The sequence below is a fragment of the Lissotriton vulgaris genome, chromosome 1_1 (assembly GCF_964263255.1).
Source record: "Lissotriton vulgaris chromosome 1_1, aLisVul1.2, whole genome shotgun sequence".
Taxonomy (NCBI): Eukaryota; Metazoa; Chordata; class Amphibia; order Caudata; family Salamandridae; genus Lissotriton; species Lissotriton vulgaris.
This window is the reverse complement of record NC_141685.1, coordinates 1,700,420,343-1,700,492,431: the sequence shown is the minus strand read 5'-3', so window position 1 is coordinate 1,700,492,431 and position 72,089 is coordinate 1,700,420,343. Positions and strand designations below refer to the sequence as shown.

The following is a 72,089-nucleotide window of genomic DNA, read 5'->3' as shown; positions in this document are numbered from 1 at the left end:
GGCATTGTCATTTATAATGCCAATAGCTTAATCTCTCGCAAATGTGAGACCTATTGCATTTGCACCCACACACACAGAGCCACACACACACTGTGCCACACACACACACACACACACACACACAGCCACACACACACACAGAGCCACACACACACACACACACAGAGCCACACACATACACACAGAGCCACACACACACAGAGCCACACACACACAGAGCCACACACACACATGCACACAGAACCACTCACACACACAGAGCCAAACACACACACACACACACACACACAAAGAGCCACACATACAGAGCCACACACAGGCACACACACACAGAGCCACACACACACACAGAGAGCCAAACACACACACAGAGCCACACACACAGAGCCACACACACACAGAGCCACACACACACTCAGAGCCACACACACACACACAGAGCCACACACACACACACAGAGCCACACACAGAGCCACACACAGGCACCCACACACACACACAAAGAGCCACACAAACAGAGCCACACACACACACACACAAAGAGCCACACACACAGAGCCACACACACACACACAGAGCCACACACACAGAGCCCCACACACACACACACAGAGCCACACACACACGCACACAGAGCCACACACACACACACACAGAGCCACACACACACAGAGCCACATACGCACACACACAAAGAGCCACACACACACAGAGCCACACACACACACACAGCCACACACACAGAGCCACACACACACACACACACCCAGAGGCACACACACACACAGAGCCTCACACACACACACACACACAGCCACACACACAGAGCCGCCCACACACACAGAGCCACACACACAGAGCCACACACACACATAGAGCCACACACACACACACACAGAGCCACACACACACACAGAGCCACACACACACACACACACACACAGAGCCCCCACACACACAGAGCCACACACACACACAGAGCCACACACACACACACACACAGAGCCCACACACACACAGAGCCACACCCACAAATCACACATTCATACACACAGAAGCACATGCACAGACACAAGGACTTGCACACGCACTCAGAAGCTGACGAAACATTCAAGTCAGGTGCCTTGAAGGCTGCTACTCTAGAATATCGACTCGAGGGACGGAGATCAACCGAACAAACACAAACAGCTTTTGTGATTTATCTGTTGTGCCTAACACAACGGATAATTGAACTGCATCTCGGTGTGTGTGATTTTATTTAACTGTTAAGGAGTTTCAGGTGCAAGGTGTTCATTTAGTTATCCGCGAGTGAGACTTGTTTTGCGCTCAAAGCAAAGCCCAATTAGAAAGCTGAGCAAAACTACCTACAATGCACCCCAAACTCCCCTATAATGCTCCTGTCCGAGGCTAGCTACCTTAGCACAAATCTTCCTGTGTGAGTCAGTCCACACCCGGCGGGCTCTGCCGATGCACATTAGTCAAACGTGGAGCACTGAGCTCACGGCTCTGCTGAGGTCCCGCAAGCTTCACCTGAAGTAACTTCCACTGACTGGAGGTTGAGATTTACTAACGGGTCTGCTCACACCTGCAGTCAGCGCCTTTGGCTTTAAAATGGGGTCGATGCATCTCTCTGCCAATAAACCATCATCCACTCAAACGACCACTTTACTTGTAAGGGGTGCCTAATTTGTAAAAGGAAATACGTGAATTAAAAACAAAAACGTGATAAACTTAAGGTGCCCAGTTTCTCCAAGGACCCAGCTCCAGCGCGTACCAATGTCAGAGAGTGGGATCAAAAGGCTGTCTGGTTTTGGTTCCACCTCAGGCCCCCCTTTTCCCTCCACCCTCCGTTCCCCCGTTACTCTTGCACGTTCCTTTTCACCCCTTTGGTCACTGCTTCATTCTCTTTCTATTCCTCGGTTTACTGACTTTTCTCTCTTGTTCTAGGGGTGAAGGCCGATGATGAGAAATCCTTCATGGACCATTAAAGAGTGGCAGCGCTAAGCGCCCACCACCTGCAATCACTGGTACATATTAGGTGCTATAGATGGATAGTTCATCCGATTCTAGTTTGAGGTGAGCTTTCTCGTAACTACTTTTCATTGGGTAGTCTCAGGACCCGTAAGCTGCTAAATGACGAAATGTCACGTGAGGCGCCTTCCCATTTAGTAAACCACCCCAGGGACTCCAGTACTTGTACTCACAGCTCCATCAATGCATCTCCGTCCTGTCCAGCAGACCCCCTTCCATTGCAGCCCCAGGGCCCGTGAAGAGCCCGGCAATACTTTCTCGTTCTCTTTCGACGCTTGAAGCAGCCCGTCTACCAGGGCTGCTTCAAGCGGAAACACCGGAATATGGATGATTGCATGTAAGTAAACAATTAAATTAATTAAACGAATTTCGTAGCGCGCCCTGCATCGCATTTTGCAATGCAGGGCGCGCTACGATATTCGAAGGAGAGGGTATATCTCTGCTTTACAAGCGATTTACAGAGCTCACCGTAGGTGTAACTCCTAGCTTGATTTAACTTTAGCAAGCAGGAGAATCAGTGAAAAAGGAGAATAATAGCCATACTTTAGCCGCTGTTAGGAACGAAAAATTTGTAGTAATTGAAAACATCTACAAATAGAAAAGGTTTACTAAATATGTGTGCAAGGAGAAGTATTAAATAAAGGAGATTAATGAAAATCAATTAAATATAAAAAAAAACGGCACCACTTTGCCCAAATATTTAAAAAAAAATATATATATATATATATATATCAAAATCAAACAAGGGACTCATAATAAGGAGTATGAAATAAAAAGGAGTCAGTAATGAATTAAAGACGCAAACAGCATCACGAGAATGATATAGGTAATCTTCTCCACATTTAAATATATTAAGAAAAAATCAGTTTCAATCATTCCTGGGAGTATTGATTAACCCCACTGTGAAAGAAGGGTGGACTTATACCAATTACCCTACTCGCAAAGTGTTGGCTTGCCACCTACTGAGGAGAGGACCTAGTAATAGATGACCAGTGAGTCATTTGAAGCCTTCAAGGTAGAAATGAACTACATTAAAGAAACGGAGGGTAAATAAAATGCATTTTAAACAAATATAGCCTTTCCTTTTAATAGGCAATTCACCCTAAAAGACGAGCCTAATAAAAAGGAACAATGTTTTTCGAAAGTAACAAACGAATAGAAGAGTCAAATGTATTCAAATCTCCCCTCGAACATTAAGGTGAGTGTAGGTTTATTCCCAACATGGACTAAACAATTATTAGGAAGGTCTTATAACAGAATCTATTTACCTTCCAGATATAAGGAGAGGTATCGATATATTAGGAGTTTGCCTTCCTAGTTCGAACACATGATGATTAAATATTACAATCAAAGGTATGCATATTTACTTTGCATTGAATCTGAGTAAAGTGACTGAGTGATGTGGTTATTATAAAAGGAAGTGAGAGATATAAACCCATTGCAGGGAGGGGATGTGGTACTTATTAGAGTTATTAACTGTAGGTATGTATGCGCACTTTCAGTGGTTGAATAATTCTCTATTCGCCACATATAGAAATGAATGAATGCGAAGAGGCAGAATGAATGGAGGTTTTTCTTCTTTTTTCTTCTTCTTTTTTCTTCTTTCCTTTCCCTTTTTATTCTTTTTTTCTCCTTTTCCTTTCTTCTTTCTTCTATTTCTCTTTTCTCTTCTCTTCTTTCCTCCTCGTCTGTCTCTTTGATAAAGTTTCTTCAAATGAAGAAGGTATTACTACAAATAGCAAAAAAAATGGTTGAATCGTGACAATGTATGCAATGTTGCTGTGAAAAAAATGATGTTATGACTTATTGGATATTTTGTGTTTTGTTTTAATTTTATTTATAGATTGCTATGTTTTTAATACTGTCCTGACGAAGGTGGTGCATAAAAGCAAGATACACCGAAACGCGTTGACACATTTCTGGGTTTTGTATTGATTGTTTTTAAATAAAATATTCTTTTTCCTGCTTTGTAAATATCACAATTGCGATTATGAGATCAGGTGATTAAAACAATTGAAAGACTTTAGAGGATTGTGATTTAGGTAATCTATGTATTTGAAGTTGAAATATTCTATTATATATTGCAAATTGTGAATCTATTGTTTTTAACACTATAATGTAGATTGATATATGGTTTTAATAAATCAGAGTAAAATTGTGAAGAAAATTGTCAAGGCCAATTATTGATGAATTATTGTTTATTTTTGTAATGATCATAATATAGTGCTTTTTGTGGTTCTACTTTCTGAACTTTGGGGTATACTAAGAAAGTGACTGTGGTTTTCACCTATGAAATTTGGATACAGAGGTTTGGTGTGAAGTATTGGAAATGCACGTGCAATATTATAAGGCATAAACCATTTAACAAAGGGAATAACTTTCTTTTGCTATTGTCATTCGCCCAGTTCCCTTTGGTGTAAGGGCTACTCTCTACTTATTTAGTCTCGATCAATTATAGACCCCTGTAAGTGTCGGGGAGAAAACAGATAAGCAGAACAAAACCAGTAACAGGGCAGAGTTCCCACGAGAGTGTGTCCTCCATGGCTCTTAATCAACACACTGGTCTTGTCAGCCTTTGTAAGCTTTCTGGACACTTGGGGCCCAATTCCAAGTATGGCGTTCCTCGTGGTGGCGTGGCGGTGGTGGTCCAGCCACCGCCACACCATCGGTTTGACCACGTCATTATGACTTGAATGGCCAGACTGCCATGGGACGCTGATGCCACCAGGTAACTACCCTGGAGGTGGTGTGGCGGTCCTCAGTCCGCAGATTGTGGGCCTGCCAAGCATATTACGAGTTTCCGGCACAGTTTTTATGGTGATTCCACTGCCATGAAAACCATGGTGGAGAGGAAACAATGGGGACCCTACAGGCCCCCCTGGAGCCTCACACCATGTGGATGCACACAGGGGGCACTACATGTTCCCCCCGTGTGTGCAAGCACGCCAGTTTCTGCACGGCATGGACTTAACAGTCCATGCCATGCAGGAACCTTGTGTGGCGTTCCCATTTTGGTGTCTATTTAAAAGGCAATGCTGCCTTTGAAAGAGGCACCACCTTGGGACTGCCACGCTGCTCACTCACCAGACCACTTTTAAATTGTAATCTGGTGGGTGGCAGTAACTTGTGGCGGTGGCATGCTACCTGCCCGCACCTCTAAAAGTCGGAATTATGCCCTTAGTATCTTATGGCTGAGACTGCTGCAGAGGTACGGCAGGGTGGAGGCGGGGACACAGAGTTGGAGGGGCAGTACAACAGAAAAGGACGGATATTTAGTGATACCTAGACCTAGATAGATATAGACGGACAAATAGAGAGACAGCAGTAAACAGAACATGTATAGTTGTAGTAATATAAAGAGAGCTAGACAAAGGGAAATAGAGATAGGGATAGACAGATAGTTGTACATAAACACGGATAGATTTATTTTATCACTGTTTCTACATTCCTTTCTCTCACTATCCCTATCTTTTTGTGACAATCTTTCCTTGCCTCTCTCTATTCCTGTCTGTCTCTCCCTCACTTTCTTACTCTTTCTCTCTTTCTCCACATATCTCTGTCTGTATTGCTCCTTGTGTTGCCTAGTCTTTGTCTAGCTTTCTCTAGCTCTCTCTTGCTCCGTGTCTCCTTCTCTGTCCCTATCTAGCCCATCTACACATGTCTCATTGCCTTTCTCTATTGCACTTGTTAATTCTTTGCCTTCCCCTGTGTCTGTCTTTCTCCGTCTCTTCCTTACTTTACCTATGTCTCTCTGTTTGTAGGTCTCGCCTACCAGAGAGTGCAAGTTGTCTGATTGAGAAAGAACTGTTGTGAATTTACCTACCATTGATTGGCTTTTTATTACACTTTTTATTAGCATCTTATTCAATAGTTTGCTTTCCTCTTCTTTTGCTTGTCCTTACCCTGAAGCGTACCCTCTTTACCGTCATTTTGATTGGCTGACTTGTATCTTTCCACTGCTCACTTTTAGGGATCTACTTCTTTCTGGTTAAGCACTCCACGTGAGTATGTTATTTTAGAACAGTGGCGCCTCGCAGTGGGAGTGCTGTGGGGTGGTGGGGCAGGGTGGAGAGGTAGTGAAGTCGGACTTAAGACGTCCACGAGTAAAGCAAGTAAATAAATAAATACAACTTTTTACCTTGCGCTCGCTGCATCGCCAACTCGGCGATGCAGCGAGCGCAAGTTAAATAGTTTATTTATTTACTTGCTTAACTCTTGGTCGTCATATGTCCGACACCACTATTTATGATCATAGTTGGCCTGATGTATTTATTGTGAAAATCATATTTGAAAGTCAACAGCTTTTTAAGGTTAGATTGTTATTAGTCTGTGTTAAAGCCCGGAGACAGGTATTTTGTTAAATTGATTCTCACAGATACATATATTGGTCAAGGGTTTTGTTTTTTTGTGACCATGTGCATGATGTTTGTCAGCTTATGTGCTACACAAGAGGCTTTACTTGCTTTGGTGACAATCCAGTCACTACGGTTATAAACTTGACTGGTCCATAGTGAAAGTTTTTCAGATGGGAAAAGAGCTGATCTGCTTGTTATAAAAGCTGCAGCAAAGGCAGCTGGCCTGATTCCCTTATTTGGAAGTGTATTTATTAAAGCCAATATATGTTGAAGGGCGGGTTGCTGTTACACTGTTTTGAAGGCTGTAGGCTGGTATTTTGTTACAATGAATATCGTAGAGTAATTTACTTAACACATTTTTGTATTTGTATCCCTCTGAGATCCTTGCACAACAAGATCTGAAGTGATAATCCCTGTTAAACCTTAAGAGGAGTATAATTTTTTTTACCAACTGTAACTTTATATGCATATTACATTTCGCTAAATATTTACCATTTGGGTGCCTTGTGAGAAAGCTTATGCTTCAAACAGTATGCCTGAGTCGGTAATGGTGACAAGCCACCAATAAAGTTTACAGGTCTGATTAGTACATTTAGAAAAGTTGTATTAGAGTTGCAATAGGACTAATCGGTTAATTATGAAAATTTATAAGAAAGAAGGTAGGCGTGGTTTATTTGTGAAAAGCATATGTTAGAGTCAAAAGGCCTCTAAGAGGGGATTGGCGTTACACTAAGTTAAAGACTGTATCATAGTAGGGCAGGCGTTTGGTTTTTAGTGACCCCTTTGACAAACCCTGGCAGTATATTTGCATTTTCATAATACTTGTTATATTGTTTTAGAAGATGTTGTGAATTGTATTGTCAATTTAGGACTGTATAATAATGGTTGTTTTGTGAGAAAGATTGTGTTAGTTATCGTAGGCCTATATATGTTTTATATAACAATCCAGTGATAAAGGCTATTCACCTGATTGGTTAACTGGAAAAACTTGTTAGATGTTGTGATTCTGATCTATTTATTATGGAAAGTGATGAGAAAATAGTAGCCCTGGTCTATTTTTTGTGACAAGCATATGTTAAAACAAACAGGTCCCTGATGGTTAATTGTTAATTGTTATCACACCATGTTAAAGTATGCAGACTGATATTGCATTATGTGTATTCTCAAGGATTTCTATTATAGGCACAGATGAATGAATGAAAGCAACTTTATAGAGAGCGCGGCTACTCAGAGTAGTGTCCTGGCGCTAGTACAGTATAGATGGAGGTTAATTACTAGGGTTAGTTCAGAGAAAAGAGACACTTTTTAGGTCGAGGTAATATCCGGTCTGCCAAAGGCAGACCGGAAGTCCAAGATTTTATGTTTCTAAGTGTTGGACTATTGTCCCGCCTCTGTTTTTTCCTCTCTCCCATTGGCTGGCTTCTTAAATGGAGGCCAGCCATTGGAGGAGAGAGCTGGCCCTCCGAATAGGCTCCGTCTTTTTCGGATTTGGGGGCGTAAGTTTTGCTGTTCTTTAGACAGTGACATCATCCGTCACTCAGGACAGCAAAACCACGCCCGAATCCGAAATTTTTCAGAAGCTTTTGGCCGCCATTGTTGCCTGTCCACCGCCGAGTCTTCAAGTGAAGAGAACCTCCTCTTCGAGTCACCCGCGAGCCTGAAGGCAGCACCGCAGTGAAGGTGAGCCGTTTTCCTGCCTACCCCGGCCGTTGCAAACAGCGCTTGAGCCCGCGATGCGCAGAGCACTCCTCGTGCCCCCTCCATACCCCCCCGCTGTTCAGGTCCGCGCCATGCGAAGCTACGCGAGCTCCGAGGCCCGCACGGCACAGCGTCTGGGGAGGCCGCTGCGACTCACGGGGATCAGCCAGGCAGGCACTCTGCGGCTCAATCATTCACCTCGGGCCGCCGCATGGTATTCTAGCAGTCCCTGGCACCGCTCGCACAGCCACAGGAACTCTGCTGTCTCCGAGCGAGACCCCCGCCCAGGGTGAAGCCACCAGAGTCGTTGTGGAGAGAGCCCCGAGCTTGATCTCAGCAAAAGCTCCACTGGGCTGCCACTAGACAGGGAAGAGGGTTTCGGTGTGGCCCGGGCTGGCACGACTTGACCCAGATGTCCCTGTTTCCTTGCTGCTCCTCGCTGTTTCTTAGCATTAGCATCCAGCCTGATCCCAAGTGTCTGTCTCTCTTCCCCACCCCCCTTCCCTCTGCCCGCAGCTCTCCTTCGTCTCTCGTCGCACCCCCCGCCCCCCTTCGTCTCTCCTCGCCCCCGTTTCCACTGCTCACCTCCCCCCATGAAGCTCCCCATGAAGCTCCCATCTCTCTCGTCTACTTAGCTCTGAAGGACACTCCAGCAGTCTCAACGCCGTGGAGAACACACCTCAGCCCCAGGACGCAGAGAAGCCCCCCGAGCCAGGGTAGGGTTTGACTTGGTCTGCCCCGGATCAGGGTCCGAGCCCGGAGGCGCAGATGAACGCGAGTTTGAAGTCCCATCCCCTGGGTAAGTTCAGAGTGTGCTGTTGTGATTGCATCTTGGGGCGTCACTCCGAGTTTTGTTGACACTTTGCTGGTGCGTGCAACCTCGATCTTGGCGCAGTGAAAGGCGGACTAAAAGTTACATGCAGCGTTTTAAACTCTTTTGCTGGCTGCTGTATTCTGTGTACTGTATGCATAGCTCGTATTTGTGTGGGGGATTCTTTGCCCCCAGGCTTTCTAATCAGAAACCCTGTATCCGCCCCGGGCATATTGCCATTTTGCCGACTTTTGACCCAGATGTCCCTGTTCCCTTGCTGCTCCCGACTTTTGACCCAGATGTCCCTGTTCCCTTGCTGCTCCCGACTTTTGACCCAGATGTCCCTGTTTCCTTGCTGCTCCTCGCTGTTTCTTAGCATTAGCATCCAGCCTGATCCCAAGTTTGTGTCTCTCTTCCCCACCCACCCTTCCCTCTGCCCGCAGCTCTCCTTCGTCTCACGCCGCACCCCCCCCACCCCCATTCATCTCTCCTTGCCCCCCCCTTTCCCCTTCCCTCTGCCCGCAGCTCTCCTTGGTCTCAAAAGTTACATGCAACGTTTTAAACTCTTTTGCTGGCTGCTGTATTCTGTGAACTGTACACCATGACGCCCAGTGCTTAATTTTAGCCGGTGGCTAGAGACGCTCATTTTTGTAGACCAGGGCATTTTTTATCGTCAGACTTTGGTTGGTCTAAGCTGGAAAGGCAGAAAAGTTGGAAGACAAGGATGAAGAGAAAGATAAGCAAAAGGTGACAAATGGAGAAACATTGGCGAAAATACTGCAAGATTAAGATAAAGAGACAGGGAGTGTAGGGTGGTGTAAAAAAGGCTTGCTTGAGGTGGAATCAACTTAATCGGCAACCCCGGCATTTGGAAACAACACACCTCTAAGAAAACTTTGAGCCTCTGCACTTTTGTTTAGACGAATTCCATGCTAATTTGTTCCTGCATTATTATTTACGTTTGAACTTTGAGCTTATGTATAGCATTGCAAATAATGTGTGTTTTTTGCAGATTAAACAGACTCATGGCAGTTATCCAGCCAATAAATATTCATTAACTATCAGAGCTTTGTAGCTGTGCCAGGTTGAGGTAATATGTGCTTACATAATAACAAAATAAGGTAAGACATGGTAAAAGTGAATACAATTACTTAGATTGGCAGGTCTCCCACCCCAGCACTCTAACACTAATCCTAGGACTGTATGTGTAAAGTTAACGCTGCACCTGAGATCACCTATTATGCTGCACAGTTGATTCCCACAACACTAAAATGAGTTTCAAGAGGTGAAATGTTAGACATTGCTCAAAACGATGAACATTCCTTCAGACTATCTAAATTTTGTGATAATATATGGATGAATTGTAGCAGAAGTAATGACCTGTAAATGCGTTTTTTGTGCCGGGTAAACCGCTGTGCTGTTTATCATTTTAATATAATTGTAGTTATCACAGAGTTCACTGGGACTATGTCTTCTACAGTGGAAATATGAAAAACTGGCTTAACCTGGTTGGGGGCCTAAAAAGTGGCACCTGTGCCACAGCAGCGCGCACGAAAACCACTGTGCTATCTATCGACACACTTTGTGAGTTGGATGTGTTCGGGAGCGTGTGCCAGAAACACTTTTCCTTACTCTGGATATTTTAGAGTCAGTTTAAGATTTTATGGAGCCCGTTAAAAATGCTTTGAAGTCGGCCCTCCAGAAGATGTCACTGAAACCTGATCTCATAGACTCTTGCATCTGATTGCTTTGAAGATGAAGGAAATAGCATTTTTTGGAGAGTGAGTTTCTCTGGAGGATCTTACCACTGAGAGAACTTTAACATCTTTAACCAAAGCTATGCATGATATGCAAGTTCACAAAAGACAAACCCCAATCTAATCTCTGGATGCTTGTGGTTGTTGAGAGTTTGTGTTTGCAGTTCATACTTGATGTGGTTACACCGCCTCACAGTTTTAACATTGCTCCAGCTGCAATAACCAGTAGCGGACTTTTTTTTCTTTTGCCTTTCACAGGGACTGTTAAATTTTCACATGTGACTGGAATTATTTAATACACTGGTGCTTGTCTTGCCTTCTGCCCCCTGATTGTGCCGCTTTTCTTGCCTTGTGTGTGTGGCTCCGTGTGTGGCTCTGTCTGTGTGTGTGCGGCTCTGTCTGTGTGTGTGGCTCTGTGTGTGTGGCGTGGCTCTGTCTGTGTGTGTGGCTCTGTCTGTGTGTGTGGCTCTGTCTGTGTGTGGGGCTCTGTCTGTGTGTGGGGCTCTGTGTGTGGGGCTCTGTCTGTGTGGGTCATCAAGGAAAGACTCTGTAGAACAGGGTTCCCTCTATCAGGGTGGCCCCTAAAAGGCAGGGGCACTGGGCCAGAGCCCACTTGGCCCATGCCTTAAAACGTCTGTGTGCATATCTCACCTTGTGGACCATTCTTACAGACCTGACAGAGTGAGTGGCTCAATAAGATAGCAGGGCTTTCCCCGGGCCGGACAGGGCGACACACTGCTGGTAGGGTGCCTTAGAAGCATGCGCACTTGTAATCACGCCATTATTATTTTTGTATTGAGCTGCCTCCTAGGACATTTGAAGGGTTTTGTTTGCAACAAAATGGGGAAAACGTACATTACCTGCAGGGAGGCGTTAATTCAGAGTGCGTAGGCGTTAATTCAGAGTGTGAGTGCAGAGTAGAGAGTGCAGAGTAGAGAGTGCAGAGTAGAGAGTGCAGAGTAGAGAGTGCAGAGTAGTGAGTGCAGAGTAGTGAGTGCAGAGTAGTGAGTGCAGAGTAGTGAGTGCAGAGTAGTGAGTGCAGGTGCACAGTAGTGAGTGTGTGCAGAGTAGTGAGTGCATGTACAGAGTAGTGAGTGTGTACAGAGTAGTGAGTGCAGGTGCAGAGTGGTGTGTGCTGTTGAGTGCAGAGTGCTGTGTGTTGGCAATGTAAATGACAGTGCCATTTATTTATGATTTAAAGAAAAAAAAAGAAATGTCATGAGCAATGCCAATAGCTCTATCTTTAATGATGCCGAGACCATTGCATTGTAAATGCTTGTTTAGCTTCTTTCTAAACTGTTGTTCAGAATCAATTTGATGAAGATGCAGGGGGAGTTTTTTCCATGCCAAAGGGCCCAGACAGGAAAAAGATCGACAGTCAGTTTTCAAGCGACAGATCCTAGGAACTTGAGCCAATATTCTGTTGGTGATTCCTATTTGGGCAATATGAGTGTATCGTAGCTCCTAGATATTTAGGGCCAGATGAATGCAGCGCGTTATAAGTTAAAACAAGAGTTTTGAACAGAATTCTTTTATTCACATGGAGCCAGTGCAAGGGACAAAGGTGTGATGAAGTGTGGGCATTCAACGGGAGATTAAGCATTAGGCAAGCAACAGCTTTTTGTATTACCTGTAGCTTTTATTTACTAGGTACTGAGAAAGACTGGAGTAAAGTGCATTAGCATAACCCAGCCTAGCCATGAGGGCTAAAATCACAGTCTTCCTGGTTGGAAGGGAGAGAAAATGCAAACACTGATTTGTAGTATGTAGAAGGCCAAAACATGTTCCTACCACCATGTTTGTTTGATTTTGAAATGGCAACTGATTGTTAAACGTCACTCCCAAATTCTTGACCACATCAGATTGTGGGAATAGTGAGGGAGCTCCATCTGACCAGAACATTTGCCAGTCTGAAAAAATGTTTTGGCCACAGCAGAGCCAAAGCAGAGGACCTTGGTCTTATCCGCATTGCACTTTAGTTTATTCAAGGTCATCCATGGAACAACTGCTGCAGGACAAGGTCTAATGGAGCTTGGCGTAATAGCTTTGCCTTTATTTAAGTTGAATAAGAGCTGCATATCATCTGCATTAGAAATTATTAAGCACCAAAGTACTCTACCAAGGAAGCAAACTGGGTAATATGAATAATAAACAGCGCTAAGGTCGAGCCCTGAGGAACGAAACACTCGTTTTTGATTGCCAAGAAAAATGGAGACGTCCAAATTTCCTGACCCCTGCCTTCCAGGAAGGACTTCAGGGAAAATCCATAAATTCACATGTTCTGGAGGCGAGAGAGGAGCCTCTAATGGGGCACTGTATCGAAGGCTGGTGGGAAATCAAGTGAGATCAGAACAGCCTTCCCTCCTGTATCCAGAGTATTCCTGATAAGTTCAGTAACTTCCAGCAAGGTGCTCTCCATGCTGAAGTTAGGCTTATCGCCTGACTGGCTGAGATGTAGCAGCTTAATAGTTTCTAAATAGGTGGAGAGTTGCCAATTGACACCTCTTCCCAGCAATCTAGACAATACTGGCAGCAAAGAAATAGGCCTATAACTCCCTGGCACATTAGGGTCTGCAGTAGATTTCTTTAATAGAGGTAGAAGTTTTGTCTGTTTCCAGACTGAGGGAATCTCCACCGTGGACAAAGAGTCATTCAAAACTATATTGACCATCGTGTTAATAACTTCCGCCCCCATGGTTAAAAGAAAAGGGGGACAAGGATCTGAAGGTGCTCTCGATTTAAGACTTCGAATGGCTGACATAGTATAGTCCGCCGAAATAGCGTCAAAGGAAAGTAATGAACTAGATACTTTTTTATGCGTCCTAGTAGTAATATCTAAGCTAGAATCCAGGAACCCTGTCATATTCAGACTGAGCTGTATTTCCTGAATTTTATTATGAAAAGCAGCAGCCTGTTGTTCGCAGAATTCAATCAAAGGATCCTAACTTCTTACACAGGCTCTTTCACAGTTTTAAAAATGGCTCCAGATTTATTGCTGGCTGCCTTCATAACATTCCCTTTTGGCTAATTTGAACAAAGCCTGATATTTCTTGAGGGCCCCCTTATATTAGACTTTGTTCTCCTTTTTATATTGTTTCTCATTTCCTTTCCACGTTTCTACAGAGTTTTTTTCCTCCAGTTTCAAACTTTCAGTGAACCAAGGTCCAAAGTGTCCAGTTATGCAAGAATTTTGCCCTGAGAGTGTTCCAATGTTTCAACGGTGTCACAGATCCAAGTGTCCACCACAATGGCATCTGTTTCAACTGATCCCATAAGTAAAGGGTATAAGCCTTTCAAGGAGCTTAGAAATTTGTTCTGAGTAATCTTAGTTACGGTCTAACTCGACGTAAAGTCTGATGTTGGTTGCCTTTTTTACAAACTCATGGAAATAGAAGATTTGCACTGAGTGTATCCTTGTTAGGTCATCTTTGGAGGGTTAGATACTGGTTTGCCAACTCTAATTTTTAGGTCGAAGCCTACAAGAAAGCCCAGCTGTCTATTTGAGAAAAGACTACTTGTGGGCATTATGAAAGCTTTCCTGGGAATGCATTACACCCATTGCTTACCATTTGTTTTGTGGTTTGTACTCATATTGTGAGAAAATCACCCTTTTTTGCCTGATCACCCCCCTTTTTTGACTGGTATTGGTGGTAACTGACTCCGACTGTGCCCTGGGCTCTGTTAATCAGGCCCAGGGCTCTGATTAAAAAGATATATGGTAAGTAGGTGTAATTACAATTGGCACTGACACCCTACCCGTAAGTCCCTAATATATTGTAGGGCATGTCGGTTTAGAGGCCCAGCAGATTTTATGCACTTTTGTGTGCACTTCTGTGATTTCTGCTTTCATTTTTAAAGTCAGCACTGCTTTGCAAGCTGCTTTTACATTTAAATTGGATGCCAATATGATTTTGGATTTAAAGTTACTTCCAAAGTACTAAGCTACATTATTTTTACATATAGGTCACCCCTAAGGTCTATCCTACATGCCCCCAGTGTAAGATGCCATGTAAAAATAAGCAGGGACATTTTAAAAGCTGTTTTATATCCCCTTAAGAGGGACATTTAGCTTTCCCCATTGTAACCTTTTTAGCTCCATAGACTAACATAGGAATACTGTAATACAGTGCAACTATTGAGAAGAGTGAGCTAAAATAATATTTCAAGGACTTAAAAGATTGGTAATGATAAATCCAATTTGTTAGTGTGTAATTTGTCATAGCTAATACAGAAAAGAAGTTATATAACTTTCTTTTTCAGGACCCAAAATCCAGCCTTCCAGCAGCCTCTCCTGATTGTCCAGCAGTTAATAGGCTCAGCCAAATTGATTTGGTGAGGGGATAAGTGGCCTGGATAGAGACAGAGATTATCTGGTGGGGGGAAATCTGCAGCTGCATAGGACAGGCCAGGAAGGGGGCTGGGTAATCAAACTGATCTTCAAAGAGAGCAGTACAGTAAGAAGCAAGGGCTTACTCCCTTGTCCTGTACACCCTAGCCAGATGGGACCCCCAGGAATGGAATTTGCAGAAGGTCAAGAAGGGGGAGTGTTAAGGGAAATAAGCCATACCAGTAGGTTGGCTTAGCCAGATCTTCAGTCCACCGAGAAAGATTTTCCATGTTGAATTTTAAAGTGCAGTGCTTTGTGGGACCAGAATATGCTACACTTTGGGGATGCTGTCATGCTTTTTGCTGGCACCATTCACAGGGGTGTTCCCCTACTTGTCACCCGAGCACATTGGATGAATATATGAGAACTGCATAGCAACTCAGATCTGCTGCCTGAAAATACAAGAAGAAGGACTGCCCTGCTGAAACTCTGGCCTGCACCAAGAGGACTGCATTCCGAATGACTGTGCCTGCTGCACACATAGGAACTACAGCCCTAAGGATGTTGCCTTGCTTGAAAAAGAAGGAGTGGACTCCCTGAAAGTAACAAGTTAAAAGATCTCCAGCAAGAAGAACCCAGCTGACTGCCTTTTAGAGGACTTTAAAGAATTTGGCCAGGTGCGTTATGGGAGCTGTGGTCCCAAATTCTGAGGAGCAACTCAGAGACTCTGGCACCTTGGAGATTGGTTGTGGACACTTTGAACCCCCAAAAGGAACTTGAGGAAGCACCTCCTAGAGTTAAGAGAACTTTCCAGAACTTTTGTGAAAAAGATCCATAAGGTGATCGACCCGCCGTTGAGAGTCAAGCCGACAACCTCGCACTGCGCCTAGCCTGGATTTCAGGTTCGCCCGGCTGAAAGCTCAAGACTTCCAGGAGATGACCGGGGGCTACTGCGGAACCCAGCCGTCAAAGCCACTGCGAATCCGGCTGGATTGACGTCAAGAGAAAATCCTTCAGAAAAGTTTCTAAGTGCGAAGATAACATTTTGACAGAGGCCTCCTGCTTAGTGTATCCAACCAGCGCTCCATCACGGTTGTCCTCAAAATTTGATTTTTCTTTGTTTATTCTTTGAAAATTCATATCTCTGGTTCCCTACAATAGATTTCTGTTGTTTTGGTGTACTTTTAAAGCTAAAACTATTTCCTATTTTTATAAACAGTTTCGGATTTTTATTGTGTGTTATGTCTTATTTAGTGTATTGGTATTTGTAAGTGCTTTACACACCTGTCTCCTAAGTTAAGCCTGCCTGCTTGTTGCCAGCTACCAAGTGTTGAACAAGGCAATAATTTACTGAGACCCTGTCTGGGCCTTATATTACGCTGGTGGTCTTATTGCTTATGGTAGGTGCATACCTATCCCTACTAATAATCCACATTAAAACAAACATTTTCTGGCTTTCTATATGCTGTCTTTATTTGTTCTTGCTGCCCAGCATGTATTTGTCCATCCTGTGGAGAAAAGCTTGTTCACCAGCGTTCCTTGCATTCTTCCACGAGTCCTTACTTTCTGTAAATAGGCCTTTAGATTTTGTTCTGATCTTGTAACATTTGCTCTGTGTTCAAAGACAGAGGTCAAATGTTGGATCTGTCTTCTGAGGGAGCTTGATGTTTACTTTTCTTTCCCATACTTCAAAGTGAGAGAATTTATGTAACAATCTTGCTGGGTACTCGGAAAGAAAAGTGTTTTCTCAAGCACACAACAACATTTAAATGTCTGTAAATGAACTGTGCAAATATTTCAGTATATACAAGAATTAGGTAAGCACAAATAAAGCCCTTTTTTGTAATTCAGAAGTCTGGTGGAAACAAATATTGTAATACTATCAAAACAAATCAGTACACCAAGTGAATCAATTTCAACACGTTATCATTTCTGTGCTGTATGGTTTCATAAGTAAAACGGTATGTGCAAATGTAATAGTCGTTTCAATTGAAAATGTGTTGTCTGTAATGGCAGTGTGCTAACACTCCACTCTACTCCACTTCACTCTATGCCACTTCACTCTAACACTCTACTCTATGACATGGCACTCCATTCTACTCCACAACACTCTACTACACTTCACTCTAGGCCACTCTACAACATTACACTCTACAACACTGTTCAATAATCTATGCCTCTCCATGCAATGCCACTACACTCTATGACCCCCCCACTGTGACACTCTACTTCACTCCAATCTACTCCACTCTACGACACTCCACTCCACAACACTACTGCACTCCACCATATGACTCTAGGCCTCTCCACGCCACAACACTTTTTTCCACTCTGGGCTCCTACACTCTATGCCTCTCAACTGCCCTCCATTCTACAGCACTCCAGTCAACAGCACTCCACGATACTCTACTGCACACCACTCTATGACACTCTACTTCACTCTATGCCACTATACACTGTTCCACTCTATGCCACTTCACTCTAGGCCTTTTCACTGTGAGCCACTTTACTCCACTCTATGTCAATCCACTCTACAGCATTCCACTCTGTGCCACACCACTTCACACCTCTACTACACTCTACTATGTGACTCTACTCTCCAGGACTCCATTCTACGCCACACTACAACACTCCACGAAACTCTCCTCTAAGCTACTTACTTTTAGCCATGCTGAATAGCATCTACGCTAGTGAACAAAATGGCTAAAACACATTGGAAAAACCAATAGCTCTTGCATAAACAATTGTATTTGCTAATTCGTGCTACTTATTTGTAATTCTATGAGTGTATACTTGATGGTTAACTTGTAGCTTAATCTCTGTAAAATTATTGGTAATAAAGTATTAATGCTTTTGTTCTGGTTGTAAGTCAAGCACAAAAGGAATAGTTCTGATTGGTTCTTTATGAAATGTTTTGCCTGATGCCCTAAATCTAATCTGTCTATTACAAAAAAGGCAGTAGGCCTGCATTACTGATTGTGAAAAAAATGTTAAAGAAAATTGGCTTTTAAGATTGGAGTGATGTTATACTGTGATAATGCATGTTGACATAGATTGCGGGTGCAAGCTAGGATTTTGGTGTAAGTCATAGTCTTTGACACATTTTAGGATAGAAGATTTGCACCATGATAGTCCTAGATAGACCCTCTTAGAAGGGCCTGACAGATATACCTATTTGCCAAGCCCTTGTCATAAAAAAGAAAAACATGTGTATACATAGAGGGTAATTAGCTCAGCACTCTTCAGTTTTTTTTCAGTATTATTCACATTCCGCTTCTCTACTTGACTGCTTAATGCATTAGGCAATGGGATAGCCCATTTTTGCCTTTGGTGCTATTGCCCCATGAGTAACAGTATTTTTCCTCATTATATGTAAACATGTGCCTGAAAATGTGTGTACTTCTGTGTCTGGGCAGGTGGCTAGTACTTTGGTTCTTGGTATTTTCCTTTTATACTTCTGATTTCATTTTTTCCAAAGTCACCATTATTTGTATTTTAGTGCATCCTTAAGCTCCTCAGAGTGTCCTCCAGGGCCCCTTGTTTACCACTCATTTAATCTGTAGTGTACTGCATTGTGTGCAGCCACAATTAATATACTGGGCAGCCATATTGGAATGATATTATCCATAATGTATGTTAGCCACCAGGTATCTTTACAACACTGCACGTTATATACTTTACTATTCGTAGACGGATGCTCAGTGCAATGTTTAATTAGTGTCCATATTGGAATGGTACTGCGCATAGTGTATCATTGGTACATATGGACTGTCTTCCGTGCAACATACTGACCTTTTCTCTTCATTCCCTCCTTTACTGTCTTCCTTAGCTAGATCTTGCTTGTCTTATTGGGTTGCTGAATGCTATTCCTGCATCTCCTCTTACTTTTCTCATTCTTATCCTTTGTCATCCCCTGTTGCTCTTTTACTGTCTACTCCTCCTCACCATTTAATTTGGTCCTACCCTCTCCGGTTTGTTGCCCTTTTGCACTCTCCCCATCTCTCCTTCACTTCTCTCCATCCTCTTCCTCTATTTTGTCCTATTATGTCTCCTCTATCTTCCCCTGGGCCAAACCCCTTTCCTGTGGTTATTTACCTCACTAACCCTTGTATGCTTTGCCTCCCACATCTTCTGCTCTCTTTAATGTTCATCATTCTTCACCACTTTTACTAGAAGGAGGTTTCCATTCTTTAATGTTGTTTTACTTGTAAAGAGCACGGACAATGTATTTGTGAACAGTTGGGCTATTTAAAATATGAAATAAATACATTGTTGGTTGCTGGTAATCACGTTGCTTCGAGAACAGGGCCCCTTTGCTGGAACTTCAAAACAATGATGCTCTCTGTACAATACCACTGTAAGATGTCCACACACTTCTAAGTTTAACTTAATCTTTTACATTGCAACCACACGCCTGCCAAGTTTAGGTGACTACATGTTTCCTTTATTCTACTTCTCCTATTCTTTCAATGTAATTTTCACATACCTGTTGAACTTGTGGCTGTTTTACTGCAAATGGGTAAGCGGACGAATGCAAGACTGAGTCAGTGGGTAGAGGATAAACTGAAGTACACGTGCAAGGATAAGTGACAGAGATGTATGATTACTTGCTAGGTGCGGAAACCTTTCAATGACTAACAAGGCATTTTCAGTTACAAGCCAGACCTATTGGAATTGCCAGTGCTTGTCGTGTTACATACAAAACTGAAAAGTTATGAACAGTTTTGACCGTTCCTAATGATGCTCAATTTATTTTAGCGTCAAATCTTATGTCAAGCGTTCGTCTGACTCTGTGTGGGCAATAATATTTGTTTGGCACCTTCTTTGTTATGTTATGTTAATTTATATTTATAGAGCGCCAAATCACCAAAGGTTTTTAAGCGCTTACAGCACAGACCATGAACCCATAAATCCGGTATTCCTGCTGGGCTCAGCAAGTTTAGGGTGAGCTTATCCAAACGCCTCAGTGAACAAGATGGTCTTGTTTCCTCCTTAACGGAAGTAAGGTGGCTTCCCCACGCATACTCTCTGGCAGCCTGTTCCAAAGCTGGGGAATCACAACTGAGAAGGCCCGCCACCCCCCCAAGGTGGCTCTGTTAAAGCGCGGACAGGCCAACAGGCTCGTCTCAGATAAACGAGGTATCGCCCAGGCACATAAAGCTTTGTTTATGTGACTAGGCGGTGCTCTATACTGAGCTTTATGTGCAATGCACAGGCCCTTGCATCTTTCCCAACATCACAAGGGCAGTAAAAATGTCATTAGGTTATTTGTATAGGGCAAATGACAAATCCTCAAATGCGACTGTGATTGAGTTTGTGGATAACACAATCATGTCCGTAGATGATATGACACTAGTTAGACATGTCATCATCTTAAAAAACAAGGAGAAATGTAGAAGAGAAGGGACAATTAAACGCTGATGGGGACAAGTACACTGACCTATGTGGGCCAATTTGGCTTTTTTAACATGACACCTCTTTCATCGTGGTGGTGGTGGTATTTGAGCTACCAGGGTGTAGCAAGGGCTCCTTGTATAAAATATCAGAGCAAGCTCTCCAGCAACGTGCCATGATGCAAATGGCGCTATTAATGGGTTACTTTATTATTTGGCTAAACAGCCTTAAAACAAACTAATGACAGAAGTCAGAACATTTTCAAGTCTTGGACATTGACCAAATAATCAGAAGCAACAAACATTATACAGTTATTTCCTAGAGCAAAATAGAGCCATAAAAACAGAGCTTCACCCTCACCTCATTGGTCCCACCTTTCCTAAGAATCTTAAGCCCAGGCCCCAGCAATAAAGCATCTAATTTCAATCCAGTCAGAAAGTTAAAAACATGTTAATTAGGTAATTTAAAAATGCATTTATTACAACCAGGAAGCCACCTTCCAATGAAAGACATCTCAGATAGCCCACACCAATATGTTCCATACGCACTTAACATGACACCCATTAAAAGACCTAGGTTAAACCAGCAATAAAAACTTGTATTGAATGAGTAAATACAGTGGGTGATGAACTTAAGTCAGTAATAAAGTAGAACACAAACTGGTATGAAGGAAAAACCGAAGAAGACTTGTCCAGGAGTAAACCATTAAATAAGCATTTACAAAACCGTCAATTATCTTTAATGACTATAATAAGATACTCACATTGATACGGCTGCTATCCAGCCAAAGACACTGTTTAACTATTCAGAGACTAATCCAGGGATCTTGAAAATCACCACAGGAACACCACAATAGCTCTGCGAGGACTTTATGTAGACCAAAACCAACAAAATCAGGAAATATATAGAAAAAAACATGGAAACATTCCAAGACCTGTCAAGGATGCCTATTTATTTAAAGAATGTTTTGATAGGACTAACACGTATTAAAGAATCTGAAGTCCCAAGAATGGGCTTTAAAATCGGAGATTTCTGCATCAAGTAGTTCTTCCAACCCATGCCCCGTGTTTCACACATTTCACAACCCTAGTCACTGAGGGCATAGTACAGAGACACCTGAAATGCAACCTATGTAACACCACAACCTGGAGAAAATCAAAAATGGAGCCAATGGAACTGACCAACTTCATGTAAGCATTTAACATCCTGGCTCCAATCGTGACCAATGAACTTCATTGCCTTTTGCATCACACTCAGTCAGTCTTGTGGCTTACAGAAATAGCTCTGACCTCCGTGAGGAAGATTTGTGCATTACTATGGTTGGGGATTACTAGACGCCCCTTATTCTCCTTGACCCCTCAGTGGCCTATGAGTTGGACCATGAAGATGTGATTTAAGGGCTGGAAAGTGGCTGGGATTCACACAATGGCTGTTATAGTGCATATATCCACTCCTTTCCAATGTCAATCTACAAATTTGGATCCGGTCAGCCGAGTTCATTAACTGCAAGATGTCATCATGTGTGATTTACAGTAAAGCACTTCTTTTTTCCCCAAAAGACTGAGCACGGCTAGACATTCCATTCTTACTCATGTTAGTGGGTTCTTTACTTCAGATTTTCCAACCCCACACCACCTCCCTGAGTAAACAGCAAGGCTGCACTCCAAGACAGCAGCAGCAAATGGCTCTGATTGATACATTCAGAGCCCATGAATCTCGGACTGCCCTGGGACCCCTAAAAAAGTCCCCACTTTCATCAATATAGCATATACATTCTTTTGGTTTTTTATATATTGTCTCAATTTTAAACAATGCTCAGTTCATGACAGTTGGGGACTCTAGTTTTAGTGGTGTATATTATTGGCTATCATATCATTTTCTCTGTGTGGTTTCATTCTATATCTGCAGATGTTTTTCTTTACCTTAAAACACATCTAACATAATATTGTACATAAATGGTTCAGAAGTAATCGGTTACAAATGGGCCGATATCGATTACCCTACAAACAGTAGCTACTGCTGTGGGGCAACCTGACAAGATGCTCATGTATAATTCTCTGGGAGTTCCTAGGTTATGTGTTACAGGGCTCAAAATTGTTTCAGCAGACAGTGTGGGTAAAACCGTGCCCAGTTCTTCTTTCTCTAGAAGGGTTTAGGGACAGCTTCCAACCCACCCCCCAATACAGGATCCCTTGTAAAGCACAGTACGTTTGAAGGTGTCCAATCACATCTGGTATAGAACACACAAGTGCATCTCTGTGTCCTTTGTGGGTTCATGCTTTTCGCAGGGAGGCTGTTGCAAAGCCCCTATTTTTCTGGAAGCAGCAGATTAATCCCAGACCAACCAGCTGGTATGTGGATGAGATCTGTAGTGCTGCACATATATCATGTGAGCGCAAGCTTTACCAGCCCCAGTCTGGAAGTCAGCAAGTACATTCCTGTGCTTGTGCATAAACCGATCATGTAGCTGGAGAATTTTCCTCGGGACGAGAAAAAACCCACCACCCAAACAGCTAAGTGCCTTCCCACAGTGAAAGTTTAGTCTTGGTTTTGGTCTCCGTGTCACAGTACTTTGGCTTATCTTCATAGTAAGCCACAGACTGCTGTCCTGCTTCTTCCAGAGCATCAAGGTTTCATGGTGCTATGAAAATGTCTTTCAACACTGTACGGCTCTGCTGAGCTAGAAGTGTCGGTCGGTAAAGATGCACAGATTTAAGTTCTCAGGTACGCCGTCAGGTCATGTTGTAGCGGCACCTGAAGAAGGTTTTCGTATATCCCTTCCAAGTATACAGCAGACTTCTTCAGCTTATCATCCCCAATCTCCGTCACAGCCGTACTTCTGTAGAGCAGCATCTCCATCGAACATGCACACCTCAAATGCCCCTCCTGAGCCATTAGCCAATTCTCCACCTCAAAATGGAGTTCTGGCAGCTCCTCCTGGCAGTTCAATGTGAAGGTCCCAAGGTTATTAGTCTCGAACCTGCCAAGGAGGGCTGGTGGTGGTTATTCCACTCTAGTCCCGCAGCATAGTGTGTCTTGGTCCCATAAGTGTGGTGGGCCGTGCTTCAGAAAATAATTATTTTGCACCTCAGCTAGACATTTCTGCCCCATCATTTTACCAAAGTTGCAGCCAGCAGTTGTGTATTCTAGCAGTCAGGAGTAACCCAAAACAAGCAACAAGAGCAAAGTATTGGGTGAAATGATTGAGTTAATCAGAGACAATGACAAGTCCTGAAGAGCAGTGAACATGGTACCCACATCTGAGCATACCCATCATACTCAGCTCGTCATGAGCACACGACCAGTGTACAGCATGACGAGCTGAGCTTGTCATGAGCAGCGAAGGGGTTAAATTAACCTCAGCCAACGGGAGTGGCTTTGTCCGGATCCCAGTGCATACTTTTTTGCCCACTATGCCAGTTCAGAATGGATCTGGCCTGGCAGTTTTGGTTGGACTGTTCCTATTTTAGCAGGACCAAGGCTGATTTGCATATTGCTTGGTCTACTGAGGTAGCACGGGATATGACCCAAGAGTAAACATTCAAGCATAGCACCCATCACTTTTCCGTATTCCTCAACCCAAAACAAGAGGACTAAGGCAAGGGAAGCTGCCTAATTAACGTCATCTTGACTAGTAGGCTCAGCCCTTCCAGAGAACGATGTGCAAGGAAAGGTCAGGGGGAAACTTTCTTGAGTGAAAGGGCCCCCTGTCTCCTCTCCGTCACTCTCCTCAGCATGGCCCACTACAAAGTAACCCTAGAATGTACTGGGAGAAGCCAAGCAATCTACATCTGCTGTCTGTGCTCTCCTACCAACATCCCAGCTTATGTACCACTAAAGTCTTACTAATGGAATGCATTGTGGCCACAGCCACATGTTGTGTGCTTCACACACAAAATGTACACAAAAAAAATGAGGCAGATATGTAAGAGACCGGTAGTGCACTCTCCCTAGTAAATGACCACTAAAAAGGCCGGCCTTTGTTTTAGATTTATATAACTGCCACATTGCCAGTCCCCTACTCTTCAGCCCAGTGTCCTCGCACATAGAACCCAGTGCTGAGGCTCAATCTGTGTCATAAAATTGCCTCCAGCAGCACGCATGCATGAGAGTTCAGTGGGGATCAAAAACGCTATGATGATTGCTCTCCAGAGCCAGAGCCATGGAGGTGTCCTTTTATCGTCCCAGCAAAGTGTTTGACACTCATCAGAAAACCACAGCAGAGAATGGATACAAGTATAACAAGCCTGCACTAAAAAGGAACAAATGTGACATCTGCAACCTACACAAGCAAATAATGGTTCCCCCTTACTAGACTGAAACAGGTACACCATGCCCATTCTAAGTGGCCAGTATGTCTGATCCCAATAATGCCATCGTGGGTTGCATCCAACCAAGATACTCCATTTGTACAACTGGCTCTCCAAATGAAGATATTTCAAGCAGTTAAGACTTGCTCCAGGTGGTGGTAGTAGGTTTAGAACTCTGATACAAATTAGCAAATCAATCACACTCCAACACAATGGCCAGTCAGAGACATTACTTTACTTTTGAAAGGAATGGTCTTAACTCGCCAGTAGGTAAGGAGGAGCAGTTGAAATGATAAAAAATAAAACGTACCAGAAAATACTCATGCCTTCTTACGAGATATGACCCCAGTTTTATAGTAATGGAATTAGTGACACTAAAACGAATTGGAAGAAGACTGTTGCTTAACTAGAGAAGATATATGCTTAATGGATGTAGAGACAAATTCTGGCAATACTGTAGGTTTTTCAAAAGGGGATATTAGACAAAATCCGGTGGCATTGTTGACAAGAACAGTCAAGCGGTTTTTAACATGTATAGAAACGTATTAATTTTTTTAGCAATTCGCTGCATGAATAGGATTCCCCCCTGAATCAAGTTAATTCTGCGGTCTCGTTTTTCGCAAAGAAAATATTCAACTTTCTCGGGACAGAGAGAGCATTGTTAACATTGTAAGCATGGCCACGGAAGTAGTGGATTTTCCTTGAAGCACCTGGATCTTGTGCAGACTTCATACCCACTCGTCCTCCTATAAGGTACATTGTAACTATTGCTGAAGATCTTAGTATTGGAGTTAATGCATCTCTGCCATAAAGCATCTATCATAAAAAGATTGAAAATGCGATTGAGCCGCTATTGCGAAACATCGAATCTCGATCTAGCAGCTCCCTTCAATGTCACTTCATTTCTTGATTGCTTTTCAGGGGGAAAATGATTGAAGTAAAAGTCATGGTGCAATAGTAAGGTGATATGCAAACGCAACAAGCTGTTGTCAGATTTTCAACCTACTTTTTGCTCCTATCTAGGCAATAAGACCGCATTAATGGATGTTCTCTGGCATATGTTAGATATTAAACATAAGCGAAGAGCCAAAGCCTTGGTTCCTCATGATCTTTGTCACAATATTGGCCGTGTAGACCACTGGCTGAAGTATGTTGTGTGACCATTTGGCCATTGGTCTGGACAAGGACTTTGCTGTGAAGATAAATTATAATGGGTCTTCACATGCCCCCAGTCTGATAGTGGTTCAAGTTCTGTTGTGTCAACTACATGCCAGAACACACTGACAATGTCCTCTAACCCCAAAATGCGCCCAACAACTTAGTCAAAATATCAGTGTCTGATTGAGATTCATCAGTAGATTGAGGAGAATTTGGTATCCCTTAACTGAGACAAAATTGGGATATTGCTTCTCTGCTCCTCATGCCCACTACCATTTCTTTTGATTTGTCATAAAAAGCTGGGTTTATAGCCTCCTGTACTAGGGCCAAGAATCTTGGTACGACCAGAAATTCAAGTATGCCATCAATCGAAGAGAGAAACATGTCTGGCTAAGAAAGTAAAAAATGATCCATGCCAGCCTTTTCCCCTTATGTGGAAGCAGAAAGACACACTAAAGCTCAGATATGTAACGGAAGTGTTGTCTGCTCACCAAGGTACGAGGCAGCTGTGTGAGAGCAGTGGGTAGAGGGTGTTGAACTCGGAACAACATGCTAAAACACCAGTAGGATATCACTACCTCCCTGGGTTTCGAATCCTGCCTGAAACTGTACCCTGCATCTGATGTTGGTTGGTTTATCTGGTTTCAACTCTGTGAAATGTTTTCGTGTTTTATTGTGTTTTGATGTTACGTTTACTTGTATTTACTGCCGCTTGATGTTTTCTGAGGGTAGTCATCTATATGTTACTTGTAAACCAAACCACTGGGGCGATGGAAAATAATTCACGGGTCACAGATCACAAGTCCTTTTCGATCTCCAGAATAGTTTGGGTCTCAATTAATTTACAATAGCAGTTTCTCTAACTGAGCCCAGATCTCACACAGCACTAACAACAATGATCAAGCATGCTATAATATGTATGCCCCTTACTCTAGCTTCTAAGAGTCTTACTGAGTGCAAGGAGGGACCTCTTACTGGGTTTGAGCCCCGGTGGCTGCAATTCTACTAAAATGTCAAAAGAATAAAAACACTTTAATATAAAAACAGTACAGGATATACAGAGATAGTTTCAATAGGGAGGATAATATAAACTAATGGAATTGTATTTTGTAATAGACCAAAAGCTGAATGTGAAAAGTCACATTTTACATACAGTTATCATTCCTATAGAAATCTGCTATCCCAAGAAGAAACCTTGGTCATTGCAGTAGAGATATCATGTCTTCACTATTGCAATATCTATAATACAGGCAACCCACGAATGTACTATGCACTTTGTAAAGTGCAATGCTGTCCAGCTCATACTTTAATGCAAAGACCACATTATGTCTGCCCTGAATGTACTCCTCTGGCTTCCGGTCATAGAGGTAATAAAAGACTATTTTACTAGTCTGCAAGTCTCTCAAAAGACATGTCTGCAACCTTTTAGCCCAACCATTTAACAAGGTGCCTGATGCTGGCATCCATGGAGCTACTAGCTGACTATCAAAAGGTTTGCAGAGTTATCTCTAAGATGTCCTCCCTTGCCTTTGAGACTCTAAAACTTCCTCACATTTGTCAGAGGCCAGAAAAGTGGCCGATCAGAAAGCTGCACTAAAGACATCTTGGGAATATTCATTGCATTACAACTGTTGCTTACCATTGGCTTTGTGGTTTGTACTTGACATTTTAAAGCTTTCTATTTGCTGACTTTATTTGTATCGGATTCAGACGAAACCACAGCACTGAGACAGCCCTCATTGCTGCCACAGACGACATCAGGAGCCAACTAGACAACGGCGAAACATCAGCCCTCATCCTCGTGGACCTGTCAGCTGCCTTCGACATGGTCTGCCATCGCACCCTGAAGACACGCCTCCTAGAAGCCGGAATCCAAGAGAAGGCCCTTGACTGGACCACGTCCTTCCTCTCTGGCAGAACCCAGAGCGTCCGCCTCCCACTTTTCCGATCCGAAGCCACCGACATCATCTGCAGCATTCCCCAGGGCTCATCCCTCAGCCCAACGCTGTTCAATGTCTACATGGCCCCCCTCGCACAAGTGGCCCACCATCACGACCTCAACATCATATCCTATGCCGACGACACCCAGCTCATCTTCTCCCTCACCAAGGACCCACACACCACCAAAACCAACCTCCACGAGGGAATGAAGGCTGTCGCCGACTGGATGAGGAGCAGCCGTCTGAAGCGGAACTCGGAAAAGACGGAGGTTCTCATCCTCGGACCCTCCCCCTCAGCCTGGGACGACTCCTGGTGGCCAACCACACTGGGAACAGCACCAACACCCACCGACCATGCACGCAACCTAGGATTCATCCTCGACTCCTCCCTCTCCATGTCTAAACAGGTCAACGCCATTTCCTTCTCCTGCTACAACACCCTCCTCATGCTGCTCAGAATCTGCAAGTGGATCCCGACTGAAACAAGTAAAACAGTGACACAGGCCCTCATCAGCAGCAGACTGGACTACGGCAACGCACTCTACGTAGGAAATCCAGCCAAACACCTATGACCACTACAACGCATCCAAAACGCCTCTGCCTGACTGATCGTCAACGTCCCCCGTCGCAGCCACATCACCCCCCACCTGAGAGACCTACACTGGCTCCCCGTCAACAAGAGGGTCACCTTCAAGCTCCTCACCCACGCACACAAAGCACTCCACAACGCCGGACCAGCCTACCTGAACAGCAGACTCAGCTTCCACAACCCCACCCGCCAGCTCCGCTCCACCAGCCTCGCCCTCGCCACTGTCCCCCGCATCCAACGAACAACCTCCGGCCGCAGATCCTTCTCCTACCTCGCCACCAAGACATGAAACACCCTCCCTACCCACATACGGAAGACCCAAGACCTACTCGCCTTCAGAAGACTCCTCAAGGCCTGGCTCTTCGAGCAGTAGCAGCACCCCCCCTCCCCTCAGCGCCTTGGGACCCTCACGGGTAAGTAGCAGGCTTTACAAGTACTCTGATTGATTGATTGATTGTATTAGGCTGTCCAGTGTGAGTTTGTCCCTCCCAAATAGCAAAGCCTTCTCAGACTACCTGTCCTTGTTTTCTTCTACGAAGACTCCTTGCAGTAAACAAGCCTGTAAATCTTGTTCCTATGTTTTCACATTTGCTGTGCGTTCAAGTACAGAATTCACTTGTCTGTCTTCGATGGAGCTTGATGTTTACTTTTCTTTCTGTGGCGTCAAAGTGGCACTATTTATGTGACAATCTTCCTGGATACTGGGGGCATAAAAGAGTTTTTTTCTAGCACACAACAGCATTTAATTCAACTGTGGAAGTATTTCTGAATGTATCAGACTTTGGAATGCACAAATGAAGCACATGTTTTGTTAATTCTGAAGTGTGTTGTAAACAAATACTTTAATATGATCAAAGCAAATCTATACACTAGGTGATGCCATTTCTTTACATTATTGTTTGTCCACTGTATAATTTTATTAGTAAAACAGTATGTTTGTGCAAATGTAATGGGTATTTCAATTGAAAATGTGTTGTCTGTAATGTAGTGTGCTACCACATCATGCTTACTCTACTCCATGCTACTCCACTATACTCTGCACCACTCCACGCAACTGCACTCTGCGCCACTGCACTCTACTCCACTCGCACCACTGCACTCTATGCCACTTCACTCAAATCCTCTTTGCTCTACTGTGCACCACTCGACTCTGTGCCAGTGTGCTCCACACCACTCTACTCTACACCTCTGCACTCTATGAAAATGCACTGTACTCAGTATCTTTCAACTTTACGCCTCTGCGCTATAAGCTAATTCATTGTACCCCACTCTACTTTGCACGGCTGCACTATACACCATTACACTCTACACCAGTCTACTCTACACCACTGCACTTTACCCTGCACCACTCCACTCTAATCTTAAACACTCTACTCTATGCCACTCTACTCCACCCATCGCCACTCCAATCTATGCCAATGCACTCTGTCAATGCACTCTACTCTACACCACTTTACTTTACACTACTGTACTCTAAGCCAGTACACTCTATGCCACTCTACTCCACTGCAATCTACAACACTCTACTCTGCAACACTGCACTCTCTGCCACTAAACTCTGCGACATTCCACTCTTCACTTCTGCATTCTATGGCAATGCACTTTATGCCATTCTACTCTGCATCACTGCACCACTCTACACCACTGCACTCTCTGTCACTCTCTACACCACTGCTCTCTACTATGCACCACTCAAATCTTCGCCACTGCATTCTATGATGCTGCGTTTTACGCCGCTAAATTCTATGCCTCTGCACTCTATACCGCTGCACTCAATGAAATGAAATGAAATTAAATACCAGCATTTGTAAAGCGCAACGCTACCTCCGGAGAGGTGTCCTGGCGCTGGGGGCCATTGGGAAGATTAAGCAAGCTATTGCCCAGAGTCACATGGTGCTTGGCTAACCTGCCGCCGGAGCTGGGATAAAACCGTCAACCTTGCAGTCGGAGTCAGATACCCTGGCCGCTGTGCCACACCTCTTCCACAATGCTACTATACTCTGCAACACTCTATGCCAATGCAATCTACACCAGTCCACTCTACTCTATTCCATGCCACTCTATGCCACTGCACTCTGCGCCACTGCACTCTGTCACTGCACTCTATGCTAATGTACTCTACTCTTCACCATTTTACTCAACGACAATGCAATCTACACCAGTCTACTCAACACACTACTCTACACCATTGCCCTCTACACCAATCCACTCTACACTACTCTACATCACTGCACTGTACAACATTGTACTCTGCAATGCTGCACTCTATGCCACTGTACTCTATGCCACTCTGCTCATCACTACTGCATTCTATGCCAATGCACTCTATGCCTACGCACTTTTCGCCACTCTATTCTGCATCACTACATGTCACTGCACTCTACGGACCTATACTCTACTTTGCAGCACTCTACACAACTGCACTCTGTGCCACTCTACCCTACTCTGCACCACTGCACTCTACCAGGCAGCCCACTAATCAACAACACTGCATTGTACGATGCTGCATTGCACGCCATCTAATTCTATGCCGCTGCACTCTATGCCACTGCATTCTAAACCACTACACTCTGTCCACCTACTCTATGCCACTCCACTGCACGCCACTTCACTCCATGTCACTCAAATACACTCCACTCTATGACACTACTCTTTGCTATCCCATTCTACGACACTCAAGGCCACTCTCCACCATGCCGCCTACCTCTAGCCATGCAGAACAGCAGCAATGCTGGTGTACACTATGGCTAAAACCCATTGGCAAAGCCAATAGCTCTTGCGTAGGTGAGGCCTATTGGCTTTGGCAATGATTGTTTTCCTTAACCAACAAATTAATTATTACAAATTGATTGCAAATGTTTCAGTGATGGACTAATTTTAGGCCCAATACAGCACAGCTTCACAAAGACAACACTAAAATGATTACAATACTACAACTATACGACCACCACAACTGACACCTACGACAGTAACACCAACACCACGTATATGATCGCTGACACATACATCAATATCTACCCCTCCACCACAAACACATACAATTCAATGAATAGACTGGAACTAGAATTGCACAGTATATTATTGCATCTATTCAATTGAAACTAACATGACTGGAGCCACGAAACTATGACCCCCAACATCACAATTGCAACTTCAACACCAATAGTACATCATAACTACATGCCATAACTGCACCACAGTAACATCACCCCAACTACAACGTTTTAACTATGTTACAAACAAACCAATTGTATTGTGCTGCAACACCATGATGCCAACTACAAAACAGGCTGTGCAACAAACTGTAGTACAATAACTTAGCATGAACAACATCGCCACACTGACGCTGAAACACCACCACTTCCCACTTCCTTTCATTCAATTTGCCCTGCACTAAACAACCCTACTGGCTGAATTCTCAGAGAGAATCTCTGCAAGAGTACAACATGGTCCTCAAGTCATAGCTTGTCAATCTACAGCCTTATGGAAGCCTTAATCAATTCCCTCTATATCTTACGACCATCAACGCTTGTATCGTCCTAAATTCATACCTTATCACCTTCCGTGATACCCCTCAGCTGTATGCATATATGCGTACATTATAGCTGTCTGTGCTGCTTTTAATGTGTCTTGTTTATTCCACCACCCAAAAACATTTCACCAAATTGCGTATGTTATAACCCAAACTATGGAATATGTATTAATATCTGATTACGGGTCTGTTTCCCCCTCCCCAATTCCTCTTCTTCCGCTGGATGGTCACATGATCATTTGTAAAGAGATCTGTAGTGTTCCCACCGATTTCATAATTACAATGGGGACGGTACCTGTTGTTACTAGTCCCATCAGAATCAAAAGTCCAATCGTAATGAGGGCTTTTTCTTCATATAACATTGAATTTGCTGTTTTGTAAATTTTGAACATCAGGTGTTGTTTCTTCATTGTTTAATGATCAAAGTCATGCTATATGTTCTAAAATTAAAACATATCTAGAAAAGCTTCCACTCATGCAATTCCCAATGTTCCACTGTAATGTCTTATAATTAAATTAATGCAATTGTTAAAGAAAGAAATACAATTTCCATTTTGAATTAACTAGGGTGGGGATTTGACTCCTGACTTTTATCCAACGTTAACACCAAATTATCCATACTTTCTGCTTTACACGTTTCACCAACTAGCACCCTAGGGGAGCGAGAGGGCAAGGCTCAGTCTTGCAGTTTGATGTGAGCTGTTCCCAAGCTGTCTAGCTTCCCAGACACACGACAGGTTTCTCCAAAGTTCAAGGTTACTGCAGCCGGCATCCTACACTGTGGTGAACGTGTTTTGCTGATAGCCGCTCAGCAACCTCCTGTTTCCTGCCCAGCTTTTAGGGTGTGGGAAGGGGTGTACACTACAGAGCTCTGAGAGATGCCTGTACTTTCTCTTCCTGCAGCTGCCTTTACATCCACTGCGAGTGGGGGTAGTTGGTCACTGCCATGGGGATCAAAGGGGAAATCTGCAGGAGCAGCTCAGCCCTCCCTTTGACACCCAGGAGGCAGAAGATATCCTCTGTGCACCATAAAGTAAATCTACAAATACGACGAAAGTGCATGTGGTTCCTTTTCTCAGTTTACTAGAGTACTTCAAGGTCCCTGCAAGCTTTACATAAAAGAAGAAAGATTTATGAAACATTAAAGAGCAAACACGAGGCACTTGTGGATCAATGGTTACTGCATTAAAGACAGCAAACCTTGTCATTGTGAATCATCAGTGAAACCACGACTCAAATTGTATTTTCTTTTACTTCTTTTATTTTCCACTTCTCAGTGAAAACCTTTTTAGGCCTCGCCTAACAGCTTGAGCTGCCTGCCACCCTCTTGTAATCATAGTGAGTATATCCAAATACAAAATTGGCCTTTGGGTGTATGCACTTCAGGTTTGCTCAGAGTGACATTCACGTTCTTGAACATCCCACTGAATAGCATCGGTTCAGGGGAGCAGCAGCTTAGCCCTTGTCAGTCATTAACTTCACTGCCAGTGACATTCATTTTTGCATCAGACCACTGGACAACCGCTCGGTGTCCGGCAGTGGCACTTACAGCATTTTACCAAAACACATTCAAGTCCTCCTGGGAAAGAAGTGCTGCACAGGCAAAGAAGCCTGCCTTTGACTTCCCACCTCCCCGCCATATGAAGCCAGGCCAGGGAGTGAGGCCAGAGATATCCAAAGGCCCGCACAACTCTTCCTTAGCACTAGGGATTTACACTGTTTCCCTCGCCTCCTAGCTTGGGTTGTAAAGAGGCACTAAGTGCACCAGCAGAATTCTACCTTTCCTGACCTCGCTGGTCCCTCATTTGGGCACATTTCACGTCACAAGAGAGCTATGCTCTGGTACTCTAGGTAATGACAAAAAACTGTTTGTAGGAAACACTGGTGCTGAAACTGCCACTCCCGATGAAGGGTCGATGAAGGATGTATTACCGATTGGATCACTGGGAATAAATATGTCCAAATTCATTAGTCTGATCTCGTTTTTTAGGTTTTGACTGGGGAACGGAGCTTTTAGCTCCGCCCCCAGAGAAATCTGTAGTTTCCAGTATGGGTGCCTTGAAAACGCCCCTCTGTTTCATTTGCTAGCTCCATAAATGGAGGCTAGCCATTGGAACAGAGAGGCGTCCGTCATGGCCGGACCAGATTCGGGGGCGTTCCCGAGAATTTTTGGCTTTTGGCTACGTCACGCGACGTCAGCCAAAAGCCGGGAACGACCCCGAATCTGTTCTGGCATTGCCGGCACCCGCCTTCCTGCTCCGGCCGTCTTCTCCGTCTCTCCTCCCCCTTTCCCGCCCCCTCCCGCTTGTTCCCTGATGCTGGTCCCTCCTAGAGCCCACTTCGCTCCAATCAGACCCCCCCTCGTTTTCTGAATGAGTGTCCTTTGTGTAAGCCCAGTAATTCAGAAATCTTTGTGCCGGGGAGAGGGACTGCCCTGTCATGTGAGGAGGCCCTGGGGGCGGCCCCTGATTGGGCAGCCTCGGCGAGTCTCTTCTGTGCGATCATGCTCTCAGCGCAGCTCCTGACGCACACTGACCGCGTGTGAGCAAGCAGGCAGTGCACTGCGCACCTATCCAGGACGGACACTGTGCCCGCATGCAGCCACCCGGCCTCGGGATAAGGACTCCATCAGGATGGTAACGACCACTTTAAGATGATTTACTCTTTAAACGCAAAGGACGCATATTTTACTCTGTCTGGCGGGGCCAGAACAACCCGTGTGATCTTCCGTTTGTCCGTGATGAGGAAAAGTCCGCATCTTTAGATCGGAGTTTTGATCTATTCTTCGTTTTATTTATTTTATTTTTAATTTGAAGTCCCTTTTTTGACCGTGAATGGGGTTTCGTCTAACGGAAGCCTCTGCGGCTGCCAGTCACCAGGAACAGTCCCTGTGGTCCCATCGGGCAAGCGAGGAGTGACCCTGTCACTAGTGCATGGCACCAGGAGTGTGCAAGGTAGCAATGGTGAATTTTGAGTGTAAAACGAGGGACCTAAACCATAGTGGGATGTTTAGGCTGCAATGCACGTGGTCTGTAAGGCACGAGAACCCGAGAGTTAAAGCAAATGCGTGCCTTGGGTGTTTGCGATTGGACACATGGTGCTTTATATTGTGTTGTGGTGTCGGAAAGGTGGTTTATGAACAGGTGTGTTCCGTTTGTAACCAGTGTCATTTTAGTATTGGTAACTTCTGCGGTTTTAGCCATGACTTGTCTGAAGGAAACTGTTGTACCTCACTCTGAAACTTTGCTGTCACGTGTTTGTTTGTCGCTCGGGGATAACCGGGCACGTGCGCGTATGGCAATGCTATTTATTTTATTTTCTTGTTTAAGTATGACCTGTGATTTTGTATCTACTGCATTTGGAGTTGAACTTGTCTTAAATCTTGTACAGTATATTCTGCAGGAGGTCCGTGTCCTCTCCCGCCGCCGTCCGTGTCCTCTCCCGCCCCCCGTGTCCTCGTAGGTGCTTGTCTCTTATTTAGTCTTCTTAATCTCTCATTCTCTTCTCCTTGAAGTGTCTGTCTCTTCCTTTATTGCCTCCGCCTCCGCTGTCTTCACCTTTGCCCCTCCCCCTCCTTTTTGTGTTCTTCCATGCCCTTCTCACCCCCGCCACTCCCCACTCCCACTCTGCTCTGTTTAGTGCACTGTCACATGATGGCGCTTCTCCTCGGGGGTTCTCACTGCCTTGCTGTTTGGTTTATTTTTATACTGCTTTTGTCCCCTGGTGACTTGTTTGTAGACACTGGAGGCTGGACCAGTGCCAGTTTCGCCTCTTTACCTCCCATAGTGTCCTTCTCATAGGGGGCCCTGAGAGCACTCTGTGGGCAGGATCTACGTACCCCGACTTGGGGAAACAACCCTCCTGCCTCCTGGGCCTGAGCGGAATTGCTGTTTTACCAAATCAGCACCTCCTAAGAGCAGAGCTTCCTGGCTCCCGCCCAGGAGAGAGCTTTAAATTGCACCCTGCGGGTAATTCAGTCCAGGAGGAGTGGTGAGGTTCGTGCTCTCCTTGCGGAACCTCCTCACCCATCTGAAGCAGACGTGAGCTGCCACTGCTGTGGAGAACTCTAAGCTTCCACTTCGGAGTCCGGACAGCGCCTAGAGGCAACTCCCAATGCACTGCAGTTATGCTTAACGTACACGTGAGCCTGTTAGTGCCATTCCACTACCGTGTATCTGTAACTAAGCGCTTTTATAGCCGAAGCAGTTTGCACTGTGTAAATTCGTCTCTGTCCACATGGGTTACGCGCGCCGGAGAGAAAGAGAAAATAAAGGCCCCAGCTATCAATACTGCAGCAGGTGCAGTGGCACGGGGCCCAGGTACGTGAGTGTCTCACTTTCTTGGCCCCCATTAGGCATGGGCAGTGTGGACAGCTGGCCAGCGCTCAGTTCATCTCTGTGAAGCCCGCACCAGGCAGGAGAGGGCGGGGTGTTGTGTGTATACAATAAAGGTTACCCAGTGTGAGGAGGCCCTCCCGGAGCCTCTTAAAGTGAAGACATATATATATATATATATATATATATATATATATATATATATATCTATCTATCTATCTATCTATCTATCTATCTATCTATCTATCTATCTATCTATCTCAGTACTGGGCCATACCTGTGATGCCCAGGCCAGTAAACCTGCTCCCTGTGTCTCGCAGCTATGACCCAGTGCGGTGAGGCCCAGCAGAGAGAGAAAACAGTATGTCCCTTCCCCTAAGCCTCACAGCGCTTAGACCATGGCAGCTATGCCCAGGGAAGAGGAAACCCTTACTGGGCCTTGCTGTACTAGGTCATAGCTTCAAGGCCCCATGGAGGAGGGGGCACTCTCCTAAGCCTCAAAGAGCTTATTCATAGCTGCTCTGCCCAGAGGAGGGCCCCCAACCCCTGGGTGTCGCAGTCATGTTGCAGTATTGTGAGGCCCAGCAGAGGGAGAGAAAAAGCCTCCGCCCTTCCCGTCACTAGATCATCCCCTGGGCTTTGAAGTACTAAGCCATGGCTTGAGCCCCAACCCCTAACAGTGCTGGGTCATAGCTGCAGGTCCGTAGAAGAGTACGCGTTACACCATAGCTTTGAGGTACAGGAAGTGGCACCCCCTCTACGGGTCCTTGCAGCACTAGAACATGGCTGTGAGTCCCAGGGGATAGGATCCCTTGCTATTGCCTTTGCAGCTCTGCATTATGGTGTTGAGGTAGAGGGAAGGAGACCTCTGCCCCCGGGATTTCGCAGTGCTAGTCCACAGCTAAAAGGCCCAGGGAATGGGTCTTATTATCCCTTGGCCTGTTCAGCTCTAGACCATGGTTGTGCGGCCTATGCAAGAGGGCCTCACAACACTGCACCATTGCTGTGTGCATGGACCCATGTCGGAGGCAAGGCATGTCTGCGCTTGTGCAAAGTAGTATATTATAACCAGCCACGTAAGAGGGCCGATCTGCGCTTGCGCAGAGTCCCCATCTCCAGACCTCACACGCGTCACCCAGCATCACAGGCACTGGTCACGCTCGAACCCACGCCATCTTAAACCTTTGCACCTAGGGTCTCCGTGCAAACCAGAGCGCTCCACAGCCCGGGGATGAAGTGCTGTGTAAATGTCACAGTGCAGTACATGGTATAGGCCAATTCTACTACAGTACCTGCTTCAGTGCACACTTGCACTGAGAGCAACTGCTGTGCTGTGACAGCTGTGTGGGCGGATGGCTGTGAGAGCTGTGTGGTCTGTGAGAGCTGTGTGGGCTGTGTGGGCTGTGAGAGCTGTGTGGGCTGTGAGAGCTGTGTGGGCTGTGAGAGCTGTGTGGGCTGTGAGAGCTGTGTGGGCTGTGAGAGCTGTGTGGGCTGTGAGAGCAGTGTGGGCTGTGTGGGCTGTGAGAGCTGTGAGAGCTGTGAGAGCTGTGTGGGCTGTGAGAGCTGTGTCGGCTGTGAGAGCTGTGTGGGCTGTGAGCTGTGTGGGCTGTGAGAGCTGTGTGGGCTGTGAGAGCTGTGTGGGCTGTGAGAGCTGTGTGGGCTGTGTGGGCTGTGAGGGCTGTAAGAGCTGTGTGGGCTGTGAGAGCTGTGTGGGCTGTGAGAGCTGTGTGGGCTGTGAGAGATGTGTGGGCTATGAGAGCTGTGTGGGCTGTGAGAGCTGTGTGGGCTGTGTGGGCTGTGTGGCCTGTGAGAGCTGTGAGAGCTGTGTGAGCTGTGTGAGCTGTGAGGGCTGTGTGGGCTGTGAGAGCTGTGAGAGCTGTGAGAGCTGTGTGGGCTGTGAGAGCTGTGTGTGCTGTGAGAGCTGTGTGGGCTGTGAGGGCTGTGTGGGCTGTGAGAGCTGCATGGGCTGTGAGAGCTGTGTGGGCTGTGAGAGCTGTGTGGGCTGTGTGGGCTGAGAGAGCTGTGTGGGCTGTGTGGGCTGAGAGAGCTGTGTGGGCTGAGAGAGCTGTGTGGGCTGTGAGAGCTGTTGGCAATGTAAATAACAATGCCATTTATTTATAAGTAAAAAAAAAAGAAGAAATGTCATGAGCAATGCCAATAACTCTAACTTTACCAAAGGCGAAACCATTGCATTGTAAATGCTTGTTATAAACCGTTATAGCAAAGGCAGTAGGCCTGGCATATTTATTGTCAATCAGCATTTGTTAAAGCCAGCAGGCTTTTAACAGTCGATTGTTATCACGCTGTGTTACAGGTTGTAGAATGATACTCTGCTACATGAAATCTCACAGATTAGCAGAGTAGGCAAGGGTTTTGTGTATGTATGAAGGTTGCTAGCATATGTGCACTTCAGTAAGACTGTGTTTGCTTTGGTGTCAAGCCAATAGTAATGCTATAGGCCGTATTGGACTACAAGTCGTATGGAGATGAAAACAGAGGGAAAGAAAGAGAGCATGGGAAGTTCAGCATGAAAAGGAAAACGGAGTCAAAAAGCTAGAACTGTATGGAGAGGAAATGCAACCTAGAACACAATATTCCGTTTCTGTCATTCATCTTTCTGTCCACAGACTACAGTGGACGCCAGAGTGATTTTTATGTCTTTCCTAGAGTCAGCTATTGTTGTCTCACCAGCCTCATGTAATTAAATAATGAAAAAAACTAACCTTTGGAATAGATGACTTTATCCACTGATCTTTTAAATGATATTTAAAATTTGCTTCCAGCTACCACAGCATGCAGCATGGGGCAGTGAGTCAGCCCTCTTTAGCCGTTAGCTGTTTTGCACAGCGAGTGTTGGAATTTATTCAGATCATATGTTCACATCTGCCTAAAAAGTATTACACTTCAGTACCAGTGCTGGTGGTCCAATACCTTACTTCACCAATGCTTTTTTCTTTCTATTTTGTTCATCATTTTGAAGTCCTTCTTGTGTTTTTGAACTATTTCTGTAAGATACAGTAATGCAAAGCCATTAATGCTTGTTCTCGCCGCCAATGAGAATCAGGGGTTGGACTGGAGTACAGGCAATCAGGTAGTATCAGATGGGCTGGTCTTACAGCTCAGATACTGGTCCGTTATTTTGGTTTTTACTTTTAATTGCCCAATTTCAAAAGAAACACTGCCTGCAGTAAGCTCAAATCCACGCAGCGTTCCATATCTTCCAAAAGTTTCTACAGACTGTCTTCACAATTTCAAGACAGTCCAAATTTGCAAATACGAGCCACTTTTTTGGCTAAGAAATTCACTAATGAGGGCACTTTTATTTTGTTGCTCAGGCCTCTATTCTGTCCCACTCCGACCCTGATGAGAGTCCTATTTTCCTGTGATGTACCTTAACTCTTTGTAAACTCATGCAGGTGTTTTGAAGTAGTATGAACGACTCCAGGAACAATAGAAGCCTGCTACAGGGAAGGGTATTACCTTCCCTTGCAGGTGGCCACTCAGGGTGTTGGCTCAACATGCGAGCTTCAACGGTGAAGCCGCCTCTGGTGGGCCAATGGAGATCACATTCCTAAAGGGAGGCAGGCTGGCAGCGGGAACAGAGAGGGGAGACCAGTGCCCAAACCAGTTTTGCTGTGGATACATAGCCCACAGGTAGCCACACCTTTAGGGCGGGCTACCAAGCTCCTAACATCCAAGGAAAGGTTCAGACATCTTGCAAGTAAGCAGAATACTGTACTCTGGGATCGCTACATGCCACACATTTATTTTTATTTGTTTATTTAGTTTAGGAGTTATATATTGCGCTGGCATGACCAAAGGGGTATCAGAGCGCTTTACAGCAATGTATACGACAGAGTCTTAAACAGTTAACAGTACATTAAATATAGTACACATAGACGGAAGTCATCACAGGATGGGAGAGATCCTGGTAGGCCATTGGCTAGTGACAGCATAATCCCCCCAGGGTACTTCCTGCTCATAAATCTGGCTCCCCTGGTACCCTGAACCTCAGATCTCTCTAGAGCTGGCGAAAGGACCAAATAAGGACTGCCTTGCTGACCCCCGGGACTTGGCAAAGAGAGGCTGCACAATCTGCTGCACTGCACCTGCTGCACTTTGGCCACAGCAAGGACTGTGCCTGTAGTTCCTGGTTTGTGGAAAAGTCACTCCCGAGCACCAGACCAAAGATGTGACCCCAGGGTCGATTGGCTAACCCCCTGAAAAAAGCACTGGGGACAGCAAAGCTGAAGTAGCCCAACTCTTCTGGAGAATCACCGCTGACCGCAGCTGGGCAACCTAAGAGACCGATCCATAATGGCAAAAAGTTGCATCTAAGCCTGCCTGACCCTGGAGTGTAATCTGAGTCCAGAATGGTTAAGATGGACACTCGCCTTCACCAAGCAATACTGGTGGATGGAGTCCGCGATCCCAGCAGCAGCTGGCCTTCTACTGGCTCAAAGAGGACTTCGAGGGACTATGACCTTTGTGGCCAAAGTCACCGGACGTGACCCGTGGACCACGGAGTAACCATTAGGACACCCCTTTTGACCACAAAGCACTCAGAGCATCCTTGAAAATTCCCAATCTCCTGCAACCTCAGCATCAGGCCCACTCCATTAACGTCTATGGTGGTTGTGGTCTAAAGTTCAGAAGTAGACTTTGGTGACAAGGTAGCTGTCAAAATACTCCTTGGCTCCCCTGACCTTCTCCCTGTCAGATTTGGTTGCCTGAGTCGGGCTGGAGTAGCCGAACACAACTCTTTCAAATTTTTCAAAAGTTTCCAACTTTACATTTACCAATGCTCATTTACAGTTGTGACTAAAAGTTATGGGATTTACATTTACTCTAACAATCCATATCTCCATAACCCTTTGGTGGATTCTGTTCCTCTTGGACTCTAAAAATGGAGAAAATATAATCTATTTTTAAATAATTGTGTTGGATGTCTTTCGTGTTGTGTGACTTTTTTATTTCATTGCGGGAGACGCAGCGCCAAGGCAAGGAGCAGCGAGGAGAACACCGGGGTGAGCGCCAGAGGCACCAGCGCTACCCGGCCACGCCCCCAACAAGCCGGGCCCTTTAAATCAAACCTCCCGTCTCCCGCTTCGCGGGAGACACAGCGCCAAGGCAAGGAGCAACGAGGAGAACACCGGGGTGAGCGCGAGAGGCACCAGCGCTACCCGGCCACGCCCCCAACAAGCCGGGCCCTTTAAATCAAACCTCCCGTCTCCCGCTTCGCGGGAGATGCAGCGCCAAGGCAAGGAGCAGCGAGGAGAACACCGGGGTGAGCGCGAGAGGCACCAGCGCTACTCGGCCACGCCCCCAACAAACCGGATATTACCAGCATAAGGTTCCGGGACGCGCGCGGACGGCGCCGGGCTAAGCCCGGGCAAAGGGCGGGCCTTCTGTGGCCCTCAGAGGCCAGAGGAGGACGGGGCGGGCCAAAGACCCTGGACTAACTTTGTAAGGCTGAAAGACCTTCATTATTCATGTGAGACTTTAACATTAAGTTTAATATTTGTCTTAAAGGTATATGTTTTTAATAGTGGTTGTACGGCATATTCACCGGTTTTCTGTGTGAAATTATCACTAAAATTTACATCATAATGCCCAGACTTACCAAGGACACGCCGGTCACTGGTTTGAATAGTATGGATAATTTTCTGGTTAAAAAAGTTAATCAAATCAACAATGAGCGTAGGGCTTCATTAGGACGCTGTAGTAATCTTCCTGCACCATCTGAAATTATGCCCACCCAGGTTGTAGTAGGGTCAGAGGGAAACACAGAAGGGAATCCAAACTCTAGCAATGAAGGGGCACATAGGCCTGTGGTTCAAGCTCAGGTACAAGCTGAGGTCCACTCAGGTCCGCAAAATTCCTCCAGCGAAGAGTCCGATTCGGCCCGTTCAATACCAAGACCTATAAGGAAGTGCAGGAAGAATCCGGCGAAACATGGAGGGAAGAATACAAAAAAAAGAGCAGACACTTGCCGTCCCAACGCTAAAAATGCTGGTATTCCAGTTATAAGTGTTAGCGATGGGGATGGAAATAGTGAGGGAGGGTTAGGTTTAAACTCTAACCACCTTGAGACCTTAATCAGCACACTATTAGCTAAAATGGAGGAGAAAATAACAGAGTTAATGACGCCACTGCTAACAAGATTAGATGTAGTAGCTTCAGAGGTAGAAAGGCTGGGAGGATTGGTGGAGGCCCATCTGGCTCCTGTTAACGCTATAAAAGCAACCGTCCCAAACATTAACACTAGCAACACCTCCAATAAAGCTACGAAGGGGAAGGCCATTAGGGCGGAGAGTGTACAGAAGCGAAGTGTCCCAGGCTTGTTAGAAACCAGGATTGCTGAAAATCCACCCCTAGCAACCCAAGTAAGTAATCAAGTGCCAAAAACACTGTCTAACAGTTCTGTGCCAACTTATAGGAAAAAACTTAGAAATGTTAATCTCCCGCCAGACTGTGTACCCTATGTGGTAGTACTAACAAATGTTCCATGTTTTGAAGAACACCCTGCTCTGCCACGTGGGGAGTCTCAGGACTCGCTGAAAAATAGAACAGTAGCCTGGCTCAACAAAAATTGTGGTTTTCCAACCCACTTTTATGACCAAATCTGTCTAACAGTTCTGTGCCAACTTATAGGAAAAAACTTAGAAATGTTAATCTCCCGCCAGACTGTGTACCCTATGTGGTAGTACTAACAAATGTTCCATGTTTTGAAGAACACCCTGCTCTGCCACGTGGGAAGTCTCAGGACTCGCTAAAAAATAGAACAGTAGCCTGGCTCAACAAAAATTGTGGTTTTCCAACCCACTTTTATGACCAAATCGTTTCAACAGAAAGGGTCAATTGGGTTGGCCCCTCTCGCAAAACATCATCAGGGGATTGTGTGGTAATTAATTTTAAACATCCACAACATGTTGCCACAGTGCTATTGCGTGCATCAGCACTAGTGTATAGCCCAAACAGTGTTTGTGTGCGCCCATTAGGATACTTCTATGCGCCTGGGCCAAGTACACCAAGAGAACCTCGAGGTTTCAGGCAAATGACCCAAACTCGTGATCCCCCATCGGCAGGACCATATACGTGTAATACTGCTAGCCAAGGGGGGAATGGATGGCAGACACCGGCCCAATATAATTATGACATTAATCATGGATGGAGAGGGAGTAATGTGGCCACACAGAACAGATTTGAAGTATTCTCAGGCCTGGATGCATGCGACTGACTAATGAAGCAGGAGGATCAAAGTATTGTACATGTTCCAGCGGACCAGCCTATAGAGGCAAATCAGTCTGCTACCCAAAAAAATAATGTTATTAGCTGGAATGTTGCTGGGCTGGCCAGTAAACTACAAGATGAGAACTGGATTAAGTATATTAAATGTTTTCAAATCATATGTTTACAAGAGACTTGGTCAGTAAAGTGTGACCTTTTTATTGAAGGATACAAGGCTTTCTATGTACCTGCAACTGCGGTAGGCAGGGGCAGACCAAAAGGGGGGCTTGTTACGTTTATCTCTGTAGCTATGTCATGCAGTGTACAAAGAAGGGCCTCTAGCAATTATGGTATTTTACGCTTGGTTTTAGCTAAAGATAACTGTATGGCTGGTATGATTAACTTTTATAATGCGACTAACACGTGCACAGCAACGAATAACCTAAAAATGTTAAATGACTATGTTAGCTCAACAATGAAGGATTGCTCTCATAATTTAATGATTATGGGTGATTTCAATGTTCATCCCTGTGGGGAACCTCTGATGAAAAATCTTCAGGAAATTCATTGTGATAGACTTGAGGGCCTCCACTTAGAACATACACTGGAGGGGGACCTCTTTAATGATTTTTTAAATGATCATGACCTCACTCTAGCAATGGCATTGTGTGACCCCAGGAAACGCTTTGATATCCCAACTTTTAAAGGGCATGGGAAAGGGACATTTATAGACTATATATTACTTACCTTCCCTATGCAGATTTTTGTGGACTGCTTTGCAATTGAAAATAATGAATTTAGTGATCATAACCCACTAACTATCCATCTCAGAGGTCCTTGGGTGGCTAATACAAGTTGCAGTCAGACCGTGGGGAGTGTAAGGGCAACGGATGGAAGACGCCGACTAAAATGGGCCATGTGTTCACCGGATCTGATATATAAAAATATCAAAGACACCTGTAGTGAAGAGATAAGTAGTTGCACTCAGGTTGATTCAGATCCTTTACATATCTTGTCTGCCTTTCAAAATTTAACAGACAAAGTTTTCATTCTAATGACAGACCGAGTAAAGAAGTCAACCAAGAATGCTCTAAAGCAGCACATAACCTAAGATCTGCTTTGGCAACAAACCCCCGAAATAAAGACTTGGTCAAATGCTGTCGCAGAGAATATAAATTAGCCACTGCCAATCGCAAAGAATCTCTAAGGAATGAGGTATGGGATGAGATCTTGGATCCTCAAATTCTGAAAAATAGTGCCCGGTTTTGGGCTGTAATCAAAAAACCCTTTCTGGTGCAAGACCCAGGTGAGGGACTTGAATGCGTTATAACCGAGGGGGAGTGGGTAGCACACTTCAAGCAACTGTATGGGGGTAAGTTAGATAATACTGTGAATACAGTCTCCTATAATGGGGTAGCCCCATTCAGAGTAAGTAGAGGAGAGGTAATGGTAGGGATAGAGGAGCTGACAGCTGGTAAAGCGCCAGGTCCAGATGGGCTACCCCCTGACCTTTTTAAATCTGACCCCAATTTTTGGGCACCAATTATAGAGGCTGTTATTAATGCAGCCGCCATGATAGGGTGCCCATTCTCATGGAGGGCCTCCAACATAGTCCCGATTTTTAAAAAGGGGGCCGGGGATAGTCCACTTTGCTATAGGTCCATCTCCCTAATAAATTCTATGGCCAAAATAGTGGGTAGAATCGTACTGCAAAGACTGTCGGATTGGGTAATGGACAACAATATTATGTCTATCTCACAATACGGCTTCTGTAGTGGTCGGTCTACCATAACTCAGTGTATAAATCTATATTCCATATTGAGCAAATACAGCATTGCCCAAAAAGGCACTGTCCACTTGGCCTTCATGGACCTCTCCTCAGCCTTTGACTGTGTGAACAGGGGAAGGCTGTGGAGGTCCATGAGGGAGAAGGGTGTAGATAGTGGGATTGTAGATTTTCTTGTTGATTTACACAGCAACACAAGCGCAAATGTTAGGTACTCGCAAGAACTGCGTGTAACAGAGAATTTTAGAACTGGAAAGGGAGTGCGTCAAGGCTGTATATTAGCCCCTTTCCTTTTTAATTTTTACATAAACGAGCTAGATAGCGTCCTACAGGATGTAAAAGCTGACTGTCCTCGGGTGGGGAGAAGGAGTATCCCCGTCCTCTTATACGCAGATGACGCGGTTCTAATATCAAGAACTGAAAGGGGCCTTCAATCGCTACTTAGTGTTTTTAAACAGTTTATGGAAGAAAGAGATCTGCTGGTTAATAACTCTAAATCCTTCATCATGCAAGTCGGTAGTCGCCCAAAAAGACATTATACATTCAAATTAGATAATGTTGTAATTCCATTCTCTGATACATTTTCTTACCTAGGAGTTCTTTTTGACTCCAAACTGTCTTGGGGCCCTCAACTTGCAAAGAAAAGATGTGATGTGGTTAGGGTTAATGCCTCTATTTTTAATTTTGCTTCAAAACTAGGTAAAAAACCAACCCTTGCAATGACAAAATTATATGATGCAAAATCAGTTGCAACTGCAGTTTATGGCAGTGAACTCTGGGGCTATCTGGCATGTGAACAATTACAGATTGCTGAAAATACATTCCTCAAACGCCTTCTGTGTGTCCCAGCCGCCACTTCCAACTTTGCGGTACATGAGGAGCTAGGAGTAGAGTATTTGAGCGATACTCTCTCCCTGCGCCCATTGACATGCTGGGTGAAACTATGGCTGAGCCAAGATATCCCACTGACACACTTAATTGTAAATGATCTTATCTCGCATGAGAAGGCACTAGGCACTCCATGGCTAAGGTACTTAAAAACAAGCTTCAGGGAGCTGGGTCGTCCTGATTTATTTGAACATCCAACTAAAATTGTAAAAGGGGATGTGGAAGCAATTAAGCAGTCTTTCCTTCAACGGCGGAAGGCCTTGAGGGAGGGTGCAGAGTCTCAGAAAATAACTGTAAGGAAATATATTATGGTTAAAACCTGTCTGACAATGGAGCCTTATTTACTCGGCACATTTAGTACCCATGAAAAGTTCCTTTTAACAAGATTCAGATTGAATTTGTTTCATCATCTGCTTATAAGACCAAAAAAAGATGCTTTTAGCAAATTGCCTGTATCCTGTGGCTGCGACGGAAAGTCTCCACAGGATATGTTATTTTATGTTTTTATGTAAATTTTATGACTATCCTCGAAAACGTTATCTGATTGCTCTTTTAAAAAAACTTAATTTTAATCAGATTCGTCCAGCCTTTTTATATTTGCAACTGTTGCACAGTGATAGTGTCCTTCAAACTATTGAATTTTTAAAACTGTCTCTTAAACTGATAATCTATCTGGATCAATGATTATTAACATTTAATGAATTCCAGTTCATGTAACTAATGATGACAAAGGAAGACGTTTTGTAAATATTTTTATGACGTGTATATATGTACTGTATGTAATGTGTGCTTTTATGGTTGAATCAAACCGAAATAAAGTCTCTTTTGAATTTGAATATTTCATTGTTTGGTGCTTCTAAATGTTGTATACTAGTTCCTTTGTTTAAGCCTTGCTGCTCAAAGTCACAGCTACCCCGGTTGAGCTTAATATTTTACAAATGAACCTGACTGGACCCAGTACAGTCTGCGAGTGTATTACACAGTAAGGTCCAGTGGTCGAAGTGGGGGAAAAAAGTAGGGGAACTGTGGGCAGAGAATCAGAGGGCAGGAACAATCCAAGGTTTGGATCTGTGGGCGAAACCAGATGTGTGGCCAGAATGCGCAAACATCCCAATTATTAGTATTTGTTTGGCATTTAACTGCCCAGTTTAATCAACTAATGGATACACATGATTATTTAAGGTTATAATTAGTTATTGACATTAAAACAAATTCACATAGTGGGATGTGCTTCTAATCACCGAATGTCTCAAATACCATAAAATGTGGAAGCACAAGCCATTTGTCTCCGAGCCATGGAGTTTCTGTCAACAGCACTTCTCCCTTTTTCCACAACAGCAGTTCAAACATGAATGGCAAAATATCCTAGTTCGTAAATGTTTTCTATATAATTATGGCTCTGCCATATTTGCCTCATAATGCAAGATCTGCTGCATGATCTGACCATTTAAACTAATAAATTGTTTATAGCTCAAACGTATCAAAAGATAATAAAAATTGTGACTTGTGTTGCTGCGGAGTGGATGGCTTATTGCAAAGGTTGACTGATCACCTTTCTCACTGCTGAATTTATATGTTACACTGGTACTAATAAGGCAAACTCTTTCCAGAGACTGTTAGCATGTGTACACATGTCAAAATAATAAAATATCAGAAAATATACTGTATTACGCTGCAGCCTTTTTTAACGCATAATTTAGTCAACACTGCGGCATCATTTTGCCCTCCGTTGCTGCATAATTATTGCCAGTGGCCCCACAGCAGGCAGCACATGTTAAAAGTGCTTGTGAATGAAGCAGAGAGAACGTGAAGTGTATGAACTTAGTTAGGTGTGCGTGCAAATCCTGCATTGCCAATCCCTGGTGAGTTGCAGCTACTACTGCTGAAACAAGGCCAATGGAGGTACCTATGGGTGAGGCAGACTGGCCTCAAGTGCAGGGCTGGCCTTAGCACTGGTGGTGCCCTGTGCATTAATGTTTGTTGGTGCCCCCCAATGACCACCTCCGCCATGGATTCCCTCATTACCACCCTTTAACAGTGCCCCTCAAGTCTCCATACCCACACTTTCTATCAGATGCATTTAATTTGATTTACAGCACCACTCATACCATTGTAGGGTGTCAGAGCACTTTACATCACACACATTACACAGAGATGATCAATATGTGTGTAAATCACTGTATAGAAAATGTTACATAAGACTAAGGACTACAAGGTGTAGGAATCTCATGACAACCATACTAGTAGGCCGTATAGTTTAATAGTGATTGGTCTGGAGAAACACAAACTCAGAATTTAAAACGTAATACCATGGTTGGGGGTTCTCTTTAATAATCAGAATTGAGTTATGTTTAAAAGAACACTTTTTACAACATTAGGATAATGAAAAACTGGGGAAAAAACAGAATGCTCTAATTTATAGCTTGCAGTTAGTATGCAGCTCTTAGATGACAGTTAATAGCTCACTATTCTATGTTAGCATTTTAACTATAAACTACAAGTAACAAAAGGATCTCTCTGACAAAAGCCTTAGCCCACTGACCGATTTACATTATGTGCACTTTGTGATCTGCATGGTACATGTTCTTTGCAGTAGGCACATTAACCCTCTAAGCTACCTTTCTATGAGTCACAACTTCCACTAGGCAAAATTCCGATCTCTCTCTACGAACAACATTAATCCCCAGAGTCATCATGACATTTTTATTGTTGCCGAAATTTGCTGGAGGCCAGAAAGGAGGCAGCAAGCGCTTTTATAATCATAATATACTTGCAAACATAATGCCTCCACCCAAAGTCAGCACCCAGTGCGGTCACACCGGTTGCACCGCCCTAGAGCTGGCCCTTCTCAAGGGGCCTGTGACATCAGTGACAGAGTCACTGTTGTTCTAGAGTGTGCTGCTACATAGGCCTGCCCACAAGACTGGAGATGAACTTCAGTATGGATTGTGGTGGACAAGCCTTGAATTTGAATCTACATTTGGCACACTAGGGTCCACCTGCTGGTGCTAAGACACAAGGGCTTCTAAGGCCTTACAAAGCCTTCTAAGGTCTAGCATGGGATTGTGCTCTCTCAGGAGAGTGGTCCGTTGGACCACTGCCTGTTCTTAAAAATGCTTTTACAAACATTCACAAAGAGGAATGGGTCCCCAATTCCCATTTGTGAATGTCTTACCACCTACTTGATGTAGGTGTTAATATGTGAATGTTTTGCAACCGCATTCACAGTCACAAAACATTCATGCATACTGTTAGGATTCGCTACTTGGAAGGGATGCCTTAAACACGCCCCTTCCAAATTGCAAATCGTAAACCCAATTTGCGATTCGGTAATAGGTTATGGAATCGCAAAATTGGGTTTGATGCATCACAAAACCATTTTTTACAATCGCAAATGGGCTGATTCTGCGAACCGGCCCGTTTGCGAGTAGAAAAATGCTTGATGCATCTGGCCCTAATTGATTTGCCCAGAATCACAGGATGTTGAGCGTTATTGCCGAGACTAGAAAGAACCTGGTTCCCCAGATTTGAAGTTGACCGCCCTAGCCGTTACGCCACATATTCTCCCCAAGAAAGCCATGCTTTCTATCGAGCAGCCAGAGATGTAAAGCTGACATTCCATTCTTGAGCAGGGCAGCCTGCTCAGGGGCAGTTTAGCCAGCACTGTACTGTTATTGATTGAGCAAACATGGTCCATTTAGCGATGGACAGCTTGGCCACCCGTTGTTGGTTTTTCAACCAAAATGCTTCCAGACCACCTGGACGATCTGACTAGAGGGTCTGCTTTTTGTGGAGGCCACACAGCAGAGGGAAGGCCAAGCAGACCTGCAGCTTGTGAAGTAGTCCAACCACAGTGGATAGGACCAGTCCCAGACGCTGCCTAGTGGTTTGGGTCCGCGCACCTGTCTGTTGCCCTTCTCCACTAAGTGCATTTCCACAGCAGCAAGGAATGACAATTCCGTGGGGTGGCCCTGTCTGGGACTCTGCCCCCCTATGTCTTGCTCAGGCTGTGCCATGGCCCGTCTCTCCCTTCTGGTATTGCGTAGCAGGCTTGGCCTCTTGGTACACGTTAGACTGCCCTGTCCTGTTTCAACAGCAGGCTCCCGACAGGTGTAAAGGCACCAGAGGGATGTAAAGGTTTGTCCAGGATCATGAGGCTCCTCCCATCCAGCAGGTGTGGTTATTTGATTGCTCCAACCAGTAGCATATGCTTGTCTCAAAGATTAAGCCACTCACATGTAAGTACACACAGCCAGAAGAGTGAACCTGCGAATGACTCATAAAATAAGTTATGCTTCTTTTGATCGTTCCATTTGTTACCTGGATAACTGTGGAAATTCTAGAGCTAATACATGCCTACAAGTGTTGACCAAACAGGATGAATGCATTTATCAGACCAAGAACAATCCGGCCTTTCCTGGCCGCTTTTGTAAATCTAGATAAACTCGGGCTCATCGCCCGGTTCTGTGATAGGGGCAATAAAGACGGATGCCTGCCCTGTCAACTTTTGATTATGCTTTCTGTGCCTGAGAAAAGGCTGCCGCATACAAGGAAGGCAGAAGGTGGGCAAATTATCCACTCCAGGCTCGGAGAGGTAGTGACAAAAAATAACAATATAGTACTCTTTCAACGCTCTGTAATTGGAATGATTACACTTTAAATCCTTTAACAAGGATCATTAGAGGGCAGGTCTTGTGCCAGCTGCTGTGGTAATTCCAGCTCCTATAGCACATTTTAGCATTGCTGCAGTTAAAACACTCATAGTTGGATTTGGGGAATGAGCTGGAGGTTTGCTGCAAAGTGAGCTACCACCTGTCCTAACCCCTTCCTCTCGATACCCCTGATGCTCTTGACTGAGTGTACTGGGGGTTTGAAGTGTTTACTTTGAAAAAATTGTTGAGTGTTAAAATTGGGCCAGTCACCTGAATACTTCATCTAGGAATAATGAAGTAGGACTCTGGTTCTATTTCGTTGGTTTTCGGAAATGGGGCCACGATGAAGAGGGACGGTTGTGGGCATTATTGCTACTAGAGGGGAAATTCTCAGACCGTCATAAGATGAACCAAAGTGAAAGCATTTTTCAAAAATGTTTATTAATCAAGAAAGAAATTCAGAGGTTCAAAGATGATCAGATATTGTTACAGTTCTGACCACAAACAATGTAGACTAGCAAGCACAAACAATACCGACTAGCGATCCAGTGGTGGAAAACCAAAGTATTTGGGGCTTTTGGGGGGGGTCGATGGAGAAGTATGGTTTCAAAGTGGAAACTTAAAGAAATTGACGGAAGGGCACCACCAGTAGTGGAGCCTGTGGCTTAATTTGACTCAAAGGGGAAACATGGCCTGGATTCTATGGTTGGTGGTGCATGATCATTCTTAGTTGGTAGATCAATTTGTCTGGTTAATTCCAATTTGGAACGAGACTCCACCATGCTAACGGTTGACGTTGAAATTCTTAGAGGGACAAGTAGTGTTCAGCCACATGAGATCTAGCAATAACAGGTCTATGATGGCCTTAGATGTCCCAGGCTGCATGTGAACTACACTGTGTCTTTCTTTCACAAACAGGTGTGGATAACCTGTGAAATCCCATTTGTGACAGGGATTGCAATTATTTCCCATGATTAAGGAATTCCCAGTAATGCTGGTCATATGCTTGCTTTGATTAAGTTCCTGTCCTCTGTACACACCGCCCATTGCTACTACTGATGGGATGGTTTAGTGAGGACCTCAGATGAGCCCTGCCGGGGTCAGCAATGGCTAGAGGAAGTACACGTTATAACAAGGTATCTGTAGGTGAACCTGTGGAAGGATCACGATCAGTGAAGTGGCCAGAGTGACTGACTATGACATCCTAAACCCTCTTGCATCTTCCAGATGATCCCCAAGGCACAATAGGACCTATCATCCCCTTGTGCACCCTAGCCTATGAAGCGGTCCATGGTGGCTGGGACTTTGGTGAGGACCTAGCACAGGGCAGGCTCCTCCAGCCAACACATTAGTGACCATGGCAGGGGAGCCCCGGTCCATCTGAGAGGGGCTTGTTGCAAGAGATAGCCCTCCTGAGATGGAACCCATGCTCACCCAGCATACACCACCTGGGCTTTCCCCAGCCTGCCGGGGTTTAGAGTGACTGAGGCTAGCCAGTCTTGTGTGGCAGGGCAGCCCGGATGAGAAGGAGCTAGGGCCATGAAAGAATCCTGGCCCCTCCCAGTAGAGATACTGTGCATCTCAAAGCCAGTGTCAACTGCTCCACGGGGTGGGGGAAGATGCTGCCCCCAGCCGCTTGAGCATCCACATCTGTACCCCGACGCGGGTGAATCACTTTGTAAGTGTAGGGAAACCTGGCTCATCTCTCTGAGGTTCACTTGAATGACAATCACCCTAGGGCTCTCCCAGGGTACAGTTGGGGCTCTCGCAAGGAGCTCTTCTCCCTTCATATTCCCAGGATCAGACGCCTGATCACCCATCTTAGAGAACCCCCCCTAGCCCCGCTGTAGAGGTACACTGACGGAGAGCATGGCCTTCCTCACCTCAGTGGTTTGGGTGGGTGCCTTATCTGTTCCAGGCCTGGAAAACACAGAGTACCTGGATGTGTGCTACGTGTTGGAATCTGTGGTGTCCCACTGCTGCCCATGTACACCGCCTTGGACACCTACCGCTGCAGCTATGGCAGGGAAGGTCCTCTGACCACCTGTGTGTACTGGTTTTCATGCTGACCTTCAAGGGCTTAGCTCTCCAATCTGGAAAAGGGTGTTCCTCTATGACCCCTGTGAGAAAGAGCACCCCACCCCCTTTCTGGCACCCAGGGAATTGGTCCGGCTCCCCCACACTTTGGCATCTCACTACGACCTCAGGTCAGTCATGGCGAACCACAAAGTTCATCTCCTGCTAGGGAGTGATTCAGTTACGGACTGGAATCAACATTTGCAGTGACCACAACATTGAAGCATATTTCTAAGCAGAGGAAAAGTAACTAACCATAATTCCCACACAAGTGGCACGTGAAGAGCCCTGCTCCAAATCTTTACCCGGCGGAGGGCATGGGAAATGTGGTGCACAGAAGACCGACTGGTGTCACCCAGGAAGGCCCAACTTCTTCTGATCGACGCTCACCCCGTGTACATTGTTAGGCCAGTAGAGGCCCCTGCTCTCCTGGATCAGGTCAAGTTTCTTGGGAGTGCAGACCAAAGCGTGTGAAAAACCCCATCCAAGTCTAAATACTGGCAAAGAAGTACCATAAGGAAAAGTTGAAAAGAACTTTGAAGAGAAGTTCAAGTATGTGTGAAACAGTTGAGTGGTAAATGGGTGGGGTCCATGCAGTTTGCCCAGAGGATTCAAAAAGACAGGAAGGACAGTCGCATGGGAGGGTGCATCCCCTCTGTGGGACCACTGCTTGGTTGCTCCCGGTCCCTGCAGGGTGCATTTCCTCTGTGGTGGTGCGCTGCAACCAGGTCTGGGTCGGCTGGGAAGGCTTCAGGGTGGCAGGTGACTCTCGGCTCCGGTGGGGAGAGTTACAGGTCTTCCTGGCAGCAGCTTCCTCATGTTTACAGATCTAAGGGAGATTGACTGCCTCTGCGTCCTCCCCCAGCAACTGCCTCAGCCTCTCTAACGTTGTGCAGAAGCGAATGATTAGAGGTCTTGGTGTCGAAACAACCTCAACTAATTCTCAAACTTTATATGTATGAATGGTATGGGGCTGGTGTTTGGCCTCAGTCGGTGCCTAGCAGCTGACTTAGAACTGGTGTGGATCAGGGAAACTCAACTGTTTTAATTAAAACAAAGCATTGTGAAGGCCTAAGCGAGTGTTGATGCAGTGTAATTTCTGCTCAGTGCTCTGAATGTCAAAGTGAAGAAAGTAAATGAAGTGCTGGGAAATGGCGAGAGTAACTTTGACTCCTTTAACCTCTTCATCGTAATGGCCTTTTGCCTCCAAGTGGTTCCACTGGTTAATATCTCTATACCAGAGTTCTTCAATCTGTGCGGCGCTCCCCCCTGGCGACACCATCTCAGGGGGGGCGCGCACTCCACTGTAATCTGACCTTCCTGCCCATGCTTTTGTCTTGCTAACTCTCCCATGAGGGGGTTAATTCATAGCTGAAATGCTTCAGCTGCAGTGGGAGGCAGGATGTCTGCTCTGCTAAAACTGAAACTGTTCCTTCCCTCCATATCCTAGCAGAGGAGACCCCTTGCCTCCCACTGCAGCTGAAGCATTTCAGCTCCATGAATTAACCCCCTCCTGGGAGAGTTAGCTCTTCCCAGAGAGGAGACAAAGTTTCCAGGGACGTTTTAAAGCATTGGCAAGGTGGGCTCTGGCCCAGGGCCACAGCCTTTCAAGGGGGAGGGGGGGGGGGGGGGGCAGGGGGGACTGAAAGAGCCAGCTCTGTTCTACAGAGTCTTGCCCTCATGACCTTGACATTTTTTTAAACACAATGTTGTAAATAGCGTTTTTCTATAATTCATTTTTAATGTGTAAGAGTCTATCACAGACATTTTGCAGACAAAATGTGTTTATGCGTCATGCAACATCCATGTAAAAAGATTATTTTATATCAATACAGGACCTCACATATGAGAAATGGGAGGGTGTGACAGAGATTATTTGCAGTAATGTTAGTGAACTGCTGTTGTTACATACTGAAAACACACATCACTATCCCTGAATATCAGATGTACACACATTTAGTATTTGACCAAAGAAGGCATGAAAGAGCTGAGACTGGTTCATAAAATCAAAGCTGGTCTGAACTGGGGCCCCCAAAATATATTTGGCCCAGGGCCCCCAAAATCCTTAAAATGTCCCTGAAAGTTTCTCTTAAAATTACACAGGCAGGCGCGCAAAATTCCAACCAGCCATGTGCTGTTTAAACAGCCTGCAAATTGCTTGTCTTGACACTAAATAGTGTATTCAGGGCCGGCTTTAGCGCTGGTGGCACATGGTGCGAGAATTATTTTTGGTGCCCCCAAACCCCATGACTGTCTCCTTGGATTCTCTCATCACCACCAGGCATATGTGGCATTCATAAGTTATTGCTAAACACAGTACCTCCCCATGAGGTTGGCGCTGCCTCCATAGGTCAGCGCCCGGTGCTGCCGCATCTGTTGCACTGCCCTAAACCCGGCCCTGTATGTATTCATCTGTAATGTGACTTTTCTGTCTTTGTTCCCTTTTATTATCAGTCATGGATCATTCAGGCGCTGCTCTAGAAAACAATTAAAAGTTCTTTCTATTTATGTTTTCTGTTTAAAGTATGCACAGACAAATGCTGAAAATACAGCTTTAGGTGACTGCTTATTTTGATACCATCTGTGACATCAAAGTAATGAGCTGGCAACCCTAATCATAAGACTGGAAGTTTATTGAGGGATGAGCACATTATTTCCTTCCATCACCCTGACCCCTGGTTACTGCCATAATAGCACTAGTTTAACACATTTGAAACCATACACTGCCGTCAATAACATGCTGAGTTATTACAAGTGTCTGGGATTGCACCTTGCATTCAGACAACTCGCTCCTCATTCTCGCCCTTCACTTTCACCCTCACCCTGCACTCACACTGATCCTGATACACTCAATCAATCAATCAATCAATCAGAGCATTTATATAGCGCACTACTCACCTGGAGGGTCTCAAGGCGCTGGGGAGGGGGGGGGTCCGCTACTGCTCGAACAGCCAGGTCTTGAGCTGCTTCCTGAAGGCGAGATGGTCTTGGGTCAGGCGGAGGTGGGTCGGGAGGGAGTTCCAAGTCTTGGGGGCCAGGTAGGAGGAGGACCTTCCTCCTGCTGTGGCTCTTCGGATGCGGGGGACGGCGGCGAGGGTGTGGCTGGTCGATCGAAGCTGGGGGGTGGGAGGATAGAAGTTGAGGCGGCTGTTGAGGTATCTTGGGCCTTGATTGTGTAGGGCTTTGTGAGCGTGGGTGAGGAGGCGGAAGGTGATTATCTTGTTGACCGGGAGTCAGTGCAGGTATCTCAGGACTCCGAAGATGTGGCTGTGTCGGGGGATGTCGAGGATGAGTCTTGCTGAGGCGTTCTGGATTCGCTGAAGTCTCTTCTGGAGCTTGGCGGTGGTTCCGGCGTAGAGGACGTTGCCGTAGTCCAGTCGGCTGGTGACGATGGCCTGGGTGACCGTCTTCCTGGTCTCGGTGGGGATCCACCGGAAGATCATACGTAGCATGCGCAGGATATTGAAGCAAGACGAGGAGACGGCGTTGACTTGTCTGGTCATGGAGAGGGAGGTGTCCAGGATGAAGCCCAGGTTGCGTGCGTGGACTGTCGGTTTGGGTGCGCTGCCCAGGGCGGGGGGCCACCAGGAGTCGTTCCAGGCGGAGGGTGAGGAGCCCAGGATGAGAACCTCCGTCTTGTCTGAGTTCAGTTCCAGGCGGCTGGTCGTCATCCACTCGGCTACGTCTGTCATCCCTTCGTGTAGGTTGTCTCTGGCAGTGGCGGGGTCGTTGGTGAGGGAGAGGATTAGCTGAGTGTCGTCGGAATAGGAGATGATGTTGAGGTTGTGTTGGCGTGCGATGGCCGAAAGGGGGCTCATGTAGACATTGAAGAGGAGGGGCTGAGCGATGAGCCCCGAGGAACGCCGCAGATGACTTCGGTGGCTTCTGATCTGAATGGGGGAAGGCGGACTCTCTGTGTCCTTCCGGCGAGGAAGGAGATGATCCATCCAGTGCCTTCTCCTGGATTCCGACGTTGCTGAGGAGCTGCACTAGGGTGCGGTGGCAGATAGTGTTGAATGCCGCTGAGAGGTCCAGGAGGATGAGGGCCGCTGTTTCTCCGTTGTCGAGCAGGGCTCGGATGTCATCGGTGGCAGCGATGAGGGCGGTCTCAAACCATTCACTCACTTATACTCCAGTCACAATGATCACTCTGCAATCACAGCGATCACAATGCGCTCACACTGATCACAATGCACTCACACCATTCACCCTGCACTCACACTGATCACCACGCACTCACACCATTCACCCACTTACCCTCCACTCACAGTGATCACTCTGCACTCACAATGCACTTGCACTGTTTACCCTTTACCTCACCCTACAGTCACACAAGCACACTACTTAACCTGCACTTGTGGCACTTCACTCACCTGTCCCCCTCACTGCTCAATCTGCAATCTCACTCAAATAAGCCCACCACTAACCATACATTCATTCGTCCCACTCTGCACTAACATGTGCACCCAAATTCATATGGTCACCTCACTAACCCTTGTACACAAGTATGGGCATGTCCTGCCCCATCAAGGTTTTCCTCCTAAATTACAAAAGGAGACATCTAAATGCACTGCAATTCAGCCTTCCAGGGGCCCCTTGACAGAAACAGTTCGTTTTTGCCCTGATGGCCTGGAATAATTCCTAAACAGATTCTTGCAAATACTGTTTTGTTAAATTTCTTTTTAATGTAATTAATGTGAGGGAGTCTATTACTATTTTCAGATAAATGTGTTTGTTTCATGCAACAACCAAAAAGAAGTTAACTATAAAAAAGTTAGATCCACGAGGGTCCTCACATATGAGAAATTGGAGGATATAACAGATATTATTCACTGTAAAATTGGTGGGCTGCTGCTTTGTTACAACAGTGAAAACTAAGCATGGGCGTAAAATCCGTTCCGTTCGCGGAATTTGCGGATTTTCTGCAATTTCGGTGTCCGCGAATCTCGCGAAATTGCAGAAAAATCCGCAAAATCGCATGCGGGACGGATTTTCAAAAACTGAAGTACATAAAGCACTTACAGGGTTACAGCAGGTGCCCAAGTTGAAGCAAATTTTTTTTTGTAACCATTTACAAAATGGTTACAAAGAAATTAACTTCAACTTGGGCCCCTGCTGTAATCCTGTAAGTGCTTCCTGAGCGGCGCCTCCAGAGTTGTTGCCTACTTGCAACTATTCTCTGACCTTGCTCTGACCCTCGAAGCAGGGTCAGAGAATAGTTACAAGTATGGCACAATGCTCCAGGCTGTCACAAAAATTAAACTACAACAGGAAGCACTTTCAGATAAGGAAGCAAGTTCCGGACTTGAAGCTCAAAGTCAGTAACACATTAACCAGCCCCCGGTTGAGGCTGGGCAGGTGTGCTTTCTCCCCATAATCTACAGTGGTGAACCAGAGGTTGCTGTGATGAACCAGAAGGTGCAGTTGTGAACCAGAGGGTGCTGTGATGAACCAGAGGGTGGCAGTGGTGAACCAGAGGGTGGCAGGGGTGAACCAGAGGGTGCTGTGAGGAACCAGAAGGCGCAGTTGTGAACCAGAGGGTGCTGTGATGAACCAAAGGGTGGCAGTGGTGAACCAGAGGGTGGCAGTGGTGAACCAGAGGGTTCTGTGATGAAACAGAGGGTGGCAGTGGTGAACCAGAGGGTGGCACTGATGAACCAGAGGGTGGCAGTGATGAACCAGAGGGTGGTAGTGGTGAACCAGAGGGAGCTGTGATGAACCAGAGGATGGCAGTGATCAACCAGAGGGTGGCAGTGGTGACTCAGAGGGTGGTAGTGATGAACCAGATGGTGGCAGTGGTGAACCAGGGGGTGACAGTGGTGAACCAGAGGGTGCTGTGATGAACCAGATGGTGGCAGGGGTGAACCAGAGGGTGGCAGTGGTGAACCAGAGGGTGGCAGTGGTGAACCAGAGGGTGCTGTGATGAACCAGAGGGTGGCAGTGGTGAACCAGAGGGTGGCAGTGATGAACCAGAGGGTGGCAGTGGTGAACCAGAGGGTTGCAGTGAGGAACCAGAGGGTGACAGTGATGAACCAGAGGGTGGCAGTGGTGAACCAGAGGGTACTGTGATGAAACAGAGGGTGGCAGTGATGAACCAGAGGGTGACAGTGATGAAACAGAAGGTGGCAGTGGTGAACCAGAGGGTGCTGTGATGAACCAGAGGGTGGCAGTGATGAACCAGAGGGTGACAGTGATGAACCAGAGGGTGAGAATGGTGAACCAGAGGGTGGCAGTGGTGAACCAGAGGGTGCTGTGATGTACCAGAGGGTGGTAGTGGTAAACCAGAGGGTGGCAGGGGTGAACCAGAGTGTGCTGTGGTGAACCAGAGGGTGGCAGTGGTGAACCCGAGGGTGGCAGTGATGAACCAGAGGGTGGCAGTGATGATCCAGAGGGTGGCAGTGGTGAACCAGAGAGTGGCAGTTATGAACTAGAGGGTGGCAGTGATGAACCAGAGGGTGGCAGTGGTGAACAAGAGGGTGGCAGTGATGAACCAGAGGGTGGAAGTGGTGAACCAGAGGGAGCTGTGATGAACCAGAGGGTGGCAGTGGTAAACCAGAGGGTGCTGTGATGAACCAGAGGATGGGAGTGATCAACCAGAGGGTGGCAGTGGTGAACCAGAGGGTGGCAGTGATGAACCAGAGGGTGACAGTGATGAACCAGAGGGTGGCAGTGACGAACCAGAGGGTGGCAGTGGTAAACCAGAGGGTGCTGTGATGAACCAGAGGGTGGCATTGGTGAACCAGAGGGTTCTGTGATGAACCAGAGGGTGGCAGTGATGAACCAGAGGGTGACAGTGATGAACCAAAGGGTGACAGTGGTGAACCAGAGGGTGGCAGTGGTGAACCAGAGGGTGGCAGTGATGAACCAGAGGGTGGTAGTGGTGTACCAGAGGGTGGCAGTGATGAACCAGAGGGTGGCAATGATGAACCAGAGGGTGGTGCTGCTAAACTGCCCGGGAGCCCTGTGGGTGTGAGCCCAAGCGCTGCTGAGCTGCCCAGGGGTTGTGAGCCCATGCGCTACTGAACTGCCCTGGGGCCCAGTGGGTGTGAGCCCCCGTGCTGCTGAACTGCCCCAGAGCCCTCTCACTGTGAAAATTATTCATGCTCAATTGACTGGGAGCCCTCTGGGTGTGAGCACACATTGTGCTAAGTGGCCCCTGGCCCCAGTACATATATACCCGTACCGCACAGCACCATTATACTCTTGCACCAAGAAGTCTGGTGCCTAGATGCTCCTAATCCGTGTAGGTGGTACCACTGTCTGGTGCAGTCAAAATGTAAAGTCATAACTTGCTACACAGCACCAATAAACATGTGTCCCCCCTGGCACCGGTATGCGCATGTATCAGGCGTGGAGCACCCGCATGCTACTGCACCCTACTGCCCAACGCCAGCATATGCCTGTACGTGGCAGTTTAGTAAGAGATGGGACATTGTCCAGCATGAGCAAGCTGCATGCGCCTGAACCCACTGAGCAGGATCAGAATGGCTTTGTACCAACACTTGCAGCAGAGCTATCTTGGACATCTGAAGGATTCTGGGGTCCCGTGCCAAACATATTTTTGCATCCATGAGTTTCCCGAGCGCCATCCCCGTGTAGCTCCTGTGACCAGGAGGATGCTTTCTCTTCATCTGCTGCTCTGTTCGGTCTCTGACCCTTTATAAAGAAGATGCATGTGAACTCGCATAGAAGCCCCGCCCGTTTGGACCCGTCCACCACACCTAGCGGTACGAAACGTCTTCCCACCCGTCCCCACTATAATGGCCGGCTCACTCAAGGGACTTCGGCGCCTTTTGGCGCGCTGGCAAAGTTACAGGCACACGTGGTCACATATTTGTGCAAATGGCACAAAAATCTGCAAGTTTGCGGGAAAATTTGCGAACTTGCGAATTTCTTTTGCCATTTCGCACGGATTTGCGGACCGCAAATTCGCAAATTTCGCCCATACTTAGTGAAAACACATCACTATATCTGAATATTAGATGTAAACGCTTTTAGAATTTCGACTAAAGCGCCTGTGCACTGTTAGTAGCCTGGCTAAATAGGGTATGGCAGAGCTGAAAGTAAATCATTTAAACTCAAATCTGTACTGAACAGGGGCCCCCAAAATAGTTTTGGCTCAGGGCACACAAAATCTGTAACATGTCCATGCCATCACAAAGTCTGTCAGACAACATTGCTCTGAAGTAAAATAGACAACATCATTAATTTATTATTAGTTTTATTTTTTAAACATAAGCCCGAGTCCTAAACCCCCATTGCTTCAGGCAAGCAACTTATTGTACCACTAAGGAATTCTCAATTAGGTGTTCGTTCAGCGCCCTCTCTGCGGAATTTCAACTGTCTTCAGATCCATAACTGGTTGGTGGGCAATTATCCCATTATAATGCTGCCTAAGACGTTTGTTAATGATTTCTAGAGAAGATTTGTTTCTCATGTATCAGCTTTGAGCTAGGGAGTGCTCGAAAAAACGGACAATACTGTCTCCCTTACAGTCCCCGTCTTGGCTGAAAATGTCTGCAGAATATTCAGCTTTGGGAGAAACTGCTATCAAACCTCTCTTGCCTTTCAGCTCGTCCTATTTATGTGAGATTGGGTTCTCAGCACTTGCAATATTAAAGGCTAAGTACCGTTCAAGACAGGATGTGGAGCACAACCTGAGGATGGCAGTAGCAAAAATCCATCCACAGATTGACCTCTCTGAAAAACAGGCACACCTGTCACATTTATGTTGGCGGTGTTTTTATCAATCTAGGTCATGTGTAAAACAAAGCATTCTAGTAAAAACAATTTGCGCACATTTTATCTTGGAAAGTGGTGTTTTGAGCTGTGTAATAAGCCTCTGTCATTTCACTACACCCACTCACACACCTGCAGTTTACTAAACACTCTTATTGTATTGAACATTATTTGCTGGATATACCCGGAATATGCGCGCGGGGGTCAATTCCAGAAATTTCCGTCAGGTGGTGGGGGGCCCAACATCTAAAAAAATTCAGCTGGGGGGCTCAGCCTACAAAAGATTGAAGACCTTTGCTCTATACTACTAATCCCTTTGAGGAGAAGTCTGTAAAGATTGACCAAATATCTATCATGGCTGTGAGCATTAAAGCAAGAAATGTTGAATCCAACAATCCCATATCAAGATGGATAGTTCCTAGATAACAAAATCCCTGTTGAGATGATGAAAGTAAATGCTATCTTTTCCTCAAATCATTAACCTCCTCATCAATTTTATGAAGTCTACATCCAACTCTAGCAACACAACTAATAGAAACGAATTGAATAGCACCTTATTGTCCTGTTCACTATCCATACTAATCAATAATGAGGTTAGTATTGACATCAGTGAAAGCAATGAATTTGGAGCCTCATCAGTTAAAAGCAAGCCATTCACATCAAAACTTTCAAAACTGACAGATGTTGATAAAGTCAATGACAAATTAAATGACAAATTAAATGACAAGAAAAGTGACGTCACAGAGAAAGTCACATACTTGAAAGATCCCAATGAAAAATATAACTGCAATTTGTGTGGAGACATAATGGCAACCTTCAAAGAATTTGAAAAACATGTCTTCAATAAAAACAAAGTACCATACCTACCACTATATTGTTTGAAATGTGACAAGGAAGCGGAGTTTCATAACTTTGTATGCCACTATGCAAAATGCAAAGGTAGAACACTGAAAGAAAGCTACAATTCCTATTTAGCTCTTGTGACCTGAGATTCGCACCAAAAATTGGAGTATTCCAGCATGGAAGACTGCATACACAGGAGCTAAAAGTGATGCTAGATTACTAGAAGCAAACCTTCAGATCTGTGGTCAAAATAAGAGATATTGCTGCTAACTGAATTTGGAAAATATATATGAAAACAAAACAAATATAAATGCACTCATGGTCCTGCACTTAGCTATCAGTTTTCTGTTTTTATTGTCAGAGATAAAAAGGCGGAGAAGAGAAAATAGAAGTGAAATTTTCAAATGATTTGCATCAAACATCCACCAATATGAAGAGCAACTCTAATGATAAGCACCAGCAACACCAGGCAGTGATCCTGGCCGAAAGTAAGGCCTTCTCGGCGACAACCCTGGCCTTTCCCTGTGGGGGTCAGGATGACCTCTCGACGGGCCCGCAGCACTCGATACGACCTCATCGGAGCCTACCAGCCTGCTTGCTTTAAGCCAGCGGGGATACCCTTGTCCCCTCCCCCACCGCAAAGACATGCAGTTTTTTACCCTCTCGCCCCTGTGGTGCCTGCAACAGTGTCCCCCCTCGCTCCCATCAAAGACAGCAACAGAAGCCTCAGCAGTGATAGGACGGTGTGCCGCCCCAGGACCGACTCTCCACGCGGCAATTGCCTGAATGGATTACCAGCCTTCCCTTGGGGGCCCTAAGGATACATTGAGCAGGCAGCAATACCAACCTCCCTCCCACCGGGCCTGCCCCAGGACATGATGGGCCTTCTCCCGATGACCTATGATGATGCCCCCCGGGCGGATACATAAAAAAACTTTGTTCTTAACACGGAGCCTGAGCAACCTTGGCCGATGCCCGATGGAGCTGTCCTATGCAGCTATCGAGGAGTCTGGCTCAGGTTCACCCCCTCGGCCTTCACCTACCCAGCAGGACATCTGACTTTGTTTTCCCCATCTCCCTGTTGAATCTCTTTCCCTCCCCTACCTCCTCCTTCCTTGATTCTTTGGCTTTCCGCCTGACTAAATCTGCATCCCTCCCTCCTGTTTACCATCCCCCCTCTACCCTCCTTTACCCCTAAGACGTGTTCTTCTGGCTATCGTACACACTAATAACTCATATTATTGTATAACCTCATGTTTCACTCCTATGTCTATACTTGGGACAATGTATAACTTATAGCTGATGTAACTTTTATTAATGTAACCTCATGTAAAGCGCTCTGATACCTTTGGCTCTAGCCAGCGCTATATAAAACTCATCAAATAAATAAATAAACGGAACAATAAACTTTATTAACAGGAAACAAGTGCCTAAAATCACTGTTTCATGATCTGATTGGCAAACTATCAGAAGCACAAAATGATTCCAAAAATCCGGAACATCATGAAGCTTGCGTTGAATTGATGGAAGAAACTGTGATTTATATTGTAGAAAATACCACTGATATTCATCCAAAACCAGTCAATTGAAATGAACCACCCACTGTAAATTGTAATAAAACTATGAGCACTGTTTACGATGAGAACCAAAATGTTTCACCCAAAGTGTCAAACCAAAGAAAGATAAGAAAAAGGAAATTCTCAATAAAAATGACATGAAAAGGTATGCAAAAGCAAAGGGAAGCTACAAAGAACATCAGGCAGTGTTCAAGAAAGATATAAAGAAAAGTTCCACAATATTCACTTATGGGGCAGACGAAGCCATTTGCCAGATTAGTGCTGATGAAATCTGTCAATATTAATCAAATATTGAAAAAGGAAACACGAAAAGCCCGAACTTCAACCCAATTAACCTGATTTCCTGAAGAATGGGAATACAAACATCTGGGTAAAGAAATTACACTTCTTGAAGTGACAAAGGCTTTTGAAGACACCAATTTCAACAAAGCAGTGGGCTATGACATTATTGGCTTAAATGTTTTGTACAATGTTCACTAAAAAGAGCCAAGGATGCTGCTCAATATACTATTAACTTGGTTAGCAATTAGAAGAGTGAGAGTGTATAAAAAATAACCAATCAATAATAATTCCCAAGAAAGTACCAATCAATGAGCTGAACAAAATAAGCAATTAGAGACTAATTATAATTAGTACATCATTCATGAAGTTGCTAACACAAATCCTGACCAAAAGACTCACCAGTCTCTTAAACTTAAATGCAAGACAGAAAAGCTTAATGAAAGCGAGAAGATGGCTTGAAAATCTGACATTGCTACAGAACATCATAAAAGTGGCACAAAAGAGTAGACACTCTCTTGCAGTAATGTTCATAGGCATCTCAAAAGCATTCAACTCTTTCAGTGACTGTCACATCATACAAAGTTTTGATAGAAATAGAGTTCTGTCATATATCTGAGATCTAATAAGAGTTTTACTCGCAGATTCATCTACGTACTTCAAGGGAAAAATAATGAATCTACACCAGAACAAACAATGAAGTCTGGTGTAAAATATGGTGACTCGATTCGATTCGATTCAAAATCTTTATTCGGATTCCAGCAAATCCATAAAAGCACAGTTAAAATACAATTCAACATTTTTTTAAAAACTACAATGGATGTAATAAAGTGCATATCAATACAATTGCAAAATTTCATATGTATCATTATATAAGGTGCAAGAGAGGTCAATGGTCATAGAAAGTGCAGATAAATCAAGGGCATTCCATAGTTTTGCGTACATTAAAAATAACTCTTAAGAAAGTGCTTGTGCGAAATATAAGTTCATCATCTTCTAATTTTAGGAGCATTAAATAGGACTGATTCAAGGAGAGCGGTCTATGTTTTTTAAAATATGGGGCTAAAAACCATTTAATATATTTCATGTAAAACTTGCAATTGAAAAAGAAGTGTAGGTCATTTTGTTTACTGACTCCATCGCAAGGGCACGGAATGTTTCCAGATGTGCTATGTCCCAAGGGAAAACAGAGTGAAAACTTAATAGTTTTGGCTCTCATTCGAAAAAGTAGAGATCTTTCCCAATTACACATTGGCAATATCAAATACAATGGAAGTTGTTGTATAAATAAGCCATTGTTGGTATAGGACGCAACAGTTTGTTTCCACATCTCATCTGACAATCTCTTTTCATTATAGGAGGCGTATAGTCCAAATTGCACTTCCTTTTTATCAGTACTCTTGATATGAGATGGGTTTTCAAAGAGATTACCTCTGCCTATGCTAGACAAACTTTCCTGTATAGCACGAAGCCATGGGATCCTATTTCATTTATCACAGGCTAGGCACTCCCTCAGGATATCCTGTGTTAAACTAGCATAGTCGTTAGCCCAAATGGCCAGCCAGAATAGTGCAGGCCTTGCAGCAATAAAATCACTGATATACGGTATATTCAACTCTGAATGACAAATGTACCCTGATGATGAAATGGGGGCCCCCAGCAATTTCCTACAGAGCCGATTCTCTTCTCTTTGTAGTGTAGGGGTTTTTACTAACCCCCAGATTTCGGAGCCGTAGGTTGCAACTGGAGTGCACTGTGGTCTGTATATCTTTAGGATTGCTTTGGTTGCTCCAATTCTCTTCGGTCTGGGAAGGGAGAGAATTGAGTTTATGGCCTTTGAGAACTTGCCTGTGGCGTGGGCAATGTGCCCACTCCACAGGCCGTTCGCAGCAAAGACCATACCTAAATATGGGAAAGTCTTGGTTGGAAGCAACTTATCAGCTCCTACCGTAATGGAATTTAGTTGTCTGGCGGCCGGCCCACAGGACATAATAAATGTTTTTTTTAAATTTACCGTAAGATCCAACAGCCTGATTCATGTACGGGCCGTTTTGCGTGGCCCTAATAGCGAATCATAGCGACTCGCTATTGAGGACACGCAAAACGGCATTCATGTAGGAATTGCTAAATAAATAGCGATTCCTACATGTTCTCTATTTGCGAGTAGCAATTTGCTACTCGCAAAAAAAGGAATATCTCCCCATTCATTCCTATGGGCCAAAAGGCCCATAGGAATGAATGGGGAGTATCCCTTATTTGCGAGTAGCAATTTGCTACTCGCAAATCAGATAGCGATTTTAAGGGTGCCAGGGGTGTCCAAAGGACACCCTGTAGCACCCCTTAAATGCAAATTGTAACAGTTGATGCGCACACACATGTCCAAAGGACATGTGTGTGTGCAACATGCAACTTAGAAAAATGCTTTTAAAAGCATTTTTCTAAGTTTTTGCTATTTACCGAGAGGTCTGACCTCTCGGTAAATAGCGGCCCCAAATTTGCCAAATCGCAATTTTGTAATGTGTCATGAATAGCATTTAAGGAATCTCTAATAGAGATTCCTTAAATGTAATTTCCTCGCACATTTGCGACATCGCAATTAGCGATTTTTGCTTTTGGGATGCTGAATCCCAAAAGCAAAAATCGCACTCACAAAGGGCCGGATTCTCAGAATCCGGCCCTTTGCGAGCCGATTTAGCCTTCATGAATAAGGCTGCATGTTCCCCATGTAATAAGAAAAATCCCTGACTAGTGCACGTAGGGCATTGGGTGTTAATCCCATAAGCACAGCGTCATCAGCATACAAAAGACAGGGTAGCAAACCTCCTTTAATTTTGGGAACATCAATCGATCAATCGAAGCATTTATATAGCGCACTACTCACCCAGAGGGTCTCAAGTCGCTGGGGAAGGGGGGTCCGCTACTGCTCGAACAGCCAGGTCTTGAGTTGCTTCCTGAAGGCGAGGTGGTCCTGGGTCAGGCGGAGGTGGGTCGGGAGGGAGTTCCATGTCTTGGCGGCGAGGTAGGAGAAGGACCGTCCCCCTGTGGTGGCTCTTCGGATGCGGGGGACGGCGGCAAGGGCGTGGCCGGTCGATCGAAGCTGGCGTTTGGGAGCGTAGAAGTTGAGGCGGTTGTTGAGGTATCCTGGGCCTTGGTTGTGTAGGGCTTTGTGTGCGTGGGTGAGGAGTCGGAAGGTGATTCTCTTGTTGACCAGGAGCCAGTGCAGGTCTCTCAGGTATCCGGAGATGTGGCTGCGACGGGGGATGTTCAGGATGAGTCGTGCTGAGGCGTTCTGGATCCGCTGGAGTCTCTTCTGGAGTTTGGCGGTGGTTCCGGCGTAGAGGGAGTTGCCGTAGGCCAGACGGCTGGTGACGAGGGCCGGGGTAACCGTCTTCCTGGTCTCGGTGGGGATCCACCGGAAGATCTTACGTAGCATGCGCAGGATGTTGAAGCACGACGAGGAGACGGCGTTGGCTTGTCTGGTCATGGAGAGGGAGGAGTCCAGGATGAAGCCCAGGTTGCGTGCGTGGTCTGTTGGTTTGGGTGCGCTGCCTAGGGCGGGGGGCCACCAGGAGTCATCCCAGGCGGAGGGTGAGGATCCCAGGATGAGGACTTCCGTCTTGTCCGAGTTCAGTTTCAGGCGGCTGTTCTTCATCCATTTGGCTACCTCTTTCATCCCTTCGTGAAGGTTGGCTCTGGCGGTGGCGGGGTCGTTGGTGAGGGAGAGAATCAGCTGGGTGTCGTCAGCGTAGGAGATGATGTTGAGGTTGTGCTGGCGTGCGATGTCTGTGAGGGGGCTCATGTAGACGCTGAAGAGGGTTGGACTGAGCGAGGAGCCTTGAGGAACGCCGCAGATGACTTCGGTGGCTTCAGATCTGAACGGGGGGAGGCGGACTCTCTGTGTCCTTCCGGCGAGGAAGGAGATGATCCACTCCAGTGCCTTCTCCTGGATTCCGACGTTGCTGAGTCGCTGCACTAGTGTACGGTGGCAGACAGTGTCGAAGGCCGCGGAGAGGTCTAGGAGGATGAGGGCTGCTGTTTCTCCGTGGTCAAGCAGTGCTCGGATGTCATCGGTGGCTGCGATCAGGGCGGTCTCGGTGCTGTGGTTGGCCCGGAAGCCAGACTGCGAGAGGTCGAGGGATCCGTTCATCTCGAGGAAGGCGGCCAGCTGCTTGTTGACGGTCTTCTCGATGACTTTTGCAGGAAACGGGAGCAGCGAGATGGGGCGGTAGTTCTTGAGGTCGGTGGGGTCGGCTGATGGCTTCTTTAGTAGAGCGCTGAGTTCGGCGTGCTTCCAGCTCTCCGGGAAGGTAGCGGTGTCGAAGGAGGTGTTGATGATGTCCCGCAGGTGGGGTGCGATGACAGCGTCGGCCTTGTTGAAGACGTGGTGAGGGCAGGGGTCGGTAGGAGATCCGGAGTGGATGGAGTTCATCGTGCGGACGGTGTCTTCGGTGCTGATCGGGGTCCAGGCGCGGAGGGTGGTGGTGGGGGGCGGTGGTTCGGTCGTGGCGTGCGTCGGTTGAGTGCTGAAGCTGTTGTGTATGTCCGCGATCTTGTTGTCGAAGTAGGAGGCGAGGGAGTTGCAGAGGTCTTGCGAAGGGGTGATGTTGTTGTTTCCGGCGTTGGGGTTGGAGAGCTCTTTAACGATGTTAAAGAGTTCCTTGCTGTTGTGTGCGTTGTTGTCCAGTCGTTCCTTGAATGCGGTTTTCTTGGTGGCGTGGATGAGTTGGTGGTGTTTTTGGGTGGCGAGCTTGAGGGCAGTCATGTTGTCCGGTGTTGGGTCTCTGCGCCATGTTCTCTCAAGGGCTCGGCAGTTCTTCTTCGAGCTCTTGAGTTCGTCGGTGAACCATGGGGCTTTCTTGCTACTGGGTCTGCTAGGCAGGGTCTTCAGAGGGGCGAGGTCATCTGCGCAGTTGTTGATCCACTTCGCGAGGTTGGTGGCCTCCTGGCTTGGGTTCGTTGCGCTGGTGGGAGGGTTCATGCTCAGGGAGGTCGCGAGCTGGTCGGCTGTGATCTTGTTCCAGCTTCTGCGTGCAACCTGTTGCTGGTGGTGGTGGATCGTGGTCCTTCTGAAGTTGAAGTGGACGCAGCTGTGGTCCGTCCAGTGGAGTCCGGTGGCGTGGCTGAAGGCGATGTCCTTGCTGGATGAGAAGACGGGGTCGAGTGTGTGTCCGGCGTAGTGGGTGGGGGTGGTGACCAGCTGCTTGAGTCCCAGGTTTGCGAGGTTGTCCAGCAGGGTGGTGGTGTTGCGGTCGTTGTTGTTCTCCAGGTGGAAGTTGAGGTCCCCGAGGAGAATGTAGTCAGCGGAGAGGAGGGCGTGCGGGCTGATGAAGTCGGCGATGTCTTCGCTGAATTGTGTGCGTGGTCCCGGGGGTCTGTAGATGAGGGTGCCTCTGAGGGTGGTCTTGGGGTTGATGTGGACCTGGAAGTTCAGGTGCTCGGCGGGTGCGAGGGTGTCGTCTGTGTTGGTCGTGATGCGGATCGTGTTCCTGTGGATGATGGCGATGCCTCCTCTGGTCTGGTTGATGCGGTCCCTTCAGATGATTTTGTAGCCGTCTGGGATGGCGATGGCGATGTCGGGCGCTGAAGAGGCGTTCATCCAGGTTTCCGTGAGGAAGGCGACGTCTGGTGAGGTTGTGTCGAGCAGGTTCCAGAGCTCGATGGCGTGTCTGTGGACGGGTGTTGAGCAGGATGCATTTCAGGTGGCTGCTGCTGTTGCTCGTCTTGGTCTTGGTTGGTGCTGGAGTAGTGCTGGTCCGGATGCAGGTGAACTTGCAGGCGTTGCAGCAGAAGGGTCCGTGGGTGCGTCTCGGGGTGGCTCGGTAGCATCCTGGGATTCGGCCGGCGTTGAGTGCGTTGAGGGTGGCGGCGTCGTACGTCCGGCGGGTGGGCTGGGGTCTGCGGGGGCCAGGGGTCCTGGCGCTGGGCGCGGTCCAGGCGCGGACGGGCGCAGACGGGCTTACCTTTGGCGCACCTTCGGCGCTCAGTCGGTGCTCCCGCTGCGCGCGTCCGCTGCGCGGTTGCTCTGGGGGCGTCATAAGAAGGGGGACGAGCGGGCGGGTCAGCTTGGCGGCGGGAGCGGCTCGGCCAATGGGCCGGTGGTGGGCGGGGCCTCCTGGTGAGCTGCGGAGGGAAACTGGCGAGCGGGCGGCTCTGCTGAGGCTGGGCCGCTCGGGAGGCCAGGGGGGCGTCTGCAGCGGTAAAATGCGGCAAGGCTGGCAGGCAAGAGCAGGAGGCGGCAGGAGGAGCAAGGGGGTGACCCGGCCTGGTGAGAGGCGCAGCGGTCACTCTGTGGTGGCCCTCTTCAGGGAATTACTCAGGCCATTTATGTAAATAATAAATAACAGGGGTGCTAAAACGCACCCCTGCCTCACACCTCTTTCAACATTAATTGGCCCGGAAACTGTGCCCTCCATATCAATCCGTACCTGCGCCTTTGTATCTTTATGCAGGTAGGCGAGGAAGTGTACCAAGGGGGCGTCTTGGCCGTAAGACAAAAGAGTCGACCACAATTTTGACCTATTTACCAGGTCAAATGCGGACGATAAATCCATAAATGCAAGGTAAATGGGCGATGCCTTAGCTATATTATATTTGTTTATTAAAAGATTTAAATTTAGGCATTGTTCGATAGTCCCAACCTTACATCTAAAACCCATTTGACAACGGTCTAGTACCCCCATTTCCTCAGCCCAGTCGTTGACTATATTATACAATACCCTACCCAAGATTTTCAGCGTGTTGTCCAGGAGCGAAATGGGCCTATAATTTACAGGGTCAGATCTTTCGCCCTTTTTATAAATAGGCACAATTATGCTCGTAGACCAGGTCGCAGGTATTGGGACAGACGGGAGACTATTAAAGGTGTTTACAAAAATCGGTCCCCACAGTTCCGGCTTATGCTTAATAATATCTATTGGGAAGCCATCGGACCCAGGTGCCTTATTACCAAGGCTCTGGTTAATGGCCACGGTGACTTCCCCCAGGGTGATTTCTAATGATTCCAGTGTTCCAGGGCAATAATCTCCTATGACAGCTCCCGGGCTAGCATATATTTGGGAAAAGTGTAATTCCCATTGCTCACTCGCTATGGTACAGCTTGTTGGGGTTAGCTGCTTACCCATGTCCCGCATCTTTTTAACAGCAGGCTAGAAAGTCGTACTGCTCCCTATTGCAGCAGCAGTTGTTAGAGCCTCCCATTGCTCAACTAATAAAGCCGACTTCCTTGAGCCTATAGCTGTTTTGTAATATTGTCTAGCAGCCCGTACATCCCTTATACTTCTAGGTTTACAGTTTAGAGCCCTGCGAAGGGCTTTGTTAGCTGCTGAACAGTAACAATCGAAACACCTTGGCTCAGAGGCAGTCAATTTAGTGGGGAAACTTAAAAGAGTTTTTATAATATAACAGAGTGTGGCAAAATCTTTTACTATCCTCTGATGATTCCCATCAACAAGAGAACAGGAGTCGACTATCGAGCCATGGTTACTCATAATTGTGTTTATTATTTGACTACTATCTACCCCCGCCATTTTAATCTTAAATTATTAGTCGAGGCCATGAAGTCCCTGGCTCCCAGAGTGCGAGCAAAGGCGTTGGAGGCACCTAAACCAATATTTACCTCCAATGCGTTATAGTCCCCGAAGGCGGTCTCAAGAACCCTAGCCTTCGTGACTCTATCTATTAGGTCAGAAGACATAAAGATATAGTCCACTGTGCTAGAGAATTCTCGACCTCTAAAAGTTGGGATGTAAGTAGGTGGCTCATTTTTATTGACATCCATTATAT

The 72,089-nt window shown here is 45.9% G+C and overlaps 1 pseudogene; it reads left to right on the top strand.

Annotated features, from left to right (window-relative positions):
• The first annotated feature begins 50,322 nt into the window (after positions 1-50,322).
• On the top strand, positions 50,323-51,962 carry LOC147751085 (18S ribosomal RNA; annotated as a pseudogene).
• The last annotated feature ends 20,127 nt before the right edge of the window (positions 51,963-72,089 follow it).